Genomic DNA, 63762 nt, shown 5'->3' on the forward strand with positions numbered 1-63762 from the left:
GTATAGTTGGAATTTATGGCAGAGCTGTTGCATTGAATTACAATAGACTATAGAGGTGTTCCTGATAAAGTGGCCACCGAGCGTTACGACAACTAAAAGTTGGTTTGCTTGTAAGGATAAACTGTCCCGTTCTCACGGCACACATCAAATACAGCAGCCTGGCATGTCTGCGTTTGACGCTGCAGTTACCCCTCCAGTGTCATTTCTTCAGTGCAGTATATAGAGTGAGAAAATCCAGTTGGGGTGGTTGGGTAGGCAATATGCAGGACTTCCCGGGAGCAAGCGCCCTGTGTGTGTCCAGGAGTCAACATTTATTTGCTTTTAAGTTATATTGCGTAAGTACGTTAACTTTAGTAGTTATGTAAGTGATGACTCAGAGTGTAATTTTATAACACAAAGCAGGATGATTTCTCAAACCTAACCAAGTAGTTTTGTGCCTAAACCTAACCAAACTGCGACCATCTGACAACGTAAAAGTGATATGTCGAAATATGTGAAATGTTTGCTTGAAAAGCTTTATTTTGAAAGGGTAACCATACATTGCATATTTATAAATGCTAAAGTCAAGCCCTTCACATGCAAAACTGATGCTAGAGGGGTAGATAGAGCATCATAGATATAGAATAAATATAGATATAAATAATATAAATACAAAAATATCAATATAGCATCATAGTCATAAAGCTTAAGGTCACTGACCAAGCAGCCATATTTGACAAGTTGGGAGTGACAATGTGTTGAAAAACACTGGTTACTGTGTTGCTCCAGTCTCACAAGATCCCTTTCCCAGTGTAGGAAACATCTTTAATGGATGCGTCCACCTCCACAGTTCCCACGGCATCATGGTGCAAAAACTGACAGCTCTTGGATTACAATCATTCACACCACAGCCATGTGTGTGTAGTTAAAATGAAGAATGCTGCTCATTTTATTCTCTTGCTTGAGACATCAGATGACCAACACAAGTTCAGCTTCAAATAGGAACTCCTCATCCATGTTTGCCTGTGCTTTGCACCCTGCGCTCCGACGTAGTGTGAGCAAATGCAAATCCTGGTAATAATTGACACGAAAATTGCACTTCACAGCTTGATTGTTGCTGGAACTACACCTCTGCCCCCACACTGGCACGGTTTACTCCACTGTCTGTCACCAAAACAACAAACAGGCGCGAGTGAATAATAAACCCGGTTATGAAAATGTCACTTTCCTGCCTCAAAGTCACACCATGGTGCACGGTGCCGTGACACAGAGCCCACAGGGTTTCAGTTTATCCAACACGTGGCTGTATCATGTGCCAAAGGATGTTTTCCTTGAGTATGATGATTTGATTTTTGATCTAAATCTTCTTTTGTTATCTTTCACAAAAGGCCATATCCTGAGTGCATAAAGCGTTATATGAAATGCTGCTGTCATACCTACCAGCATGTGCAAACCAGTGGGATGGACACATTTTTATGAATACTGGTTGTTCTGTGAATATTAATATGCTATTGTGTGGCGTGTACAACTCTGTTATTGCCTTTGTTTATTTTTTCCAGAGTTAACGTGCCTTTCTAATAAAAGCAGCTCAGCTATTTCAGACATTTTTAATATGAACAACGCAAACATCACGGCAATATTAATGCACATAGAGAATACAAATTACCATTAAAATACAGAGGATATACAAATCCAACAGTGATGGACTGAAAATGTCAGAATCTGGTGGACTGGAGTCAGTCGTGTGGCCTTTTCCATCCAGCACCTGAAAACATTGCTGTGGCATAAAAATTACAAAGATTTAACTTCAGTGTAGCGGAAAAAGTTTATATCGTCAGTATACATATATACTGTATATAGTAAAAGTATTAAAAGTCTCTTAAATCCTGTAAATGAACAATGCATTTTGCCACAGAATGAAGACTGCAGATTTTGTAGAAGCTAAACTAGACATTTCATTTTTGCTATGAAATGTCATCACACAAGACCTTTAAACAAGAGGGAAGCCTCTCAAGCTAGTGCACAGCAGAGCACAACATCAGCTCTATAGAATTGGCAGATGGAACTTAAGCCGATGTGATTCAAACACATAATAAAAGATAATAATCAAAACATTGTGCCGCTGCTGGCGGGCTGAAGGTAGTCATTCAGCATTCAGCAAATACAGTTTCTCTCTATTGTTCAGATGCATTGTCAGAAACAATGGTGTGTGCTTTTTAGAATAGGTGACACAAACAACACGACTGTGGTTCAGTTTGTAAAATAGTAAATGCCTGCTTGAAATGTTATTGTGTTCTGAAACTCTTCATACCATTAACAAAATCACATAATGGTGTGTGGAAACTACAACACAAAAATCCTCACTGAAGACCAGAACAGAAACAGAAACAGAAAACAGCGGAAAGAAGTGAAATAAAATGACATTTAAAAATATTTTTGGCGGTTCACAGAGGTAAAGACACTTGGCTCACAGTCAGAGGGAACCTGCTGAGCTTGACGTTGAACATCATACAGTAAGTGGTTGAGAATATGCATAGAAATGCCTCCTTCAGTGGTCCCCCATGTCTCACAGCTGCATCTCCTACTCCCTCCTCTTCCATATTTTGACATACTACAGTTTTTTCTGTTGTTCGGATGCTTTGTTGGAAACAAAAAGCGCAGTTTTGAGGAAAGGTGACAGGAACAACAAGACAAGAAGTGTTTCAGTTTGCAAAGCAGCCAATTTTTGCTACAAATGCTGCATTTTCAAAACTCAGAGAAAACATTTTGGAAAGTGTGTTTACCTTTCTTTATCGTGTGTATCACTGACATCCTACCATAGATTTTCTTTTACAGACTAATGGAAGGTCACACTGTGTAGCCATGATGCAGGACCATATACTACACATGGTCCTGATTGGCTATATCCTGGAACTAAAACATACTGCGAGGGACTTCTAACTGGTTATAAATCAGACTCAATTTAAAGCTGCTGCAAGCGTTACTTTCATCTGAATGTTAAATAGCTCTGTATTTCAACAGTAATCACTGAAACCCATGTCTCGCCTCCCCCTGCTCATGCAGTAAAAGAGAAAAGATTTGTTCTGGTATCCCTGACGACTTTATCCAATCAGAACAGAGCACTCCATGAAGGGGCGGTCCTCACTGCTCGTGAGCACGCAAAGAACAGGAGCAAATAGAGCTAGCATGAACAAAAAGAAAGGAGTCATGCAAGTGTGGTGATGTAGACGGGAGGAAGGGGATCACTGACTGCAAAATGTATGACATACTGTACATAAGATAACCATCAGCAAGAAGATTGGCTATTTATTCTATTTAATTAGAAGTTAGAATTATGTTTTATGTTGGATTGCTGAGGATGAACTGGTCTCGCAGCTGAATCAAGTCACTCTGCAGTCTGGTGATACGTCACTAAATCAAAGTTTACTTTGTTTCGCCATCATCATCTTTTGTCCACCTGGGTCGCCACAATCAGCACAATGAAAGAGTCTTGTGATAACATTTCAGTCACAGATTCACACGTAAAATTTGTTATGGGAAGAATGTTAAAAACACTGCACAGTATGGTTGGAAATATTTTTATAACGTACAAGCAGGAACAGTATGGATCAGAGCCACACATTTTCCAGTATGACGTTTTAAGTTTAGTAACTTTTCCACCCCATAGACTTTCTTCAGTCATAAATATATATATATTCCATTTTTACACCAAAGCTAGCGAGCATATGCAGTTTTTGTTCACCACGGGTAAACCCGCTAAAAGTAGTTGATTGACGCCACTCACGTTGCCAGGGGACAAGTTTGCCTTTCTGTTTTTTTGTCATCACAAACATGCCAGAAAAACAGGGAACAGTAGAAAGCGGCAGATCACATACCTCATCAAACTAAAACCAGAAGCCGTTAATCGAAAGTTTTAATCCATAACATTCTGGATTAGACACAGGGTTTTTCCTGAGCTGATAACAGAACAAGCTGAGGAGTGAGACATCTCGCTTCTTTCTCATCTCTGTTGAGAGTTACACAAATGCAAAGCCAATCAGGCAGCTGGCAAGGACAGTGTAGTGACACTGACACTGTAATGTTTAAATGTCCTTTGCTTCTGTCAAACTCAGCGCCGACTGAACAATGTCGAGTGCTTCTTGAACAGAAATGGATGGAAAAGTATCAACAGGCCAGCATCCTTAACTCCAGTGCCAACTGTAGCTGGGGCAGATGTACCATCACTGTATACTGCAGTGTGTGTTAGTGGGCTTTTTGTCCAGTGTAAAAAGGGTTAATGCTTTACTGTTTTGAATAAATAGTAAATATAACAACTTCTGATCAACAAATATCAATTTCAGGCTTATAGGGGAACTATGTTGTTTTTGAGAAGAAATTCAAACTCAGAATTGTATTATTTACAATATTAATGAGGTTATAATACAAACTCAAATATATATATATATATATATATTCCATAGCTTAATAAACAAGCTGCTCTTAGAAAGGTGGCAGGGTCCAGCAAATATAAACAAAGTAGAACAGGATGAAGTTGTGTCGTCCTTTAAGGTCAGTTTGTTTAGGCATGAAAAATCAGTGATCTTTCTCTTCTGATTCAAATTTCATCCCCAAAACTACAGAGTGCACCTTTAAAAAATCAGTTTCTGGTTGCTACTGCCCACATCCGGTTTAAGCACTACTCACTTCCTGTTTATAGCCCACCCATTGCGAGCATGCATACAGATCATTCAGTTTGTTGAACAGATACAGGTAATGATGCACTGGTTGAAAGCCCTGTGCATCTCTAAAGGCGAACGCTGAACAGTACCTTGTGTGTCTGCATGAGATGCAGAGGTGCGTGACAAAACACCAGTATTTGATGACCTGGAAACAGTCTGGGGGTAACTGAGTGTGAGTCTATAAGTTGTATAAGCTTGTTGACACAAAGCAGAAAAGTCAGAAAACACCTTCTGTTGATGTGAACACTGGGGATAAACTGCAGGGCTGGAATAAAAATGACATCCAACAGTCTTTATGGACTTCTGTGGCAGAGGCACTTACCTCCACAGGTGTTACCTAACTGCGAGTTAATGTAAGATCACTGTGTAGTCTAAAGAAAATCAACCGGAATGCTTGCTAATGTTAGGGGGTCAGTTTATATTAATGGAGGGTGCAGGGGGGTTCCTTTAGGGCTTAAATCTCCAGGCTTTCAGTCATAATGCAACCTCACAGGAGTGTGCACCAAGTGTTTGCATGTATAGCAGTACATATAAGTGTGTCTGTGTGTGTCTGAGAGAAAAAGACTGAAAAGATGAACTAAAGGGAAAAAAAGGGACATTAGTCTGAAAGCGGAAGAAAGAGAAAAGTGGAAAAAAAGGAAAGGGAAGAAGAGAAAAGGGGGAGATGGAGAGGAAAAAAAGGAGAAGTATAGAAAAGGGTTTTGTAATCTCAGTATACTGGTGTTGTGCCGTCTCCATGGCGACAGGCACAAAGGCCTGTGGTTGGCCATTGATGGCTAATTGTATTCTTCACAGCTCTTTTGTTAATTGTTGTCTGCCCAGCTCCCACTTCCTGCTGGGCCACGGCACAAAGCCACGAACAGGAGGGATTAGAAATGGCACATCAGCTCCCCCAATGCACAGCCAAGCTCTCTCTACCGCGTTCGCTCCCTCTCTTTCATTCTCTCTCCTCCTCTCTTTGTCCCTCTCTTTCTTTCTCTATCTCTCCGTCCCCATAGAGCCGCGCCTCCTTTTATCTTCTCCTCACCGTGTGCACTCCCATGACCTCGCCGAGTTGTTCTCTCCTTCTCTCTCTTCCTTAATATGAGGTCTTCACTTCTTCAGTCACATTTTTTCTGACATTCTGTGGGCTTGTGTTTTTCTTCCTTGCCTCCGTCATTGCCAGCGTTATTCACACAGATGCTAATAAGACAAGCTTACTGTACAAAATGTCCACACTAATGCAGATACATTTAAAAATGGATCTTTTAGTCACAGTTTTGGATTCTCATCACTAAGGCAGCGTTTTCCAACAGAGGAGACTGAGTTTTTTGGAAACACTGTTGTGTGACTGTCAACTTTTCACTGTCATGATAAAAGTGTATTACAGTAATAATGACAGGAAGTTATTCAGAAATAAGGTGTTGCATGCTGCAATTCTCTGTTTCTGTTGTGAGATGACTGTTCACGTATGCAAACGGTTCTAACAGAACAGAAACAGAAAGACGGATCATCACTGACAACAACTACTGTTTGGTCAGACATACTGAAGCACAAAGCAAATGATTGCAGGAGACAGAACCAAGCAGAGTGATGGGCCATGTTTGTCGAAATGTTCCATCAATTCATCCACTGATGGTTGCAGTTGTACCGGAGGTGCCATTGTGTTGTTTTCCTATAACCACCATAAGAGGAGGAGAAAATAAGAATTTCAAAGTGAAGTGAGAGAGTAATTGAAAGTACTGGACTGTAATTCAGTCGGCGTTATATTTCCCACAAAACGTATTTGTTGATGCAAAGTAGGTGTACCAGAGACGTTATAAGAGACGAGACAATCCACTTTAAGCATTTTTGATAGGAACGTCCGTAACGCCAGAGATGGCCCCTTCCCCCCACAAGCCAATCATCTGCTTTATCACAGCTGAACTGGGAAATATCTCAGCCAATCATGTTGTTGCACTGACGCGATCGATACAATTAAGATTCACGACAGCTTTAACTGATTCTGTCTGACTGCAGATGGATCTTTAATAGCTAGGATAGAGGAGGATATCACGCTAATGCACAGAGCAAGAAAAGTGAAGCTATTCAAACACTCCAAGTACTCTGATTACTTTTTTGTTGTAACGAGTAACGTAACACATTAGTTCTGCAATTCAAGTAGTCCATCATTTAGGTAGCTACTGTAAAAAAAATGCTGTCTTTTCCTTTTGTCGCCACAAAAATAAAATAAAATCCCTGAAGCATTCGTTTGCTAAACCTACAGTTGTGTCAGTGTGCATGTAGCTAGCTAAGTCAATGTAGCTAAATGGCAGAGGACAGCATTAACATCTGCTGAAATATTCCCATTATTTTGAATTTTTTGGGCATAAAGGGCAAGAACAACATCACAGTGAAATGCAAGTTTAATCATTTGTATCTAGGTATGTGTTGAAAAAAAAAAGCCCATGCACTTTCATGGTATTTGTGCTTTAATCATTTCTATGTCAGCATTTGTAGTTTACAGGTTCATTAGATGCATTTTTAACAGTCCATGTTGTATTGTTTTCATTGAAACAGCTGTACCTAATACTGTGTGCCTCTGCCCAACTCGCTGTCAGAGTGTCACAGAGCTGTAAAAGTTATATTGTGTCTGTCATTCCTATTATTATTCTGTGGAGTTACCGATTGTGGGCCGTAAAGAAGGCTAGCAAATGTCAGTAGAGTCAACAAATTCAAAGCCCCACGCACAGTTGGCTACAGGCCGCCTGGACAATATAACCGACATGCGCAACGAGTTGCAAAGTGGTTTTACCGTAATTTTTGGTCACTCTAAAGTACTCTAACACCTTACTTTGCTTAGTAGATAACGCAGTACCTTAGCAAGTTTACTTTTTACTTTTTGGCAGTAATCTTGTAACATAATGAGTAACTTTCAAAAGTAGCGTTACCCAACAGTGTTAAACTCACATTTGTTTAATCTGTTGGGATGAGCTGACGGAGTCAAGTGGCGGCACTCTGCATTGTGCTGTAAAAGAAGTTGGTGTCGTGGTGTAGTGTGACCTGTGGGGGATAAAACGTGTTTAAAACCTTGTTTTGAGGCAAAGTCACCAAACCTTATAAGCAGATTTTAACAAATTTGACTGGTGATTCTATACTGCGTTTTTTATGTCCCGGTGACCATTAAAAGTGACTCTGTTCCCCAGAAATCATCGCCTAGGGGTGTCGCCAAAATGGCTGCTGGGTGGCTACATTTGCCTCAAAGGGCTTTGGTCATACAGAAACATATTTTCTAAAACACACTGCATCTTCAGTAGAGACATCATGGTGTACTAGCAGATGCACATTATACTTACATCCTGAGATATTTGCTTTGTCTTCTGTTAACTTCAGTTGAAAGCCACACAACCAGTGATTTCAAGGATGCACGTCCTGTTTCTGTGCAATCTTCTTACAGGCCTGCAAGTAAAGGCGCCAGTATAGTCCATCAGAACTGCTTGTCAGGTGTTTGGAATTGGGAAAGTAAGTAGGGCTCAGACTAACCTCTGAAGCTCTCTCTTTTTGCAACAATTACAACCATATTTCTGTCAATTTTCATGTGAACCACTGAGTGCAACACCATGAATGCCTTTTTAGGAGAGGCTGTCTGAAAATGTGTTATACCCATATGTAATTGCATCTCCAATCTCACGCCTCTCAGCGATGGCTGACTCTCCCCATCACCTTCCAGCTTGGCTATTTGGAACAGCTATAAACACATTTGCCTTCCAATAGAGTTGGATGACACATGGTGCAAACTTGTTTCGAGCTTATCCCCAAGATTTCACTTTTGTTCAGCTCATTCAATGTGTCCACACACTGATGATCGCATACACAGTATCTGTAAAAGGAGACCAAGTGAAATTCAGTACATTATAACACAGCAGACTCCTAAACAACAAACTGCAGTCGCTGTAATTCTCCATTGACAGTTTGTTATTGTACATAGCAAATGGAATTACATCCTTTTGGCAACATGTGTGGGGCAAGCTGCCTGTCCAATTGCCTTTACTCTTAAGGTCGCTCCCTCAGTGGCCAACATGTTAGGACCATTTCTTTGGATCTTTAAGTGTGATTGTTTTCTTTTGTCACGAGTGACGAACTGGCATAGCATGGTTTTGTGTTTTTTGCCTTGATAACTTTCTAAAACACACTTTATTCAAAGTCTACTTAAAGAAATAAAACAGCCTTGGTTGCCTCTGCTTTGGTAAACATAACTCCACAATTGATTACATTAGGATAAGATATTGTGGCTCTACACACCGTTTTGGCCCCCTGCTGATGCCTGACTCTGTCTCACTCCTCTGCTGCTGCATGTCTCTCCTATTCCTGCCTGCCATGTCTTCCTGTCTCTGCAGTCACAGTCCTGTAAATCACCTCCATACTGTATCCTCAGTCCGCTGTGTTCAGTCTGGTGTGGGAGGCAGCTGAGCCTGGCTGAACTGAGCCCTGTTGTCCAAGATGACTCCTTCCATGATGTGAGGATCAGTCGAGGCAGACTCCAGTCAGCTAACAGGGCAACTTAGCTCCACTGCTAACTGAGCAAATAAGCTTACAGCAGCTAGCTACAGTCAAAGATACCAAGCAAAGAGCAAAGTGAGCAGCAGTTAGCGGTTACTCTGGTGATATGATGCACCCCGTATTTTGAGCTACCTCTGAATTCTGGCCATACCCTCCCCCTTTAAAGGGTAATTCCACCTAAATTATATAAAAAAGTTGTTTCTACCCACGCTGGTAGTTCTCTGAGGGTTGGACTATTTGCTGCTGCTGCTCCCCCAAAAATAGAACGATGGAACTCAAATGATCTTGTAAAGTAATTTATTAAACAAAAATAAAAACATATAAATATACACTTTTGTTTAACGTCTCAATTGTGAGGATTCGTTTATTTTATTTATCTTTACTGCATTTCTGCTTTCTGTTATGACGCAGAATGAAAGGGTGAGTGTAGGCTAGTGGAAAAACACAGATAACATTTAATCACTGATTTGACCCACGAGTATTGTGTTTCTTAAAGCAGACGTATTGGTCTAGCTGCTCATGTGGTTGTGATCAGAACATAAAGCCTTGGTCCAGAGACATGATTGTTGATCTCTCCGTCTATCCATCGATCTGTCCATTTTTTTCTTCCTCTTCCTGCTGGGTTGTGGTGGCAGCGAGCTAAGCAAGGTTGTGCTCTGACGCCGAGCTTCCCACTGCCACAACACCACCCTGCAAGCAATGATCCACGAGAAGCTGAAGGCCAAGCTGTTCCTGCCTTCCAATACTCACACTACCATACTATTTACTGTGCCAGAAAAAGATTTAGTATGTCCCGATACGAAGTATGTGAAATGCAGCATTCCAAAAATAGCAGGAATTCCTACTACACCCGGCCGCATTTCGCAGTATGCAAGCCAGTACACTTTTTCTGACCCACAATCCACTGCGCAGCGGAAGATACATCACATGCATCAGGGTGAATGTAAACAAAGCCAAGAGAGCACAAACATTGACAGCTCACTGACAGATTGACAGATGACAGTGCGTTCAAGTGTAAGTACGCATACAGGAGCAAGAGGGTCAAAGTTAAAGATGAAGTAGTATGTCCCAACGCATACTGGAAGAAACAGTATGTGAGGGCAGCTGCAGTACGTACTAAAAGTACAAAGAAGAAGTATGCGATTCGGAACGTGCCAAATGTTTCCGTTAGGCTTTCTGACATGAGCGCATGAGGACTGATGGGTAGACTGTCATCAATATCGTGCTCTTTGTGTGCATTGTGTTTGATTTATGATAATGTGTGTTTTAAGACACAAACAAATAAAAACTTTCAAAATAACTAAACTAATATAGCGCCCCCACTGCAGTGACTCTGAGGACCCCCTAGGGGTCGCAGAGTCCCCTATTGAAGACAGGGGTTTAGTGAATAAGGCGTCATGTAAGGTTTCTGAACAGCATGTTTTGAATGGGACCTGAGCTAGTATTATAAATGACTCTCATATGACTTCCTCCCCTCTCTGACAATTTTCGTACAGTCCCTAAGACATTTTAAGACTTCCCCATGGGCACTGGGAAGTTGTGGGTGTAGTATACTAACTTTTGTTCTAATATTTTAAAACTCAAACAACTAATCAATCAATTTAAATTCTTTTTTAAAAAAATCACTCATTATTGAAATAATTCTTCACTGATTCACTGGAGCCTACTGGTTACACAGGAAGTTGTACAACATGAGCTCAAAACAAAACAAAACAATCCTGCAGCCTGAGTAGATAATTGGATTGGATACAGGTCTGAAGGAGGGGGAGAGGCTGTCAATTGATAGGAGCTAACCAATCAAGAGTGATCAATAGCCTGATCGATTTGTGTGTTAAGATGACAAGGAGCAAGAGACAGATAATGTGTGTGTGTGTGTGTGTGTGTGTGTGTGTGTGTGTGTGTGTGTGCGTGTGTGTCTGTGTGCGTGCGTGCGTGTGTGTCGCCACCTGGAAATCAGTCCCTCTCCCTTTAAGTGGGAGGTGAGCGGCAGGGCGCAGCGGACGGTGAGTGTTGGAAACCCAGACCAGCAGATAGAAAGTCACCGGGAGTGACTGAGTGAGTGAGAGCAGGGCTGCGCTCTCCGTCTCCACAACATTTACGCACCGCAGCAGTATTCCGCCCCTCTCGCTCTGTCTTCATCTCACCAGACATCCACCGCCACCAGCGCCACCAGCAGCCGGGCTCCCTCCACTTTTGAAGGACCGGAGCAGAGAAGTCCGCGCACGTAGCGAGCACCTCTCTGTCCCAAACCGCCGTGCTTTGAATGCGGTGAGGAATTAAAGCGGGAGAGGAAGAGGGGGAGGACGGAAGTTTGTCTTTTCTCGCGGAGAGCTCAGGGCGCACCGGGACTGGTGAGTGAAGGCTTGATCGGCGTCAACACGCTTCAAATGCGCTTTATGCAAAAAAAAAGACGTTTTGTCGTGAACTCCTGCTTTAGATGTGATGCAAATGAGAACTCAGTGGAAGTCTTTGTGTCACGCAACATTTGCTTTCAAAACTTCTCTCGAATCTCTGGCGAGGATCTGCGTGTTTTTTTTCGGAATGTGCTCAAACTTGTCAGCCTAAAAATCTACAACTTCCCAAAACTTCCCGTTTGTGCTTTCCTCCATCACATCGCCCAGTGTGTTCTGACAAGTCCTTCTCCACATGTCCTCCACCAGCAACTCCATCCACTCTCACTCTGTCCTCTGACATCTTTATTTTCTCCTCTCACTGTGTCTGAAATGAGAGGCTGGCTGACAAAGCTGCACCGCAGCTCACACAATTATCTAGTTAGGAGAGATGTTGGTGATGATGATGATGATGATGATGATGATGGTGGTGATGATGTCAGGTCTGTTGGCAGATGCAAATGAGCGGATATCAGCAGGTTCACCGAGAATAGGTACAGGCGTTAACATTTTGCCAAAGACTTCAACACCCTGTTTTTTTCTCTTCACTTCAGCTCATTTGCAAAAGTTTGGGAGAGCAAGGGAATAATTAGAACTTGCTCTAGTGGTCACATTTTTAGAAAAAGTACTCGAATGACATCTTGTGAGTTGTCGACTGTGACTTTGATGTACATTTACCCAGTCGTGTAGTCTGCATACAGAATCATGGGAGGTCAGTGGTGCCAGGAGTCCTGCAGGCATGTGACAAGGGTCAGAAATAAGGGTCTGTGGTTTAAAATGGATCAATAGTGAGGTTGTCCCAGTTTAGGAGAGCTTCAGTGTGGTTGCAGATGGACAAACAGCAGGTCTGGGACCAGTTCAGAGGTGACGTCTCGGTGTCAGCGCCGAGAACAAAGTCTGTGAAAGCTCGTGGGCATTCTGCCACAGCGAGGGTCCTACTGAACTGTGGAGTTGTAGATCTGTGGGTGTGTGTGTGTGTGTGTGTGGGAGTGTGTGTATGTGTGTGTGCGTGTATGTGTGTGCACTCGTCTTTACAGTGGCTGGCTGCATACAAAGCTGTCCGTCAGTGGGGAGTCCCTGACCTTTCTCTCCATCAATCTCCTTTCTTTCCTCATTCGCTCTTCGCTCCCATCTTCACACCCCCTACTGCTGCCACCACTCCTTTTCTTTCTTTCTTTCTTTCTTTCTTTCTTTCTTTCTGTCTTTCTTTCTTTCTTTCCACAGCGGAGAACAGGCCTGAGCAGTGCAGATGTAAAGAAACGAGCCTGTCTGTCAGCACCACTGTATACTGTGTGATATACTGCTCTCTCTCTGACACAAACAGAGGATGATCTTCAGGAGTAGTTTGGCATTTCACCCTTAAACTCAGACCCTCCCTCTCTCTTTTGCACCTTTGTCTTTGCAGGTGAATGGGTTCATGTAGTAAATTAAATACAGTTGCACTGTATTAAACTACAGGTAATCTGGGCCGTGCCATTCTTACAATCGTCCAATATTTCCGAAGCCCTGTCCATGGTGCTGAATCGCGGGGGTTTTATACCTTAATATGCCATCTTTCTGGTCATATACCACACGGCGTACAGTAACCCTAACCACAACCTCGAATATATGAGCTTTCAGTCCATTGCGACATTAGTTTGGACTATTGGGGTTTCAGAATAATGGGCCGTGGAAACAACGGGCAGTCCCGAGGTAACCATGGCAAAAAAAGACTGCACTATTATTTTACCTGAATACCTGAATAGGAATATCTTTTTTTTTTATCCGTATGGTTTAAGGAGTTATTCTGTAAAATACCTTCAGAGCAGCAGTGGGTGTTGTGAAACAACCTTGTGGTTTTTGCAAAGCTTGTCAGGTTTTATTTTTAGGACTAAAGGTCACTTAGTTTTGTAATTTGAATGTAACTTTAGTTAGAAGTAGACCCATTGATTTAATCAGACCATAATATCGGCTGACAACAGCTCATTTCAAGTATGTCGTTATTGTATAGATTTTGGCTGAGCAAGAAAAAATAGATTTTGGTATAGACATGTGTAACCAGGCTCGAAGTGATTTAGGAGCAGTCTAACTACGAGCACTGACGAGATGATTTTTACCCTGTCCTGATTTATATGTGTCTTTAACAATTAAGAAAAACAAAACAATCTAATGTAAAGGATCCATATCAAGATAGTTTTTCATGTTATTTAAAAAATCAGCCGATATATCGTTAGCAGATTTCTTATACTCCAAAATCCAGTATCTGACTGGCTATAAAGGCCTGATAAACCTAAATAAACCTGGGCTATGACAAACTCAGCCAGCCATTGATTTACCCTTATGAAGTCGTCAAACTGTAGTGGTTTGGTTAGGTTTAGGAAAAGATCATACTTTGGGTTAAATTAACTAGGTTCAGTCCCATAACTCATGCAATGAAATTTCCGCGAGTTACATAACTCGCACAATGTAACGAAAGCTACAGAAGTACATCATTTACATCATTAGTGTCGTTTACACACATTAACGTATCTATGTAAAATAACTTAGAAACAATCAGGACGTGAACCCTGGTCTCTGGAGGTAAAATCCAGTCTATGACCCATCCAACCGCTCCAGCCACCCCTTAACTTATTCTTTCTACCACTGTATGGGAGGGGTGCTTCAAGAAGTGACACTAGAAGGTACCCACAGCGTTAAACCGCTGAGCAGGCTGCTGTATCTTATGCGCTGAAAGTGAGAATGAGCTATGCTGCCACACCTGTTCTTTTTTTTTACCAGGACACCAAGACTTGCATTATTGTGAAGATATTCTTCATACTTTTGTATTTGTTGCATTGCGTTCTAAAGAGTTCGTCCATGTGTGTGAGTGTTTGAAGTGAGAATGTGATTGTGTACACATGTGTGCACCGTACGTGGTACGTCTCCGTAAGGGCAGCAGAGCAGACAAAGGTTTTTTTTCCCTCTCTCCTCCTGACCCTCTATATCCTCTGGACATTGTTCTCTGAATCCTATTGAAGCAGGAGTCCACAGAGGAGCACCACAATAGAGAAGAATGGTGTGTCTGTATGTGTGTGTGTGTGTACTCCTCAGCCTCTCATTTAGCGCAGTGTGAGGCCAAGCCAATCACACAGAACAATACTGGGTTCAGGGGAAGCCTTATGATCTTTTTAAATAAAACCCTCTGACTGCATTGTCTCCTTTGACAGAATCACAAGAAGTGTGAAGTTAAAACACTGAGCTGGTTGACTGACTGATAAACACGCTGACAGGTGACAGTTTTATCCAAGCTTCAGACGGGTCAGCAGCGCTTTTCATCATTAATCGCATGCATTTTATTCTTTTCCCTGCTTGTATAATAAGATACGCAGACTGATTGGGGCTGGGAGGTGTGTCAGAATCATCGTTTGCCGTCCAAACTAATGACCAAGTGTAAGAGGTAAAACTGATAAAATGACTTTTTGAGGCATTTTTCAAAGCAAAATTACAAACATCTCTCTTCTCCAGTGTGGAATTCTCTGCTTTTTTCAGTTTTTGGACAAATCATAACATCTGAAGACGTTTTCAATAGTTTTCCCTGTTTTCTGACATTTTTACCAGAAAATAATTAACAAGTTAGTCAATAATGAAAATAATCGTCAGTTTTAGCCCTGATTTTACATGCATTTGCTGTATTGTGCTATATTGTAATTGAAAAGTTAATATCATGTTGATGATTTCAATATTGTCAATAATTTAATTAATGGCCAAGTGCAGTATCCATGAAGTAGTGCTGTGCTGCAGAGATCTCCTGACCAACAAACCTTGATCTCCAGATGTAAGAGAACCGCTGTTTGTTTAGTACAGACCCCCAAAAATGTCACACCATCATGATTTTAATAGTTTTTTTTCAGTTAAAATTAAAGTTGTGCTGCAAAAATGACTTTTCCTAATAATCAGTAATCAGTAAACCTTGCTGAGAATTTAATAAGTATACATTACCCCAAGCATGTCCTGCAAAAGTTCTCATACTGGCTCATAATGGTTGACACCAATATGGAGCGATAATATTGGCTCTTATAAAAATGTAAAAACAATAAGTAAGAAGTAAATTCATTGAAGAGATTATCTTATAGATCATTTAAAATTGACTTGAGTTGACCAGTAATCTCCCAATTTCCAGTTTGTTTCCCAAATGGATCAGGCAAAAGAAAGATGTTTAAATTATAACCTACAATGTAAAATGTTTCAACACAAAGCTTCAGTGTTTGACGAGATGGGAATGAGACTCATAAATCAGCTTTCTAACAAATTGGACTCTTTTTTAAAAAAATATAAAGAAAAATAAAGAACAAAACAAAAGACAAACAAAAAAACAACAGAGAAAATAGAAAAAACAGTCTCCCCGTCAGCCCATTTGCTGATAACTAGGAAACATCATGTCTGACGGCAGACTAGCAGCATTACCGTGAATGCATTGTGATTAGTTGATTAAAGCGACACTATTGTTTGTAGAGGTAATAGTGCTGCTTGATTAAAGCAACACTATTCTCCAGAAATGTTCATATTGTAGTTTAAATTGACCAACAGAACATGTATCTGAAACTACTCTGACACATAGTTAAGTACATTTTCAGGCAAAAAACTAATTGCAGACGTTCTCCAGCTTCACATTTGAGTATTTTCTGCTTTTCTTTATCTTACATGATGGTACAGAGAATATCTTTGAGTTTTGGTCTGTTGGCAAAACAAAACATGTAATTTCAATGTGTCACCTTGGGTTCAGGGAGAGTGTGCTGGATGTTTTCCACTGTCCTCTGATAGTTTAAAAGCAAAACGATTGAGGAATCCGGGCTGTACTTGAAATGGTCTATTGCTTAGAGATGCTGCGGAGGTGGCAGCAGTTTGATTCAACTTACTGTGGTGTCATGTTTGTAGTCGGGCTTCATAGCTGGCGAGGGTGCTTTCTCCTGATCTGTGACTTATAAAGTGGAAAGTGGAGATTATTCTGGTTAATTCTTCACTACATCCTTGATAAGAGTGTGATATCACAATCGGTTTCCATGCCTCACAATGTCCTCTTTTGCATTGAGTAACAGCCTGCTCTCCTCTCCATGTTGAGCCATTATGACCCCTGAACACACCGCCTTTAGTGATTCTGTGCATCAGTATCACAAAGACAGAATCCAGTACATTTAGTGCAAGTGCTCAGAAAATGCCTCTTTTCATAAGAACTGCCTGTCTTGGTCCTCCTCTAAGTGTCGAGATGCACCTCGTCTTCATTTTTATTTAATCTTTGAGGCAAACCGGGTGAGAGAGAGCAGTAATTATAAGCGTGTCGGGAGAGGCTCTTAGAATCATCTCTTTGTGAGGGAAACACAAAGGTGGAGAGGCTCTTTGATTCCAGTTTCCCTCGTCTTAACACCGCCTCGCATCATTCTTCACGGGACTTTTAAAGACACTTTCCACCTGTTGCCTTGTTAGAGGAAGAAAAAAAAAGACAGGAACTTCATAGGAAGCACACACAGGCGTGCACGCTGTGGCTCATGCTGGGCGGTGATAAAGTCTTACACTGGTGATGGGCCACTCTCAAGAGACACCTAGAGACAACAGCAGCCGCACACACAACCTTGTAAGCATCTATACACCTTCAAGGTAAGACCGCTGCATACAAACCTCAATAATATGAATGAGATTGATTTTCCTCTCTGCTCGCAAGGTTAGATGATTCATACTCTTTACATTTTTCATATTCTTTTTTTTTTTTTTGTCTCTTTGCGTGTGTGAAAGCAGTCATGTAGTATTAACATGTTTAGGTTTTTCTATTCTACAGTATAGAGCTGAAGATTAAACAGCTTTTAAGTAACTATTTGTAAGATCTCATTCCATCCTGCACATGCCATCGCAAACAGTGCATTTGCATTCTGCCAGCTGTGCTCTGAAGGTGCACTGAATGCTGTCCTAAGCTCATAATAACGCGCTAACAATGCCGGAGTAAAGCCCGCGCTTTCAGCCGTGGCAGGCTATTTATCAACAGCTGTAAATCAGTTTTGAAGAAGAAAGAACGGAAGCATCCTTCAACGCTGCCTTCCATTTCTCAAACACTTTCTAATCCCTCAATAATAAAAAAAAAAAAAAGCACTTGAGTTTTCTGAACTTTTTCTTGCGCGTGTGTGTGTGTGTGTGTGTGTGTGTGTGCACGCCTGCGTTGAATGTGTTCATTCAGCACGCAATGTCAAAATACAAGCTCCTACAGGACCAAGGTGTGTTTCATTAAATATAGAGTTGAGAGGGAAGCTTTTGTTAGGAAGTATGTGTGTTTTTTTTTACAGTTCTGATGTTTTGTCAAAGTGCCATAACTACAGGTTTCTTTTGTCTCACTGTTCCCATTCGGCTCGTCACATAACGGCCCTGCATTGTTTAGCGTGCGAGGCATGAATGAGCAGGTTTATGTGCTTTATGTGTGACTGTGAAATGCTGTGAAATCTGCCTACCTTTTAAAAATCATCATCATTAATGGTCATTTTAGAGTTGGTTAAACATTAGGTAATAGTTAATTAACTGTTAGTAAACGTTACATTCTTTAATAACCATTTATTAAGCACATTTTTATTGTAAAGTTGCAGCTGATGTTTAAAATACTTTTTATGGTTAATAGATACTAAATGTATAGTAATTAAACATTAGTTAGTAGTTAATTAACTGTTAGCAAACATTAAATGCTTTATAAACCATTTATTAAGCAAATGTTTATGCTAAAGTCGCAACTGATGTTTATAACACTCTTGTTAAAAATGTAAACACTTGGATGGCCATTCTAAAGTTACAACTGGTGCTTTTAAACCTTTACAGTGGCTTCATCAGTGGCTTATAACATATTTAATTGTTTGTTAACAGTGAAATGAGTTTTTACTAAAATTCAGTTAACTATAAATGTATTATCTATTAACCATTTGCAAAGTATTGTAGGCATCAGATGCAACGGGTTAGGGTTAGATGAAATAACAGTTAATTAATGTTCATTCAATTTATGATAAATGAGTGTTGTCAGTGTTACTAAAGAGCCTTTAGGGAGAGAAACGTATCAGAATCTCCTGAGAGCTGAGCTGATGAACATGGAGCTCTAATGAAACAATGTGTGACTGAGTGAGATGTAGTAAATGTATGATTATGATTAATAAATAAACATTTATACATGTATCTAACTCGGAGTCAGGCATTTTACACTACCACAATGAAAGCACAAAAGGGCTCTTTCCTTTTAATATGATCCTTTTTTACAACTTTCTCTGCGTTAACCAACAGATTTGCATTGCCATCAGAGAAGAGCACACAAACAGACGCTGTTTTGTTCGCCGTGACTGAAGATAAAGGTATGATCAGCTTGTTCTCAGCTTCTTTCCAGCCGATTTGTTTATTTCTGTGCCGATCCTGAGAATTTCACAAACGCACTATTGACACATGAGCTCTGCCTGGACAAATAAAAACATAGCAGTTTCCTGGTTCATTTACATGACTTTCCCCTGGGCTCCAACAACAAGCCTCTGTTGTCGTGTAAAACTACGATTACATATGAAATATGTAGATGCTTCTTTTTTAAAGACACAGGACCCACTCTCACAGTTTGTTATGTGTGTTTGTGTGTGCATGTGTGTGTGTGTGTGCGTGTGTGTGGTTATTTGCAAATGCCCAGTGACCGTTTGTTTGCTCCAGAGAATGATACAGTGGCATTATTTGCATCTCCCTTCAAAATCAGAGAAATCTAAAGCGAAGTATCGAGCCTGCTTTGTATAAGCTGGTTACTTGTTTGACTCTAACATTTGTGGTGCAACACATAAAACATCTATCTCTTCTTTAAACTACAATATAACTTATCATTCAGGTGTGATATCTCTTTTAGTACCCAATAAAGGAAGAAACAGGTGTCCTTACAGTCTTTTATTTCTACATGTCAGTCTTACTGCACGATCAGACCTATTAAGACATATGCATGATGTATATCTGAGTCAGAAAGAAGACAAAACAAAGCTGAGATTACCGTTAGATATTGTGGCAGCGGCGAAGCCACTGATGAGCGAATTCACCGTCGCGGTCGTCGTCAGCCACAAACCCGAAACTTTTTCTTCTGCTGCCTCTATCTCTGTTTGCAGCTCGCTGTTGTTCCTCACCAGTCAGATAAGGATTTTTTTCCCATGTTTTAATTCTTTTTGCTTTTATCATTTGCTGCAAGTGTAACACAATTGCAGGAAAAACCACCCAGATAAATTTCAGTATGCAGCGTTTAACTGCTCTATCAGCTCGTCGCTTCTACAAACAAACATCACCTGCAGACTGTGGAAACTTTCTCTCCTTAGATTATAGAAAAAACACAAACGTGTTTTAAATCTGTAGTTGTGTTTTAACAAGAAAAAGACACCAAACTTAGAAGTACATTTTCTTTACTACATATAGTTTGACATACACTGCTAGCCTCATGTAATGCACTTCTAAACTCTTATGTTGAATCAGTCACAAAGACGACATCATTCGCTCCGGTGACTCTTGTTGTTGTGCAATCTACAGAGTCAAAGTTCGACCTGCGATACATACTGCTGTCAGTATGGCTGCATGTTATGGTAAGGGGGGGGGGGGGATCATTTTAAGATTATTTTGACGGATGTTACGATTGTGATTGAGTGCAAATAATCCTTTTTGATCACAATTTTCATTTTTCCGGAATAAAAAAAATATATATATTGAGTCTAGAATGGACAAGACCCAACAGTCCCCGCCTGCACAGTACTCACTCATTGATACCTAAATATGCCTGTTTTTTCCATCAATATCAACGCATTATTCCCTGAGAAATTAGTCAGAATGTTGAAAAACATCCTATGTTTATCCTCAATGTTAAAGAAAGTGAAAAAAAGATAAATTCTTGGATCCGTCCCTATGTCTGGATCCACGTCAAAAGTTAATGAGGTCTATTCTGGGCCGAGACCCGTCCTCCATCCAAGTTTCGTGGGAAAACGTTAAGATTTTTCTGTGTAATCCTGCCTACAAGCCAACTCGCAACCAAACGGACAAGGTAGAAAACATCATGTATCGTGATGATGTGGCTTTTTTTTGGATACTGTACCAAACAAACATGTTTTCTTACATCTGGAGAACAACATTTGTAGGAGGTCAGGGCATCTCTGCAGCACAACAGTACTTCATTATAATGTTGTCGACTAAGATATTGCACTAGGCCGCATTGCAATTTTGATAGCATTTTGATAAACTGTGCAGCCCTCACTGTCACAGACTGCCATGCACTTCTCTTCTACCGCCTCACTTCTCTTTGTCCTTAAATGTACAGCTGAGCCAAGCAAACAACACACATCTCTACCTCGCCTGCAGCTCTCAACCCCAAGCCCACCACTTGTGTCTTCAGTAGGAACGCACAAAAATATAGTTTATTTTAATTAAAAAAAACGAAGTCATTTTCTGAAACTACTGGACACTGTAGTTTTTAGCAGATATTACTATATTACTCTTAACAGGAGTAAATACTGCATTTGTTAGGAGTATTTTCAGATGCAGTTTAATCCACATTTGGTGCTCTTGTGAGTATTTATGGAATGTGTGGAATTGACTCAAAATAAACAATAGTGTGTGTTAATGGTAGACAAGGGACATGTCATTAGGTAACACAATGTGACTCATGGACATGTTTTAAAAAGTCTTTGGAGAACAATGGAGCTCAGTGGCCTTTTTTGGTAATAGGATCAATTCACTGGTGTTTGGTTAATCCTATCTCTCTCATGGTCTCCACCAGTGCTTTAACTTTCCAGCCATTCCTCACCCAAGACATAAGGAACAATAGGAAACACAGTTTTTAACATTTCCTTCTGTTGACGTTAAAAAGGTATTGATTTTGTAGCTTTGAGGAAAGTGCTCCAGCGTGAAGAGAAGCTTTTATTCTGGCCAGAAATTGTGTGGTTTCCAGTGAGACTGAGCCAAAACTGAACATTACAGTTGCAGGTGAACAGCTCAACAATGAGCTCCTTAAAGACGAGGGGAGCTTCAGATTCAGGTGATAATTCTTCACTTTGAGCGACACCTTTCACGTTGTCACTCGGTCCAGTACATGACTGTAATATATCCAACATAGCTGCTTTAACTATGTTTCCGCTGAGGTCCTAAATATTTTCTGTTTCACAGCTCTTGTCTCCACTCCACAGCCGAGCCTTCACTGTTCTTTTTCGCCTCTTGAATTGGCATTTATGTTTGAATTGACTTGCTCTTGACATTGACTCTTTTGTCAGTGCTAACAATGAGTCAGTGCATTAAAAAAAACTGTTTCCTCCAGTGTTCCTCCCGTGTATTTTTCAGACACTGTCCACATACATCAGCTGTGTGCTCGGGTCTGTGGGCCGGGCCGGGCAGCGTGTCATTATGGCGGTCAGCCTGCAACTTCAGACATGATCTCCGACTTATTGGAGCTGGTTAAGACCTACGGCACTAAGTTGTTTGCGGCATAAGCAGCTATTCTTGTGAGACACATGCACACACGCACACAGGAACGGCGAAGACCTCCTGCGGTCTCTCAATGCTGAGACGAACAGGCCCTCAGCAGAATCACCTGTTGTGCTCCTTACTGCTCAAAGGCGTTTCCATAGTAACACCTCAGAGCCCTGGCCCCTTGGTCTATAAGACCCTCAGCAAACATAGACCCCCACTACCACCATTACAAACTCCATAAAACACACACGCACGCACGCACACACATGCGTCGTGCGCACGTGGGTGCTCTCAAGAAGCAGCAGTGAATGGAGTGAGGATATAAAGTGTGCCGGGCTAAAGGAGAGAGCACATTGTGAGAGTCGGGCCTCCTTTGTCTGAGCTAGCCTGAAGGAGCGGGGGGGAGGAAAGGCTGTGGGGGTGGGGGGGACTTTGTGAAGAAAGAGAGAGAGGAGAAAAAAAAAAAGTGGCCTTCATACACATCCTTTCTTCCCTTTCTCTTGTTCTATCTCTTTATTGGGAGTGTGTTTTGTCTTCTCCCCCCTCGTCCTCCTCCTCCTCTCTGATAAATGCCACAGTAGCCTTTCGCTAGCCGCCACAATGGACGACCTGTTTCAGAGAGACGAGAGGGGGAGAGAGGGAGAGAGAAAGAGGGATGAGAGGGAGGGAGGCATGAAAAGAAAAAATGGCTGCCTTTTAACCTGTGCTTCTGAAAAGCAGGAGAATAAAGCGGCCGTGACTAAAGCCAGAGTCCTGTTCTCCTCTCTTTTCTCTCTCCTTTGTGAAGGGCGCAGTTGTGTCATCGGCCTATTTATACATCTTATTTAGAAAGCCTCGGAGAGAGAGAGAGTGGTCAGAGACAGGGAGAGAGAGAGAGAGAGAGAGAGAGAGAGAGGCTTATGAAGGGTTGGAGCAGGATGGAAACACAGCAGACATGTTAAACATGTCACTGGAATCACTCCTAATGCATCTAAACACGAGGTCAGAGCTGTGCCCTGTAATGCAAAATCACCAGCTATCGTAGACTTATTGAGTTTATCTTGCTTTTTTTAACTGAAGAACATTTTCAGAGGACAGCGTTTATAGAAGATGTATTCAAATCATTCAATTCAGTGAAAGTACAACACTATAGGATGCTCTTTTACAAGTAAAAGCCCTGCAGTCCAATTACAGTTAATTTAGTTTTACATTAGTGTAAAAGCACAGATAAATTATCAGTAAAATGAACCTGATCAGAAGTAAAAGTGTTCATAATGTAGAATGGCCCTTTAACAAAATGTTATATATATTTGACTAATGCATTGAGCTGTGTTTTAATGGTGTCTTTGGGATGTTACATTTGTTTACTCCTGAGGTAGTGTGATCTACAGCAGCGGATGATCAGACTGATCTTTGCGTTTCACTCAGACTGTCCCTGTGTGACGAGTGCGCATTGGATGGACAACGGAGATAATTTAGGCGACCACCACTGAATAGATTCTGTATGAAACCAAAAGTAGACGTTGACTTACTATTTTAATCCAAACCATGATCTTCTCCTGAACCCATTCCAGTAGTTGATAGTTCCCTGAACCTTACTCAGTAGTTTTGTTGCCTGAACCTAAACCTAACCAACCTGCAACTGAAATATATTTTTGAAATACCTGAAAACAATGTGTTGTTTGTCTCAGTCTAAGGGTGCAAAGTCAACGTAAACCTGTAAACCTTATTAACTCCTGTACATGATCCATTCATCCAGCTCAACTAAATATATATTCAACCGTTGTCCATGTTTGTATTAAATCACCTTCCTAAAGGCTTTGTGGCATAAAACTTCTGATATAACCGCCAAAACAGTCGAACAAAGCAGCCACAGATCGCTTCCCATGCAAATACACATGACGCCAAATAAGCAAATGACTGAAAAACATTGTGCACTCAGAGCACTGGCTAAGACAGTCAGAGGTGTGCGCTGCTAGGTCCACCAAAACCAACCAAATACTACGTTTTTAGACGACAAACAAGTCATGAATCTGCTGCACGCCAACTTCTTTGCGTTCGTATCTCTTTCTTTGGCTCTGTTTGGCTTCTGCCCTCTGACATGTCCTTATTAGATGAGACCCAACTTTACATTCTTTACACTCAACAACCAGTCAGTAGGACAAATGACCATGTGACTGGGACCATGTTTGACATGTGAATAGCTCCATATTAAGAAAATATGACCTGCATAGTGTTGCAGCGGTATACTGATGTGAAAGTATACCGTGGTGTACGAAAACTGACATTTATTGATGTACATTGACTTATCTGTGATATTGAATTCTCCTGCATTAGTGTTATAAAGAATATATAGGATATAATATTTTGTGGAATTATAATAAAGCCTGTATTCAACCGAAGAAACCCTTCTGTCTTCATGTGTTTAAGGGTCGTTGTAACTGATGATCTTAAGAATAATTCTGTAATACCGCGAAACCCTGTTATTTTCTGAAATGGTTTTTGTGTTGTATCATTTCAACCCCGGGCCTTCATCAGAGCTGTTCTGATAGTTTCCTGTAATATTCTTTGGTATCCCGTATTATTATTATTATTATTATTAGTCTGTCTGTGTCGATGTGTGTCCCTCTGTATAAGTAGAAGTAGTATGCTGTTAATGCATTGTCACTTTGTGGCCATTGCTTTACTATATATTTTCTATACGTTAGTGGTTGGTTGTTTACACTCTCCACTCCAAACATGTCCCCACAGCTTTAGAGACGGCGGAGACAAAAACTGAGCTGTGTAACATAGAGAACGTATGCTGTCGTATTGTTTCTTGTCTCGTTGACACTGAAACAATAATTCTACAGGAAAAGCACAAACAGTCTGAGCTTGAAAGCAGTAAATTAAGGCAGCACAGCGCAGGCTGTCTGGAGAGGCTGTGAACTCTGAACTGTGCACTTACCTCCAGTCTTAAACCTGTTGACTGGAAGATTACTGACGGGACGCCTCAGAATCTTTCAGATATCACTTAAAAAGTCCTTGTTTTTCTTCAGCATATTTCTGTGCTCGTTGCTTATACAGTAGCTTTGCCGCTTGTATTGGACGAGCATGTAGAAAAAATAAAGAGTATGCCCCTCATTTTCAATTAGCATTCATCTGAATGTATCCGTCCTTCTGCTCCATCTGACAGGGCTGCTCTCCAAATCAGCTCCTTGTCCTTTTTTAGACAAAGAGGAGAAAATAAAACCATTGTGTTATTTTTAGGTGAACTGCCAAATCGCATGCCACTTTGTAAATACACATCCCACAGTAAAATATAGCCTCATACGCTGTGGATGCACAGTTTATACTGTGGTGTAACAAAACCCTAAAAATACCCCTTGTTCCGGAGCAGAACCTGACTGTGTGCTCCGTAGTGCTGTAGGTGCCTGGTTACAGCCTCACTAGTTGTGTGTTACTAGATGCCAGGTTAATGTCAGAGGGGAAACCAAAGCTGACACTTCATAAAGGATGTTGCTTTCTGTATTTATCACTTCTGTAGAAACCTAACCGCACCACAAAGAGAAACAGAAACCACAACCCTGACAGCTCCGTCAGTCAATACGGCACAGAAGAAAGTGCAGTAATGTGCTCAGAGCAAGTCAAGAGGGTATGACTGATTGAGACCTCCCCTACAACACCCACAGCCCTTTGTCCTGATTAGGATGCTAATCTGAAGCAGTCTTTCTTTGATCGTAAGCGATGAAGATAATCAGTTACCGTTTCAGCATTAAAGTCTTGTAAAATTAGAATATTTACTGCTTTTGGAAAAGAGTTTTGCTGTTTAACAAATGTCCAAACTGAAGTTGCTTGGCAGAAGCCACGCAGAGAGCTACAAACAAAGCCTGACTCATTCTCGTATCAGTAAAAATGCGCCACAGCCTACAAAGAAGCTTATCTCCATGAAATTGTTTGCTCTGATCTCCTGACAACAGGCGAAGAAGTCCTGGTGGTTTTATTTAAGAAAATGAGCCTATCTCCGCGGTCAGGGTTGAGTCATATGCGCTCGTTCACTGAAAGTCCTTGTTAGAACTTCAGCAGATCAGTTCAGCAGGAGATAATGCTGCAAGTGAAAGAGGCAGCAGCCACAGTTAGGAGCCGAGGCGACTTCAGTTTGGATGAACTTAACTGGATTAGCTGCTGATCAGTCCGGTCTCCAGCCTGTATGGGTAATTAAACAATCACTGATTAATCATTAGCATCCTTAGCCCTATTGTAGATTATTAGAGTCAGTGCACCTTATTAACAGTGTCCTCTTAATGATTAATGAGGAGAGCCAGCTTTTAATCATTTTTCACTACAAGGGAACAGCACATTACACTGTTGTCTGTATGTTTAAAAAGTAGCAGCAGCTTCATAATGAATCACTAAAAAGCTGTAAATCCTAAATAAAACACAATGTGATCATGTGCTGATCCTTTCTGACGTGTACTCGCTTAACAACAGCAAAGACGAGTTATTTAATGTTTGACCTCATCATTCTGTGACGCTTGTCAATATTTGCTTATTCTGAATTTGACACCACCAACATATGTCAACTGTCACTTGTGACAGGAGCAACAACAGACAGTCTGCAGGCGAACGGGTTAACTGTAACGGGTGATGGTATCACGATTGGGAAAGAAAGGGACAATCCCCGAAAAGCTCGGTCATTCATAAGCAATGACGGGGCGAGGTTCTACATGGGATCAGGTAACACATTCTAAAACTAGTCGGCACACCCTGCTTGTTTGTCAATGAATCTGTTTTATTTAAGTTTTGCACAGCGTCCCAGCTTTTTTTTTGGGATGGATGAGTGAGAGAGAGACGGAGGCTGTATTCAGAGCAGACAGAAATAGTTAACAGGTACAGTGCAGGTTACAGTGTGACCATGAATAAACTCTGCAGCTCCTCAGTACCCAAGATGACCTTATGTTTGAGTGACAGCTATCGCTATTCACGCTAATGTCCATGCCAATATCGTTGCTATCGCTATCCACGCTAACAGTTTCGAGCTTGCTAGAACGGCAGTCTGGTTACAACCATTAGACAGGAAGTAACGCTGGCTGGAGTGGGACTTTAATAACGCAGCGAAATGTGTTCTGGGGGTTTATTGTCCGTATTCTAAAGTAAACACACATCTGTTGCAGAAGGTATTATTAGAATACAGACTGTGATTTCGACTTTGTTCAGAAAGCCTAGCTTTTGTGAGTTTTACGAGCGTGGCTAGCACATCATTCATCCCCTTAACAGCTGATTTCTTCTTCATCCATAATATGCATCAATGCGCCGTAAAATGTCGTGTTTCCAAATTGCTGAGGCAATTGTTCGACTTGCCTCTCCTCAGCACTGGTGTCTAATTTTATTAAATTTAACTAGGCTGCGTTGATGTCCTCTTCCTTGTCCGTCTGATACATAATACACTTTTTGTTTGATTGTTTTGCCTGTGGTCATGCATTAACAGACCGGTGTGTGTCTGTCCGTGAGTGTGTGTGCCGACGGGTGGATGTGCTTTTATTCATCCCAAACACGAAACTCCAATCAGAAATGACTTTTTTAGATAACTTGCTCAAATTCACCACAGCTGCCTGCACAGATGATCTTTTCATCAGACACAGAAACTCTGTGATCATTCGCCAGAACGTTCCACGTCCTTATCAATTCATCTGCCACAAACAGTCAAAGTGCATGAATAAAACGGCATCACACTCTCTACTTCTTCAGTCCTCATGGGGCATTTTTCAACTTCTAGCAGCTACTTCTACTTTATTTGGTGTTTATCTAATATTTATGGACTCATGGGAGAAATTGGAAGTGTGAGATAGTGTTGTGTTGGATCTGAGTGGGTGGGCGTCTATGGGACAGCCCCTGAACTCCAAAGAGGAAAAGAGGAGTAAAATGTAGTCTTTGTGATGTCTCTATCACTCAATTCCCAACACTACTCTTTGTGTGATGAGCTGACCAGCGACCACGAAACAACAGCACCTTATCACGCCTTGTAGCTCCCTGTGCTCGCTTCTCGGCCACACATACACACACCGACTCAGCGCCAGATAACAAAAAAAAAAAAAAGGGGGAAACCGAGTGTGTATTCTTGATGAGCTTATTCTTTGGACTACGCACTATATGGTTCAGTACCCTTGACATCAAAAGGCCAAGAGAACAGAGGAAGAGAGGGGAAGGAAAGGAGAAGAGGGCAAGGCTTTTGTGTCTCCAGTCCTGAGAGCTCATTCTCTAATGAGGCCTAGTCAGCAACGCAAGGCAGCTTTGTTCCACCACTGTGTGTGTCTGTTGCTGTGTGTGTGTGTGTGTGTGTGTGTGTGGACGTCTTATTGACCTCTTCAAATAAAATAAATGAAAAATCAAGACCCCAAACATGCAAGTCTTTGAGACTTCATCAGTCGGTGTGATCTTATTCATCGCATTCAGCGTGCGCATTCTCTCCGAAGGCCTTGAAATCTCACTGAAAAGCTGCTTTTGAACTTACCTGAACGTCAGTCAGGGGGAGGTAAATAAAGCGAGCCAAAGTGTTTGAAAGGCAAAAAAATTACAGTATGAAAAGGTGCGTGAACCAAGCATGAATCTGTGTATGGAGTTCAGGTGTGAATTGTATGGTTTTTTTTTGTTTTGGAGGTCACTAGCGGGGGGCTCTGAGAACACTGACTCAGCTGGGGCTTTGGGTTAATTGACAGTTCTGGACAAAATGCCCAGCTTACAGTAGGTCAGCCGTGTTTTTAACACCTTTAACACTGAAATACTATGTTTGATGCGTGTGACTGCAAGGACCAGTAAGCGATTCGTTTTATTCCTTTCAGTTAGTCAGCCTATGGACCACAGCATCGGCACTTCTCTTGCTGCTGAAACTCACACCTGTTGCTATGAGCAGAACAGGACCATCTTGTCTCCTTGTGCAGGCTGGCAGCACATCACAGATCATCGTTCAGTGTGATGAAAAAAAAACATATTTGCTCATTTATGTCCAGTCCCTAGAACTAGAAGGCTGCCAATAGGAGATTTTAAAGGCCAATATAATAATGATAGTTTGAAGCAAGAAATGGCACATTAATGGTCTGATATTATCAGGGGTTAATCACATGCACATGATCAGTTATAGTCATTGCACTCAGCAACAACCGTGCTCATGATTTATTACTACTTCGAGTAAACGTCATTTACATACAAACTATCTCTGGTACACAGTAACATTAGCTCGATTTCGTGTATGAAGCCTCCATGTAAAACAGTTATGTAAATTAGGTGACTGGTGGGGGATGCGCAGCCGTCGGCCACTATTGGAGCCAAGTTCAGCTGATAAAGATGTTTGTGAAACGATTAATACAGATATTAATGCTGAGTATTCGGTGTGTGGTCTGCAAATGAGTCTACATATCTTGGGGTTAGGGTTAGGAAGCACATACAGTCTGTGAGAGGTAGAACGTTTGATTGTGGGTTATTTTTGTGTTGTTTTGTTTGACAGTGTTGCTGTACTATACATCATATAGCTATGATGACATGTCATAATGAATGGTGAACATGTAAACAATTACTGATTTATCTGTCGACCAGTATTGCCCTCTCACAGATGTATCCATATTGCTGTATATAGTGTCCGATGTCAACAATATGAATCCTTTTTTTAGTCGGCAAAACATTTCTGGAGCTTCACAGTGAAACAGAGTTGCAGCATTCTACTAAACACCTTAAGTAGATGGGGACTTGTTTTAAAAGGTAGAAAACATCCCTCAAAAATGGCTCCATACAGCTCATCCAATGTAGCTGCTAAGCTAAAAGCACTAACCTGAACACTTTGCGTCACTAAATCTGGGAGGAAGCCAGATTTAGCGCGTCACTACGGGAGAGCGTAGCAGTTCGGAAAAGAATTACACAATGCAATGTTGCGCTTGCAACAGAAACCTGCTGCACTTTCTTCTACATCACTGCGTTGACAAATGACGGCAGTCAAAAAGCAAAATGTGACCGGCTGACCAAAATAATGTGATGCAAAAAATAAAGGGTTATATGAGAATGTAGCATCTTTCATGTACTCAGTCATGGTCATATTGTCTCATAAGCAGCTGGTGCTACTTCATCTAACAGAAGTACAACGAGTAGAGAACAGCCAGCATTCAACATATGCATGGAAAGAATGTTATTTATTTTCTTCATTCAATCATGTTGAATGGTTTGTGACAAAATCCAGTTTATGACAGCCTCTGCATCTGCAGCCTGGTTTTTAGTTTCTTTTCTGACTCAAAAATAAAAAAGAACAGGATTTATTAGAAGCAGAAAAAGCATTAATAAAAACAATAAAGCGTGTTTATTAAAGTTTCCTCACTTTTCAATTAAGACGTTGTTGAACAGCAGAAACAATGAGCCCGTCTCACGTTATTTCCTGGCCTTTACACCACCGCTCTGGTATTATCCCTCCCTAGGCATATCCAGGAAATCATAGTCGAGGATAAAGCTGATTTGTTAGAAACACTATCACACCTGTTTGTTGATGTTCGATCGGTATCATGCACGTCTGTACTACAGCGACGGTTACCTGCAACAGCATGCTAATTATGCAAATGAGGCCTCTGTATGGTGGGATTTGAAGAGGCTCTTTGTACTTCCCCTCTTGAGAGGAGAGACAGGGGCAGGAGGGAGGGAGGGGGGGTCAGAGGTAACTGAAGAGTAGAAAAGACGGGCATTACTGGTGAGAGAGAGCCAGTCACCATGACTTGTGTCCGCAACTCTGTTCCAGTCAGGGAGCGCTGTTGGATCTCCTCGCGTCCACTCCTCCCTATCAGGTCAGTACAGAGGGCGAGAGGGTAGATGGAGGGGTTGCAGTGCCAGCTATACTCTTTTAAATTGAGTTTATAGACATTGAAACATGTTTTTTAGTCTTTGCACAAAGTTTGACTCGGCTCGAATTTTTATAAAAAATGACATGCTTGTCTCTGATGTAGGGCTGCAAGTTATGTTTTCAATGTAAATTACTCTGTTGATTATTTTCTTGGTTTATCAGTTCAGAAATGGTGAATAATGTCCATCAGTTTATTCCAAAGACAAAGATGATGTCCTCAAAATGTCTTGTTTCATCCACAACCCAAAGATACTTAGTTTACTGTTAAAGAAACCAGAAAATATTCACTTTTAAGAAGCTGGAATCAGAGAATTTTGCCTTTTTTTCTTAAAAAGTACCCAAACCAATAAATCCATTATCAAAATAGTTGCCATTTAATATAATTGTTGATATCTAATACCCTCCTTACCTGCCTGTTTTTACCCATGCCGGTTTGTTGGTTGACTGGTTTGTCAGCAGGATTAAACAAAAACTACTCAAAAGATTTCAACAATAATTGGATGGAGGATCGGTCTCAGCTCAGAATAGACCTCGTTAACTTTTGGTGCAGATAAAGAGACGAATCCAGGATTTTTTTTCTCACTTTCTTTAACATTGCAACTTAACTTAACTGGGTGTTTTTTCCACGTTTCCGTTTATTTCGCAGGGAGTAATGCATGGATCGTGATGAAAAAAATTTAGGTTGCTGGTATCTATGAGTGAGTGCAATTTGATGTGATAAAGGGGACTGTTGGGCCTTGGAAGAGGTATGCATGGAAGAAAATTTAGATAAATGTGGATCAGTGTTTCCTAAAGAACAAGATGACGCCCTCAAATGTCTCATTCGTGCCCAAACCACAGATATTCAGTTTACTGTCATAGAGGAGTAAAGAAGCAAATATTCATGTTTAAGAAGCTGAAATCAGAGAACTTTGACTTTCTTTTCCTAAAAAGATGCCTCAAACCAATCCTTTGATGATCAAAAATAGTTGCCGACTAACATAATTGAGCTGGTTTCATGCAAAGTAACATCCCTCACTGTTTTTCAACGATGAGTGATGGATGGATTTTTTTTTTTCAAATTAAAGATTTGAGATAAGGTGCGCCGTCTTTCAGTGGTGTTCAGGTGCTCTTGCCACAATCAGCCCGAGCCAGGCCCTGTGGGCAGACAAGCACTATCTGGATTCATTTATCATCCCTAAGCAAATACAACTCACTGTGAAGCATCGCCCCATAACATTTGTTTATGCAGTGGTTCGCACTTGTCCAAGCACGGCCGCACAGCGGGTTGGAAACTTACTGTAAGAGCGCTGTCACTAAACGCAGTCGACAAAGGGACAATCAGTGAGAGATTTCTTTTGCAGATGTTTCTCGTTCAGGGACAAAGTATGGCGAGAGTGGCTGTGGAAATGCTTGTGAGGTACTTTACATGAGCTTTCTCGTTGTTGTTGTTTAATAGACTGTTGTGCCGGAGCCAGCTGAGTGAGATGTGTTGTGGTTTTCTGTCTTTGATACGTTCCTGCGGGGAACCTTCTGCCATTACAGCTGTCAGTCTCGGCGTTGACAATGAGAATGTCTTTATTTGTTTATCGCCAAGTAAACCTCTTTAGATGTCTAACACTTTATCCTGCTGCTCTCAACTGCTGAGACTGGCACTCTCTCTCTCTCTGTCTATTGTGCACTCTGCTATTCTGCCTCAGGCGCTAGTTGGAAAGCGACAAGGACGATATAAACCCAACAAGCTGCTCCTGTCGGGAGGGGGAAGAAAAACACTGAGAGAGAGAGAAAGGAACAAAGGAAGAAAAGAAAAGACAAGAAAAGAAAGAGAGAGAGAACAACAGAAGGGATTTGCATTGCCAATCCCCCGGGGGGGAAATGTTGGGTTTTACGTGTTACAACTTGTTGGGTAACTGAAGGTTTTGTGTGAAGTGATTCTTGTGTCGTGGGAAGTGTAAGGTTTCAGTGTTGTCGGAGCTCAAAGGAGACGGGCTGATTTTTATCTGAGGGCAGAGGCATGTTCCCTCCATCCGCTGTCATCCTCCATCGCCTCCCTCTCTGCAGCAACAGGAGCATTCAGTTCACAGCGGGGGGACGGGACAAGTGTGGCTCTGTAACAGCACTGCCATTACTGTGGTCAGACTGACAGTGAGCCACAATGGGCTTCTTTTAAAGGCTCAGTTTACCCAAATCACACCAAAAACCCCTGACTGTAGTAGTATCAAGCCATTTATATGGGTTCAGGCTTTATTTTCCAAATATAAAAGTTTTTTCGGGGGGTATTTTTCATAATACCCAGTGTGTCGCAACTATTTGCGTGTTGGACGAAATGACGGACAAAGACTCTCCACTAGATAGATATTGAAATGATATCATCATGGGGAACTTTTTCAGCCACGATAATCTGAAAGAGTGAAAATCTGATGTCATGACAGTCCGAGTTGGAACACACGAATTCTAAATTTGATACTTGGCTCAGGTTTTACTTTTTAAAGCTGCAGTAATTTACAGTTTTGGCCACTTGAGGGCAACAGAACGAGCCTAAAACACTTCTATCAAGTCGTAAAATTGGCAAAGCTAACATGTTAGCAAACAGTTGCCTAGTTACGCATCTTAACAGACAGACAGCAACACTGTCAGTCCTTCCGAGTCATGTTTCTCGAAAATTCTCCCCACCACGTTCTGTAGACTCAGACTAATATAATCTCTCCTTTTAGCTGTTTTGGTCTCCTACAAACTTCAGCAGCTAAAGAAGGAAATTAACTTGTTTTTTATGTGACGTGTCACTTACTTCGTCTGGTGTAGGTAGTGTACAGTGGGGTTATCAGAGCTTTTTGGCTGAGTTTGTATGCCTGACGACCAAAACCAGCTAAACCAGCTAAATTAGGCTAATAGGCTTCTTAGAGCAGGGGTCCTAGGACCTTTTTTTCTTGAAGGGTCAAACCTGAAAGTTAATGATGGGCCACTATATTGTCAGGATGCAACAAGGTACTCAGATCCAAAGCACACAGATCCTAAATTGTCCACTGTGCTCAGCTTATGTAAAATAAATAATTAGAGGTCCTACATACTTAAAGATCATTTTTACATCACAGAAAAAAATAAAATAATAAAAAGCATATAAATTATTGTGGCGGGGCAACTTTGGGCAGCCTCCGCTAGAGCTCAGGAAAACACTTGGTGATAATTGTCAGTGCATCCGTCCCTACAAGCAACGTTACATCACACTTAGTCATTTGATCCAATGCAAATATAAAAAGTATTGATTAGCGACATTAGTGTTTCCAGTGCCCCGCGGCTCGTCTTTTAGGAATTCCCGGGACGCAGGTGTCGGTTTGTTAATGCAAAATGGTGCATCCGACTCATTATACATTTGCATTGAAATAATATGGAAATGTGACCTGCTTGGGTGGTGTATTTATCTGTCAGTGATGATCTAATCAGATATATATGTTTATTGTGAGAAAAGTGTTGCAGAAGTCTCTAACAGTAGTCTGCGTTTTACTTCGTCAACCTCAACAGCTGCTCTGAGGTCTGTTTTATTGTGATTTCTTGGCGGCATGCGGTGAGTGCCTATAAAAGCTGAACAGCACTGCCGGTGGTCGGAAAACAGCCCTCAATCAGATAACCCCGTAGGAAGGCGGTGCTATTCGAATCATGCAACACACACACTACATACATACTGTACATATACAAGGTCAGGTTCCACATGGGCGCAGACAGCTGCAGATAGGCTAAGTGTGTGTTTAAGTAGATGAGACTGATGTGGAGGGAAGCGATAACCTTGACTGGTTTGCATTGTTCTATGTAAGACGCTGAAGGCATTGTTTTAAAAGAATCCTTTGTGCTTGTAAAACACATAGACACACACACACACCTTGACGCATTCCTCGCTGTCAACGGCTCAACGGGTCCCTGAGATTCTGTGCATACCTCTGCAGGCGGCGACACACATGCACACACACACAGGCGTGTGAAAGCCACCTGTGGCAGCCCCACAGTCGAGCCTCTGTGGAACGTGGAGGGGAGACCCAGGAATAACTTCCAGCGTGGGACAAAACTCAGTGTGTTGCCACTGACAGCCCAACCTCCCCCCACTCATCACCCCGCCACGCAATCAAGCCCTTGCCGATATTGACGGCGGCTGCTGCAGTGTTGGATAAACAGTTTCCCACCTCTCAATCCTCATTCATTCCTCACACCCAGCAAAACCACACACCACACCTGAAAATAGCAATCAGACAGGATTAGGCTGATACAGAGCTCTGTGGGTTAAAAGCTGTTAGCTGATATTTCATCCCAGCAGTTACCACGGATGACGAGTGTCACAACATTTGGGTCACGGGACACTACAATTTTAGAGCAGGGATAGATTTTTTTGTGAGGGAAATTTCTATCTAATAACAGAAAACAAAATTCTGACCCAATCACACACACGTATTCACACACACCAATAGCTGAGTGTGCGATCGTGTTCAAAGTCAACAGTAGTCAAGCAGGTAGCATCAAATGAGTTTGAGTGGTGCTGCTCCCTCCACTTGCAGCTGTATTTAATGTGCTACAGGGCTACATTTAGTTACCATCAGCTGTGGGAAATGATTCAGTGTTTGAACGCACACACACACACACACACACACACACACACACACACACACACATGCACACCCTCACACACAGGTATGAATACAAACAATTTGTGCAGGTTTAGAGCTTTGGCAGACAGGTGGCTTGTGTTGAAATGCTGTAACAACAGTGTTATGCATTTGGCAGAACACTGGTAGTTATTTTATGAGAACACCGTGCCAAACTCCGTGAAGCACGAAGCTGGCTCTGCTCATTGGTAAAGGTGCACAGCTGGTTTCTAACAGAAGGCAGCGGGCAGAGTAACAGGTAGAGAGAGCTGAGTGAGCCGGGTGAAAATTCAGGATTATTGTAGTGGAATCAGTAATGGTGATGATATGATCACACTTTTTTATAGTTTTATAAATACCTGATTTATGTGAAGGCGCAATATGTAAGAATTTTAGTTGAAAACACTCAAACATTAACTACAGACTGTGAAGAAATAACACGTAATTAATGATCTGTATGTGTTGTGTTGCAGAGATATTTAGTTGAAGTTAGCTGTGCTAACCAGTTAGCAAAGAAAAGCTCCTGTGCAAGCAGTGTAAACACTAACGCTCCCCTGGTCAACGAGCACCCAGTTCGGACCACTGGATGAATGGCTAACCGAGCTAACTAGCTAACGGCAGCTACAGTTAGCAACAGCTTGCGGTCATCCTGGTTGTATTCTGATATTCCCGTTTGTTTTGAGAAATAGACAGGGTCTGTTCTTACATATTGCACCGTTGATGGTTCCAAGTAAAATGTAATTAAAAACTAAGGGTGGCCCGATATGTGTAAAGAACTTTCATGCAATGAATAACACCGGAACACAGTTCATTGCATTAAACAGTCATTTTGGCTATTTTATCTGTAACTGCGCAGATACTTTTTGCCATTTTGTCCTATTTGGAGAAAAAAAATATTTACATACATATTGTGGTATTGATTTAACTGTATTAAGTAGTTAAAGGGGACTTAGTGGCATCTAGTGCAGCGATGCTGTTGATAATGACATCATAGTAACTGGTGTGCAACATTCATGTTTCTTCTGTTTATTTGAATGACCAGGATAGCCTGTATGTAATACCTCGAGAACATTTTGCACTTCAGCAGACAGCAAACCTGAAAACCGACATTGTTCAGCTCAAAGCAGGTACTGTACAGCAACTACACAGTGAACAAGTGAAGGAGATGAAGAGGGAAAGAAATTCCCCAGACTCCCTTATAAAATTGCTAAATTTTGTGAGTTGTTGAGGAGTAACCTAAAGAAAAAGCTGTCTGTGACAAATTCTTAATTATTTCAGCTTCTTTGTTAATTCGGCAAATGTTATACATGAAGTTCTTTATTTCTTTGTGTATCATACTAATAATGATACATATATATCATCACAGAGTATATCTTCAGAAAAAAATCAATTGAGAAACCACTGATATATAAAATAACCAGATGGGGTAGTTTGTTTTTGACTAACTATTAACTAACTATATTAGAGACAGAGACAGAGATATCAAAGAAGATTTGTCTCCATTGAACCTTAATTTTTTATGGCTTGTCCGACAGGCCTTTATTCTTCTGACAAAAAGAGAAACAAACAGCAAAACTAATGCTACATTCCAGTCAGAGGTCGGAATTTCCTCGTTGAAATCTCCAACTTCTAATCTCCAAGTGTTTTACAGGTGCATGATGCCGAAAGTTAACATGAAACACTAAGGCAAGTGCACACACACGTGAACCCTCAGCAGTGCAGCCTCCTTGCATGTATAAACAAACCAGAGGAGTGAAAATGACACAAGGTAACAGATGCAATTGTGTTGCATTCCTATACTTTACATATTCTTTAATGCATCTAAACATTCTATGCATTAGCCCTTTACAAGTCCTGTCATCTACAAATACATTCCACACCCTCCCCATTGGTGCTGCCATAGTAGGAACTAGCACTTCCAGTTGCATTCCCTTGCACTTTTTTCTGGTCGGAAATTTTTCGAGTTCCAAGTTGTCAAGAACGCAGCATAACCTAAAGTGTCTGATGGTTGTAGCTGCAACAGCAGTTAGTTGGCTGGATGAGGGATTTTTTAGGTATGGGACAACTGTTCAGTGTAAATTAAAGGTGCCCTCTGGAGGGTTTTGACCATTAGTGATGCTATGGAGCAATGTTTTGTTATCGAGCGCACGAGGATACAGGTGATGGTTCATGCTCTTTCACTGACTCAAGATTCAAGATGTTTGTGAAATTCTTTGACTCCACAGCAGAAATAAAAACAAGTAAGTAAACAAGTAAATATAAAGTATAAAGAAAATTCAGAAAACAAAAACAAAACAGAGTATAATAGCAGTAAAGTAAGCAATATGGTATAAAGCAATGAATTGTATATGAAGGGAATGGGTATGGAGATGACACAAAGGCTAAAGGCAAGAACAAAAGGTTCTAGCAAGCAAACATGGATGTAAACAATGCAGGTTTCAGACAGTGTAAACAATCGGCTTTGCATCTGAGGAAGGAAATGCATTGAACATGTTTGTTAGGCCTCAAGGATACTCACATTGCGGTTTGGTGAGAAACCGAGAATGTAAACATGACCTTTAACTTACAAGAAAACACTGCACCTTTAATTCTGAGAAGGTTTTCAGTGCAGAAGAACAATGAGTTGATTGTGTGGAGCCGTCACCCATAAATACAGTCAGTCAGAGTGCGTTAACTCGTGTGACTTGCGGGTGCTTTAGCCTAAATTTCACTGCCAGAGCCACTCTCACTCTGGTTATGAGGACACTTTTTGTGTTGCACTATATCGATGCATCGATTCATCACTTCCTGTGTGGAGAAGATTTCCAGCAGCGACCACACGACTACAGAGGTCGAGTCATCGTGTCTCACTTCGTAAAAGATGAGGTGGCCTTTACTGTTTTAGTCTCACTGTATTTTATCAGTGTGGCTTTAAACACACACACACACATATACATCACTGAGGTTTGGAGCCTTGGACCCTGGCAGACAGGTGGCTTTGTTCAGAATCACAGTATGCAGGCTGTGAGAGCTGGGTGAAGGGGGGGGGCTCTAATCATTATTATGCTTTCCGCAGAACGGTGGCGCTCCGCATTTTTTTGCTGTGTTCCCGAGTTGGTCGGCACATTCCGCTGGCATTGTTATCCGGCCTGTTTCCTGCGGCCGGCGGCTTTTGTCAGCCTCTCCCCCATTGTCCCGGCTTCCTTTGTTCCCTGGCTCCAACAATGGCTTTTTTTCTGCCTCTTAATATATATGTGCACTTTTTGCCCTTGTGTGTTCTGTTTGTTTTGTTCTGCTGTCTGCTGTGTTTTTCTTTCCTCCTGCTGCAGAGCAGGGAAATAACACACACACAACCACACACAAACACACATATACACACAACTGAGTTGATATGTTCAGGTTCACTGTGGTTCAAACCTCTCTCACTCAACCTGTCCTCTCTTCCTTTCTCTCCCTTTTCTCCCTCACTGAGGCGTTGTCTGTCTCCCTCCCCTATAACCTCCTATTATTCACTGTCACAGACACACACACACACGCGCATGCACACACACACACACGCATGAACACCCACACACTCTCAGACAATAGGCCTTGGCTATGACTTTAGTTGGTGGTAGAACAAACACCATCTAACCCTTGACCTTGACTTCAGCAGTGACCTAAAACAGCAGTTCTCAATTATTATCATCAAACAGACCCTGACAGACACACAGCAGGCACCAGAGACCCCCCATGCGAAGAGGCTTTGGACCATATTTTCATAAACTGATCTGCTTCACCTCGACACAAGGGTCCACTGTGAGAGGGGACAGTGAAATCCATCATTGGAATCACCCGTGTAACAACTGAATGTTAATTGGGATGGTTCTGAGGTTAATTTCTTTTATTGATGGCAGCTTTACATCGGCCAGAACAACAGCAAAGCTGAAACCGATTGGGATGAATCACTGATTGAAAAAGTAAATTGGGTTGGATTGAGCAACACAGCTGAATTTATAATATGACTTATAATAGTTCATGTTGTTCCACCCACCTCAGTGACTGCATTTACATTTTTGGGTGAACTTATCCTTTAAGGACATGTATACATATACTTTTTTTTCCGAACAAAATGAATTATGCTACAGATATTCAGTGGCCCCAGAGGATAAGTTTTAATGACTTTGGTGAAAATTCCCTGAATTTTCCTTTAATGCTTCTGGTAGACCAAAGTTTCTACTAACTCTGAATTGTCACAACATTTGCTTGATTGATTGCCATGAACTTTTGTGGACATTCATTTTCTCCAGAGGATGAATAAGGACACAAATTGCGATTTGTCCTATACTTACATTTATGACCAAATACCTGCAAAAATAATGACTTTCCCATCAGCCTCAGCTATACTATATATTTAGTGCTAATCAGTAAATGTTAGCACACTAATATGCTAAACTGATGGTAAACATTATACCTGCAAAAATCAGCATGTTTGCATTGTCATTGTGAGCATTAGTATGCTGATAGCATTTAGCTTAAAGCACCACTGCTCCTATATACAGCCCCACAGAGCTGCTAGTGTGTCTGTAGTATCATATTAATTGGCTGGAGGTGTCAACCAGCTCTTTTCCAAAAGTTGTTTTAACTTTCACATTGTTAATGTTGCAGGGAGCCTCATTTCTCCCTGAGTAAGTTGACTTGAAACAGACACGGAGATGAACACATGCAGAATGACCCCGCATTATCATTCTGTCAGTGGAATAAACAATCAGACAACAGTTGCCTCATGTAAAATTCATATGTGAACTGTTTTTTATCTTGATCTTTGCTGTAATGATATCAACTACTAAATAAAAGTTGGCAAGTGCCCAAACCTCACCACACCCAGATGACATTTGGATTTAAAGGCTGCGCTTGTCTTTCAACAGAATGGTTGAGCCCAGCCCTCCAGCGCTGCACCTCCTCTCTGGCGGGGATGTCAGCATGGGTGTTGGTGTCAAAGTGGAGCAGGACGAGTCCGGCGGAGGAGGTGGAGTCATTATCAGTGCTGAACCTCCCAAGACGTCTCCCTCACGTGATTGGTCAGGAAATCATCAACTGGAGGCCCGCCAATTGACACCACCACTCTCCTGCTCACCTTCGGTAAGGATATCACGAAAGGCATGACAGGCAGGTTGTCGACAGGCTTTGAAGGAGGTGTAGTGAGTGTCACAGAATGATATATCAAAGTTAAACCTGCTTTTCCTTCTCCTGCTCTGATGCTTCGTCAGCTGATGGTCTCTTTCTGTGTCCTGACAGGAGGGCTCTCCAGGTAAAGAGCTGCCTCACAGGCAAAGCCCCATGGGACTGAAGGAGGCCAGGACACATGACAGACCAGAGGGACCGTCTAACTTCAAGGAAGGTCTGTCTGAACTCTTAATATGGTCTCTCTCTATGATTCTGCTGCCAAGTAATTGTAGTCAGACAGACAAAAGAAGCAGTCCTGGTATTGATCATTTAATGACCTGCACTTTGGTGTAATATAAAACTGAAAAATATCTCCTCTTTGTTGAAAGCATAGCTCCTGATATTTAGAAGAAGAATGTTAATTCTGTTTCATTTAGTCTAACCTACCACACGGGATTTTGACGAAATATTAGCACATGAGGTCTTACTCGCTTTCTGTAGCTGTGTTAAACATACTTTTTTGAGAATCCATCGGTGAATTAAGGGCCACTTCATCATATTATGATGTCATATTTGTCATAACAGTTTGAATAGGGTCAGGCAAGAAAACTACTTGGTTAGGTTCAGGAAAACATTATGGTTTGGGTTAAAATCACTTTGTCACTTCTGTAACTTCAGTTACAAACACTAATACATTACGTAAGTAACTTGGGTTACATTATGGACATGACTGTATTACATTATACCCCTTTTCCACTGGTCAAATAAACTTGGCATTTACACCCGGCTCAGTTGACTCTGCAGTAGACCTGATCTAAACGTAAGACCCGGGTGAACACGCTAAATTCTGAAGCACGAAGTGATGACGCGTTATCAACACCTGGTGGTGGCGTGTGAATAAAGAAGGAATCTGGGATGCGGTCTGTTAAAGACGTTTTATTACTGGACACAGTGTTGGAGGCAGAGACCCGTTCATTCCTATGAAAGCTGCTCAGTACCTCGATCACAGTTATTTAATTGTGCGGCTCTTCTAGACTTTCCAAATGTTGTTGGACTGAATGGCTCAAATTATGAAAGTGAAACGAGTCATTTCACGGTGGTTGTGACGCTCAAAAGAATTAGCTAATTTTGGTGGAAAAGCGGCGTTAATGCGTTAAAAGAACTCACTGTTGACTTCTGGTTTCACACTGGACCTGAACAGCAGTCCTCTGAATCAAAGTCCTGTGCTTGTTTGAACCTGTGCAGACTTTTTGCTCTTCATATTACTTCGCCTGACTTCCTCCTTTGCAGCCGCGATAATTACCACAGCCGCTAGAGGTCGCTGCCTAACAAGAAACATACAAGAAACATACAACAACAAGTTTCTGTCAGAGTCGACCTATGGCCGTTTTTCTGATGAGGACAGGCTGGTTGTCTGGAAGAGCTCAACGCTGTTGCATGCTTGCACGCCGCCATCTTAGTAGCGAAAGAAAATCGTAACCTTGAACAAATATTATGACCAATATTTATGAACAAATACCTGCAAAACTTTATCACAGTTGGCATTCTAACAAGTTTTGAATGAGTTAGGGAACTACCACTCGGGGAAGCAAAAGTTGGATTACCTACAGTACTGCACGTAGCCTCACTAAAGGTGCCCTGTGGAGTTTACTGGTAAACAAAAAGTTCTGTTTACATTCAGTGATTCTGACCACAACACATTGTGTGAATCTTCAAGGGTCTAACAAAACTACCCAGTCCATTTCTTTCCTTATAAAACATTTAGAGTTTTTTTTTTTTTTAAATAAAGTAATAAAGTTTGAAGCCTGCATCTTTGCATCCATGTTTACCAGCCTGCAGTTACCTCAGAAACTGCAGAAATGTTTATCCTGAGCATCCTCATGCATGAAACAAACATAAAAAAAAAAAAAAAAAACAGCTTGAGGTGCTTGAGGAGTAAAACTCCACAGGGCAGCTTTAATATTTGATCAAACAAATGAAAAGCGCAGGTGACACACTGTTTAAGGCCTTTGAACAAGTTGTTTCTGTACCGCTCAGTAGCATGAGACTTGAAATGAACTTGTATTTCTGAATTCACCACAAGAAGTGTTCACCATTCTTCAACTAATGTTGAATTTACAACATCAGTGTCAGCGCACCTCCACAGCCTGTCTGCTCTCTGCTCCCTTTTTATTTCCTTCTATGGAAGTCTTTCTCTCTTTCTGGCTCAAACACACATCCATACAATTTTCTCACTGACCAGACTTTGAAGACTACATATCTTATGTGTTTAAGTGCACTGCATTCTGCTGCTATTGAGCGTTAAACAATGCAGTCTGCTGAAAATCGATGCATAGAAGTGACGGTTTGTCTGGCGAAGCGAGGCTGTTGTTTTGGTTTCTGAATGGGTTCAGGGGGATCGGGGTCTTTTATTTTTTTGTCTCATTTTGTTCGACACTCACATGCGGAGTGAAAGGCTGCTCTCCGAGCTGCTCCCGAGACTCTCCCTGCCCTCGAGTCTTTCACCAGCCTGCACTCTTCGCCTTCAAATTTTTCTCAAGTTCTCTCCACTAGCTGACCTTGGATTGTTCTCTGTCCAAATATTGATTCACTCAAACACTCAAAACTTCTCCCAGACGCACAAACAACCTCTGCCCTTCGGCACCTCAAATGTCTTCTTCAATCAATGCCATTAGGAAGGCAGAGGAGAGGCTGAGAAAGTAGTTTGGTGTCAGATGGATTTTATTTGACAGAAAATATTTTTCACGCCATCTAGTGCAGCCCAGTGCGGTTCTGCTGAGTACCTGTTGTGTCCTGTTAACAGTAATGCCCACCATTGAGAAGCTGCTGAATGCTGACTGGAAGGAGAAACTTCTGGATAAAAGCACAGTGGGGGCAGGACAACTGAAAGGTCAGCTCTCAGACACTACCAACACCTTTATACCATTTATACACCACTTACTGTACATACCAGCATGTCCAACACATTACTGTTATATACAGTAATACCTACTACTGCTACTGCCCTATGTATGCCTTTACCATGAGAAATACATAACAACAACAACAAGAACAACACTAATGATGCTTGGGCCGCATTTTTCTGTCTGAACCTGAACTTGACAGGCGTTCTGTTTTTTACTTTGGACCCCGACTTCGGCCCGATGCTGCAGCACTGAGTTCGCGGTTACCATGTTGCACAGGCGTTACCATGGTTACAGCTTGCCTGTTAACCCTGACTACAGATATGTACTGTGTAGCAACTAAAAAATAGTCTCTGCGGTGCGTTAACAGTGCTGTCACATAGATAACAAACCCAAGTACTTAACAGGACATTTAGCTCCAACGCTATCAGTTATCACTTAATATCACTTACAACTTATTTTTACACTATATTTACTTTCTCAGGCTTACCTTTTAATAATGATGATGATAATAATAATAATAATAATAATAATCATAATAATAATCATAATAATCATAATTTCACTAAAAGAACTTAAAAGCACCATGTCAATTGAAGTGACCGAACCTGACTGAAACCCATAAATCATTTCTATGTACTGTGGCTATAATGTAAGTTAACATCTAGCCAATGTATCGTGCAGTATGTAGAAGTAGACATAACAAAAGTAAAAACCGTGAATAAAGACGGTAGTAACATATTTTTGGCCACTTGGCAGCGTAAACCGGTTATAAACCAAACACTTGTCAGTCACCTTTTAAGTTGTTTTGGTGCACTTGTTAGCAAACAGTTGCTTTATTACACATCCAGCAGTCAGAGGCAGTTTTATGGCTCTATTTCTGGTCTCTACCCACCCTTCCGGAAAATATTTGGCTCTTTAGCTGCTGGATGTGCCACTCTTTTTACTGCGTCTCTATGCTGTTTGGTGCTGAACAGGTCGTGTACAAGTTGTGTTTTTTTTAGCCTTTTCTCCAACAACAGGTGCCCTCTGTGGTCGAAAACAATGCTATGAGAGCAGTGAGAGTGAAAGTTGCAGCTGAACAGTTAAACAATGAGCTGAAACTCTCTGTAGGTTTTTCACCAGGAGCCACACCTTTCACATTGTTTTCACATTGTTTTCTCATTGTTTTCACATTGTCACAGCATGAAATGATATTATATAAACATGAACGATAGCCGCTTTAAAATTGTAATTCGTAACACTGCTCACAAATTGTAAAACGTTATAGAGATCCCTTTCCATCCAACACTGATCCTGACACAGTTCACTCAGTGAAGCAGCAGTTTTTTGAGAAACCTGCCCCTCTGACCTCCTCCAGGTACCCCAGAGGCTCTGGCAGAGAAGGAGCTCCAGTTGTTGATGATGATCAACCAGCTGAGCGGTCTGAGGGAGCAGCTGCTTGGAGCCCACTCCGAGCAGAGGAACATGGCCGCCTTGCTGCTAGAGAAACAGCAGCAGCAGATGGAGCTGGCTCGACAACAGCAGGAACAGGTAGCACTCAGAGATTCCAAGCATACCATAACTTTATTGAAACATACCCACATTATGTCACTTCAAAACATTAATGTGTCTGCGCTGTCTATTGAGAACTATAAACGATTATATGAGCCTTTCTGATCAAACAGACCTGGGAACTGAGAATTCCTAGAAGCTAAATGAGAAACTTAAAATACCCTTGTGGCAGGTGACATCACTTCTCTATCACTGCTCTATGCACCGTTTTTAACGTATGCAGTAGAAGTCTATAAGACGTGTAAACAGACTTTGATGTGTAAAGTTGGTGGAGTTTCCCTTTAAAACGTCTCCTCAAAAAAAGCCCCAGCCACCTCAGAACCGGAGACATTTTGTCAAATAGCAACGACAGTCGAAGATCCAAAACTAGAGCTAAGCCAGACTAGAACTAAGTTTCTGACTTTGTGAAAAGGTTTCTGTGTTCCCTGGAAATCTCTCTGTGGTTGCAAAGGTCAAAACAGGCTTCACTTGGAATGACAATGATATAAGACTTGACGAGTTGAAATGTTTCAGCCCCAAAGATTTCACATATCAGATTTTTGGCTCAACAGTTGAACCATGCTGTTATTTTACACACACTGTATAACTATTCATATGCTATCCACCTATTGTACAGTGTGGAATTGAAATGTATATTTAGATTCATATGCTCTGCAGTGAGTTACAGTTGGTGGGTTGAGTCCCTGAACGAAGACCACTGGCTACGCTGTGTGCACTTGTGTCTGTCTGTCACATACAATGCGTGTGAGAATGAACATATCTTGTGTGTCTCAGATCGCCAAGCAGCAGCAGCAACTGATCCAACAGCAGCACAAGATCAACCTGCTTCAGCAGCAGATCCAGGTCAGCCCTCAAGACCTTTCACACGTCACGGTGCAGAAATCTGTGTTTCAGACCAAATGAGGCAAGAACTTGTATGTAAGGTGTATTTGTCCTGCCTCGTCCCAGCAGGTGAACATGCCCTACGTGATGATCCCGGCTTTCCATCCGAACAGCCAGCCCCTCCAGGTCACCTCTGACTCGCAGATGACTTTGCCGCTGCAACCAATCCCGTGCAAGCCAGGTTAGTCATGAAGCTAGCAGAGAGGTCGCTGGCTCCCATTAAACCTTAAATGTATACATACAATACATATTGACTATCAGAATCCTATACAGAATTAGAATTGAGCATTAAACGTTAACAGAGGATGGCCACACATTTCCGTTCGATTCATGTCGTAATAAACGGAAGGTGAAAGTCTCGTCATCGATCATCACGGATCTAATGTTTTCACTCGCCCCAGTTTCTAGTCTTTTCAGTGGTCAGATGGTTTTCCCAGTGCTCTACTCCAAAAGTTATAATGGCTGCAATTATTTTGTCTTCCGTCATAACATACGAGGTGAAGAGTAGAATTACTCCGATTCACACTCCAAAGTAATGTACCTGGAGTTCACGCTTGCATATTGACCAACCTCCGACTTGAGCCACTGCAGCGGCCTCATCGGAGCAGATGAGGGGGCTGCGTTTTATTCAGGCAATGCTGTCATCTGAGCGTGACCTTATTTTAGTTGGAGGTAAGTTTTCATTACGGATAGAATAATCAAAACTCTCAGAGAAATGTCTTGACACACTACTGTAGAGTGGTAGTCCTGTAGGAGTCCTGTCCATCTGTATACACCTGTAGCCATTGTTAAAGGGCTCAATAATGTTCCGCCTTCTACTGAGCCTATAATGTTCTGATAGTTGTTCAAGGTTTTGTCACACCTTTCAAACTCGATTCTTACATACCAAAGGAGGAACAAACACACGACTTATGTGACAGCGACTGTGTGCTCTGAAGGACAGACATTTTGTGCTGCAAAAAAAAATGTTGTGGCCATCAATGCGGATCCATTAGTCGCCGTGCTGGAGCGACATACAGGAGATACGAATGTAGGCTTGAGTTGAACAATATGGCTGATAGTACCTTTCACACGCTTGCTTGTACAGTTAGCAGGCTTTAGAGGGCACCGTTTAGAAAGACACAGCTTTGTGCAGTTTTGCTTTCACGAGTCTTAAAAGCTGTGCTCCTGGGTGACCTTGTCTTCTCTATCTTTTCAAACCTAAAAGACACAAGGCCAGCGTTTAAAACATTGTAGGCGGATGTTAAGGATAACCATTCATTTGCTTTCTTTATTTCAAGAAATGTGTGTATCCGTGTGTGTGTGAGTGCTTTTGACGGATGTATGTAAAAGAAATGCAGATAGACGGTGTGGGTGTGTGGGTGTGTGGGCGAGGCCAGCTACAGACATTTTCTCCTTTACTTGAAGATGTGGACGGAGTCGGGAGCTGTCATTTGATTTGGGTGGTGTCTTCTGTTTGTTTGCTTTCGTATACTGTACAGTATGTAGTTTCACTGTTAACTGGACATTTTTATGGGAAGCCTCCCTGGAAGTCAAAACTTAGTGCACCTCAGCAATTTAAGTTAATGCTATCGCTAACGCTATGGTGAAATATTTTCCACACCAGAAGGGACTTCATGGCTGGCACTCTGAAGAAATCAAGTTCAAATGAAGGAGAATTTACATGTAATTTGTTCAATTTATTATTTTTTTTCAACGCAGTCCAAGCCTCATCTTAAACTGCATTGTGGCACTGACGTTGTTCCATTCATTTCCAGTGTAGCCTGCTCTTTTTGCTGTCGCGCTAATGTTACATTTTAGCCCACAAAGTCAGAACGCAGCCACATCTTCACCCATGATTTTGCCATCCATGCAGTCCAGTCTCAGATACGTCTTCCACGCATTTCTTCCAGAGGGTTTGGTGTCCAACATGACTCACTATTGTCCTCCATTTTGCGCTAATAAAGGGAACAATAGTAGCTTAATTCACTGTTAAATTAGCAAGTCAAGGCCTGTTGTGCTTATACTGTGAATTAGGGTTGGGCTGATGATATACAATGACAGGGTAGAAACAAAAATCAGTTATGTCTCTCATTAAAGATGTTGCAATGCAGCTTATACTGTGGTAACTATCCATTATATCAAAATAAAAACATAATGATAAAAACAAACAAAATATGTTATATTATATTATATATATAATATGCCACAAGAGCAAAGAGCGGCTCTGAAAGCTTTTGTCCATGGAAATTTTAAGGCTTCTCTCGACCGACTGATAAACCAGCTGGCGCCACTGGTGGGAGTGTTCTCCTTCTGTTGATCTGATTGGTTGAAGTTAGCCCGTGATAGACGGATGATTCATCCAATCACCTGTCTATTATTTTTTGAAAGCGTCTTCCAAACAGTTTTGGCTCACTTTGTGTTGGTTCTGTTAAACATATCATCCGGCACGTCAGGTAGCATGGTTTGGACCACACCCATGTTGGAACTTGGCATGCGTTTTGGTCTCAGCTCCACACCTGTAAAGCCTCCTGACTGTATCTTGCATGATAATCAAGCTGTCAAGTTAACAAAATCTGTCAGCAGACAGACGTCATAAAAACACCTGGCAAAGCACCAAGTCTTTCCCACTACAATAGGTGTCTCCAGGAACACTGTTTGTCATGATGACACTCAGACTCTGGATGTGACAACTTTACCAGCTGACACTGTCACAGCTGGGTGATGTTTTAAATTGTACTTACTGTATTTAGCATTGCTGCCTCAGGAAAAGCTTGTGAGCTTTTTGAAACAAATGTGACATATCGTTTATACGTATGCTTTTATAAATAAACACCAAATACATTATTATTGTGTTGAACACTAGGTCAAAATAAACACAATTAAAAGTTAAAGTGTAAACTGTAGAGATGAGGCTAATGGCCTCTGACCCTCGCTCTCTTTGATCCGACTGGTGTGCAGCGTAGCCACAGTGTATATTCAGTACATTTGTATCAAGTGTGAGTATCTTTCGATGAAAATGTTTTTCATACTGAAAATTGTACACCTTCCACAGCCGTGGACTATCCCATGCAGCTGCTGCAGAACCCTCACTCCACCCCCGTCAAGAGGAGCAGTGGTTCCTTCCGACAGGTAAGACATCATACAGCATGTGTGTTGTGTGCGTCAGCCATCCCAGTGTAACAAACTCATTTCCCATGTCCTTTGAATACAAACATTTCTAATGCATGGGCCTACTCCTACATTATAGAGATTATAGCTCCGAACATCACTGTGTCTGTTTACTGTACAGTGTGTGTGTGTAGTGTGTACTTTTAAGGAAAGTGATTCCCTCCAGATTAAACACATAATGTACTTTTCCTGTACATGAGAGGCTAAAAAAGCTTCTTGAACACACCACACCCTCTGTTCAAAGACTTAATGTGTGTGTTATAGGTGTGTGTGTGTGTGTGAGGTTGTTCTTGCCTGTGTGTGTATGGTTTTAAGCAGAGATAGACCAACACAGTTTAAAATAAACAAAAGGGAAGAGAAGATGAGCTGAACAAGAAGACAAAAGACCAGAGACGCCACAAAGGTGTGACAGATGCGCTCGGACATGCCAAATCTTCCGTGCATAACACACCCTTGCCCTGTGTGGTTAAGCCTGAATGTGTGTAAGTGGCCCCACCCCTGCTCATCTGCTCTCACTGTGTGTTTAGGAAGCCAGTCAGCCCTTGAACCTGACCTCCAAGCCAAAGGGGCTGGAGCTGGGGAAAACACCTAGTCCGCAGAGCCTGGAGCTGGGAGCGCTGGCGCTGCAGGGGGCCTACAGGCCCAGAGATCTCCACAGAGAGGTGTCCCGCAGCCCGCCACGATCTGCCCTCAGTGAGTTATACTGACGCTTACACTGCTGTGATAGAAAGTGGGAATTTGTGATCCTGAAAGGGGAAAAACTGTTAAGTGCTCACTTTGGGTAAAAGAAAGGCCTTCTTCAGGCCCGTAAAAATGTTTCTTAAAGGTTCCTGTGCAGTTTCTTACCACTAGGAGTGCTTTAGAGAAATGCTTTGAGAGTCTGGCCCCAATTTGTTAGTATCTCGGTGCCATTTTGTACCCAGTCCTGCTGACATTTTAAAGGGTAACTCCATCAATTGTACACAATAAAGTGTGTGGTACAGGTGGCTCAGTGACCAGGTGTTGAGCACGAAGAAGAATGTGTGGAATACAAAAAGCTGGTGCCTACATAACCCACAATGCAACCTGGCCACTGAGTGATATCACTGGAGGCAATTTATCAGATGACATGCAGCTTCCTCTGAACCCACAAAAAGGCTTTGTACTGCTTTTTCACTAACGCAGTGCTCTCCAGGACCTGTGAACACACTTAAAGGTTGCCCTTTAACATTCCACTGGACATTTCACTGTTTAATAACGGCAGTAACACACCAACAACTGTATCAAATATGCCAAGTTGCCACCAAAATCAGAGAAGAAGCTTTCAAATTCTTCCACAAATTGTCTCTGAAGATGTTTTCTGAAGAGGGAAAAGCATTCAGCATGTTGAATAGACCTCAAGGTTACATACATTTCAATTTGATGAGAAACACTGATGTAAACGTCTCCACTGGGTACATTTCAAGTCACAATGTGTAGAATTTCTTCCCATTTATTAAAAAATGTTCTAAATGTAATTGCATTTCTGTATTTGCGGGGCTGCTGCTGCTGCTGCTGCTGCTGCTGCCACGCAGACACAGCAGAGCAACAATAGACAGATGAGAGTGCTTCCAAGTCCAAGGAGAAAACACAGTACTACAGTAAAAACCTCTAACAAACATGTACAGTAGTTAGATTCAAAGCAGGACATGTGGGTTATCGCTTTAGATGTGCTTAGGAAACAGAAAGAGGCTATTTGGACCTGTTTAAATATGAATTTATTATTTTATTAAATTATTTTCAATGAGTTGCTCTTCATAGACGTAATGAAAAGAGAAAAAGAAGGGGAAAAGGAAATACAGATGATATACAGATGTTGATTTTTGTTTTTTGTATGTGAAAAGCACAAAGACATTGACTTTCCCAAGAATGACATGGAGCAAAACACAAAATATATAGTACATTTGAAAATATGCCGACCCACCAGCACCAGCCGTGGCCGGAGGGATTAGTTTTCGGGTTGTCCATCTGTTAAATTCTTGAGAACATGATTTCTGATCACGTGTAGGGACTTTCTTTGAACTTTCACTTGAACTCGAGGATGAAATGATCAGGTTTTGGAAGTCAAGTTCACTTTAATCTCACAAAACACATTTTTATAGACTAGAATTTCTCCACTTATTATGACAAAGCATGCAGCTGTCCAATAGTATAAATGATGAAGTGAAACAGCAGAAACACTGCTCCACATCATTATTCAACACCATGACTTCAGAACAGCGGTAGTTGTAGTTTATATTCAAACTTTTAGGAGAGTTAGGAGAGGGAAGACTGTTAATATCTTTGATGTGTCTATAGGAGGACTTTAGATGTTAGCTGTCTCTAACGCTTTGACCTCCTCAGCCTCATTTTGTTTGTCCCGTGTTGTCGTCTTCAGGTTTCCTGGGAGACGGCGATGTGGTCACCCAGGCCATCCATGATGCTCAGCTGCTCCTGAGGAGCCACAACACCGGAGGGCGAGAGAGGGACAGAGACAGGGAGAGAGAGAGAGATGGTGGCAGAAAGATGGTGAGCTGAACTACACAGTCCACACACACTCACATGGTTTGTGTGTGTCCAGAGTCAGATGTGCATCTCATTGCGTAAACATGATGGCAAATTTGCATTGAAATATTCACCTGAGGCACTAAAACAGAAAAGTCCACCTGCCAAGGATGTTACATTTAGAAACTGGATACGGAGGCGGTGCCGGGAAGTCAAGCTTCTTTGTCTTTGTGCATGAAGCCGAGTCCCCCCGACTCCCCGGGTATAAAACAAATCCTGGATCTTTCATGTTGCTGGGCCGGTAGAGCGCGTGCATTAGAGACTTTAACAGAGATAAAATGATTTCATCTCTCTCACAGCTCTTCTCTACTTTCTTAAATTTATCGGACATAATGACTGAAATTCTGATAATCGAGTCAAGTCATTTCTCGGGGGGGGTTGTGACGCTAAAAAAAATGTATCCACCGTACAGCTGCTTCTTTCACAGTGTAAGCTTGAGGAGGAAAAAGCCACAGTGCATCATGTGACGCTGTAATTACACAGTTTGGCCACTACAAACGTTGGCTTCAAAGCCGGGCGCTCGGGACCTGCTCCCTGTGTAGATACAAAAGGCTCATTCTAAGGTCACCAAAACACAACAGCTCTTAGTTTCAGGTGATTATACACTGATGAAAATATCCTGTCTGAATATTATCTTCCATCTCTGCCAATAGATCCTCCTAAATCCTGCACACTGGACCTTTAACAGATAGGTGATCGGGCAATATTAAGTATTTTATGTCTAAAATTCCCATTTTTATATTTAACCACTCACAGAATTGAAAGCCTTGGAAACTGCATATTGACATTTCATTTCATAATTGAATTACTTTCTGATGAGAAATCTGCCAAACTTTAAATGTGAACAGCTGGGGTTTGTAATGCCGTAACTAACTGGACATAAGTCCGTCTCTTTCTCTGACCGAGACCTAGAGGTCTGATCGGGGGTCAGAGTCAGGTTTAGGGTTACAGGAGTCATGAGCTTGAGGAGCCTGAGGGGTTAAACCCGCTGAAGAATAGCCCAGCTGTAGTGTAACCACACACAGGAGCACATTTTAACAGCTCGGTATTTTAGCTGTTGCCTTCTGGAAAATGCTGTTAAGTAAACACAGTATGGAAAGGATAAAGCAGTGTTGTCTCTGCTGTTTCCATGATTAGTGACTGACAGATGGTTTTAACTGCTCTTATTCTGCAGTGAAAAAGTACAAAATGTTGTTTTAATTACACACGTGACTTTAATTGAAGCAAATGATGAACTTTGTAGTCACAAAACTCACCTTTGCATCAGTGTAAATTAAATAGTTTTGAAGCATCTTAACCTCACGTATGTCTTCGAGGACCCGGCAGTAAAAACTGTGTTATTTTTTGTTTTGGTTCTTGTAAAAATTGTCTTCTATTCTGGTCTTGGTTTTTGATTCTTTGAGGTGGCTGAAGCTTTGGTCTCGTCCTGGAGCAACAGCTGTTGCAGCCTCACAATACCACAAAGGCCTCAGTGTGGCATTGAGTGAGCCACCTGCCCTCTCTCTTTGTCCACAGTAATACTGTACTGTGGCTCTCCTCCTCCTCTCCTCCATTATCCTGCTCCATCTCGCCGCCGCTGCTGCTTTAACACCAACACGGATGACTGACCTATTTTGGTCTTACACTGCACTGCGCGGGGATAAATAATGTTTTACAGCACAAGGATGGATGGTGTGATAGTTTTGCAAATTCACAGTTGTTACATTCCCAACTCTGGCTTTTCTCCTTCACCTTTCCTCCCTCAAACAATAAACACCATTCTTCCTCCTCCGTGGCGTTGTCATTTCCTTTCTTTGCATTTACAGCTCTGCATTTAAACAGCAGCTGATATGGCGAGCGTGCAGTTTCTTTACCTTAAATAGCTCTCAGTGTAGCACATGCGTGCCTCGAACACACCCCCTTGAACATCGGGTCATCTTTTAACTGCAGTGGAAATTCAAATCGTCCCTTTGTGCTCCGGTGTGAATATTTGTGTGACTTTCGTGGCTCATCTGTCTTTATCTTCTTTATGTCTGCAGGAGTATAAAGAGTCTCCCCGCAGAGAGAGAATTTCTCACCCCGAGCAGGGCGAGGACAGACACGGCCTGCCGTCCACTGAGGACCACCTGAGCAGCGACTCGGAGGGTGAGCGTCCCTGGAGGAGCCTGTTTAAATAATGATGGCCCTATCTTCACTAACATAAACATGATTATCAAATGTGTGTCCATACGTGACTAGTGTATTGTAATGGCAGTGTACTTAGAAGGTAATGTGTTTATTACAGGGGGGCAACCTCGCCCCTCCACTACAGACTGAACTTACAGCTAAGGGGGGTTTCAGAGAAACTCAAACCGTTTCCTCAGGGAAAGTTCTACGTCATTTCTAACTGCCGTTAGGATGTTTTTTCTTGTGCCCTCAGTCCTGATTTGAGTGGGCATTTGCTCCAAACACGAGTAGTGCACATCACAATACCACTTTTAGTAATTGCTCCAGTCTCAGAAATGAGTCATACCGAACTGCCTGTGGGAAGAATCAACGTCTGAGAGTCCATTCTTGATTTAAAGCTGTTTGTGCTGTTGATTCTCTCCTATGACTCTGATACACACTGATTTGATTGGCTGAGTAGAGTCACCTGAGTGATTTACAAGACATGCAATTGGTCAGTGAGTTTCCTGAGCTGCCGGTGCTGTAAAGGCTAGCACAGCTGTGCCAGTTTTAATAGAAACACTCAGTCAAAATGTACTAATTCTCTATAACTATATCAATATCAGTATCAGTTATAAGGTCAGACAGCGGCCCACCCTTATCCCCTTACAAATCGCCTACTGAGTTTACCATTCTAGATACGATCAAAAATCACTTATTGTTGTCCCTCAGAGTACCAGATTGACATTTAGATATCTAAAAATAACCTCCACCACCTCCAGATTCAGCTGTATCAACCACACATCATCATCTCCTTGAAGCTCTAATGAGACGTGGAACAAAAGTTTCTGGTACAGACCGTGGGTGGGGAAAGTGAATCATAGCTACGTGTGTAATCGGATGTTTGTGGGTGAAGCAAAACTTCCTTCAATGGGGAAAGGTTAAAGGTGTTCCCCACTTAAGCGCCATGACAGAAAATGTTAAAAGAGATATTTAAGGAGGAGTGAGTAACATGTTCCAAGCCCAGCAGTTTGGTGTGGTTCTCTAACTGTAGTCCTCTTTCCTGTAGGTGCCCTGCCCAGCGCGGTCCCAGGCAGCTACGCCGAGGCCCGGCCCCCTCCCTCCTCAGGCCACATCAAGAGACCCATGAATGCCTTCATGGTGTGGGCCAAGGACGAGCGCAGGAGGATCCTGCAGGCCTTCCCCGACATGCACAACTCCTCCATCAGCAAGATCCTGGGTGAGCCTAGCACTGGGCAGGGGTGGGTTTCACTCTGTGCCTCTATTCTGAGACGCTGCCTGGCACATGAGAGGGCACGAACAGCCACCTGCTTCTCCCACCAGACACACACACACACACACACACACACACACACACACACACACACACACACACACACAAAGCAGACACAGGCACTGGCTTGAATCCCTTTCCTTGGCCCAAACATTTACATTCCTGTCTATTGTGGAGAGATTGTTGTTGTGAGCAACCACCCTTAACACAGACACACACATGCATGCACGCACGCACGCACGCACGCACGCACGCTAGCACGCATGCAAATGAGTAACTAATTGCGACATTAATACATCATCTCAATCAACAAAGAATATTTTTTCAAACTCTGAGATCATGTTTCTGCCGGTTTTCACACCAATTACTGCAGCAGCTAATCTCACACCTTCTGACTGAAGACGTGTGAACCACACCTTCACCCAGAGAGAAGGACTTGATCCATCAAAGTGTCTTTTGGTCTTCTGAAAATAATTAAAAAAGATCTGCCTTCTCATGTGCCACCATGGTAATAAAAACTTCTAATTGACACCGCGATAAAGTGAAATGAATCCAAATGTAGTGGTCATTAATAAGAACGGGAAATTCTATCTGTGTAACTTTTGAAAGAAGAAATGACACAATGTTCCTTTTACAAATGAAAAGATGAATTTAGAAGAATGAAACACAGTTCTGCTCAGGTGAATCCACTCTGCCACAGCCTCGACTCTTCACTACTTACCTTCCAGCAGCTCTCTCACAAAAGTTTAATAAGAATTTAATATGTAAAATCTCACCAGGCAGCTCTGCTGAGGCTCACTCAGTCTGCGTCTCACTATACATGTGAACCATCGTCACTTATGGGCCAATAACCTGCCCAGTTCAAAGTCTGACTTTAGCCAAAAGGTCTTAATGCCACAAAGTGTTCTTGACTTGTGTGAACTTGGGGTCATTTTCATACTTAAGCTGTCACCAAATCTAGTTTAAATGTATTTCTTTAGTTCAGATGTTAATTTATTATGTGTTCACACTTATCCTGAGATATAAAGGCCTGCTCACATGGCGAGCTGAGTGCAGCTAGCAGCTCCTCACACAAGCAGCTGGTCGGTGTCTGTGCTGATCCCCGAGTGGCTCCACAGAAGATAGGATTCCTTTTAAAAGATAAACTTCAGTCTCCCACTCAAAATCTAATATTTCTCGCTGACCAAGTTGTTTTTTTCTGACGTTGAGAGCAAAAGTTGGTGTTTTCACTGGGCAGCTGACACAGCAGAACATTTGTACAATGTTATTAACATTTGAAATCGATTACAAACTGACTGCATATTTTGAGAGTTCGGACTCGAGTTCACTTCAAATTCCTGAGAACACGAATGCAGTCTCACATGCTTTGTAATGAGAAAGCCCTGATGAGAAACGTTTGTCTTTAACTGGTTCACTATAACTTCTGGGGAAACGTCAGATGATACATCAGAGAGTGAGGCAGGAAGTTGAAGTGAAGAACGTGACTTTAACACATCACCCCGTCTGTGAGCGGCTCTGCCTGAGTCACGTCAGCAGTGGTGGTTGTGTAACAACAACCACAACAACTGCCATGATCCCATGCTTATTCACGACCACATTAAAGTCAACATGCAACAAGGATTCATGGATCGACTTGAAAATGCAGACTTTTTTTACAGCCACCAGGACACCCTTCAAAATGACTTATTTGAACTAAAAAGGGAAAAATTAAATTAAATAATAACCTACAAAATCTTTGAATGCCTAAGACTAAAGCTAACACACACTAATTTAAAGCAAAACTAAAATGCTAAAATAAATATTTTAAGCATGCTCTCTTCTTCCTCCTCTGTGAATTAAGTCGTCTCCACTGTCCTCATCCTCCTTGTGCCGTTATGTCGTTGTGTTCAGGCTCCAGGTGGAAGGGCATGTCCAACCAGGAGAAGCAGCCTTACTATGAAGAGCAGGCGAGGCTGAGCAGGCAGCATCTGGAGCGCTACCCCGACTACAAGTACAAACCTCGGCCCAAACGGACCTGCATTGTGGAGGGGAGGAGGCTGAGGGTGGGCGAGTACAAGGCCATGATGAAGAGCCGTCGTCAGGAGCAGAGAGCGACCTACACACACAGGTAGAAGCCGAGCGCGCGCTCGCAGACCAACATGCTTCACACGACTTTGCATAAGCCCAGAGTTTGTCCTTGGCAGGCGGCGCTGACAATTCACTCCATTGACAAGAGTTTGCTCTGCACCTCCACACAGTGGAGACAATGTCTGCAGCTCCCAAAGCTCTTTATTCATGAAGACACAAACAAAAGTGGAGTATTGAGCCAGGCTGTTTTTCAGTTTGTCCTCGATGCTGAATAGCATCCCTCAGCATTGTCTCCTCCAACTCCTCCAACTAGTTAAGCTGGAGGAGTTGGAGGAAACTGCTAACAGCGGTCGGGTTTGGGTGTTTTTCTGTTTGAGTGGTGTTTTTGCATGTTTCACAGATACACGTAACACATTTGTCCTTTTTCTCACTATTTTGAGAAATAAAAAAAATCAGTATTAGAATGTCAGTTTGATGGATTTTTCATATACTCACGGTAGAAGAAACATTAAATGTCACACTGTAATTATGTTTACCATACACTGTTTATACTGCACATATCAGTTCGGTGCAGTCTTGCTGTGGACAGGCATTTAAAGTAGTTCCTAAGTTCAATCACGACCTCACATGCAGTTAACCAACAGGATGCTCACAGCTGCCATGTTGAAAAAGGGGAAAAGATATCTTGTATCAACATTGGTACGCTACACAGGCCCACTGTAGGACTGTCGGTCAGCTAGCGCAACTGCTTTTCACTTTCAGAGAGAAATACTGGCACAATCTCCAAAATGTTACTGAACACGAAAACACACGACTTCCCAGATAATATCATGATCAGACAGGTCAGGGTGCCCAAACTTTTCCTTTGGAGGTCCAAAACTGAGACCTAATGGTGGTCCACGGGAATCCAAGTTTTCTTAATTGATCGACTACCTGCGTTCCTAAGTGTCTGAAAAATACTTAAGAACTAGGGATCCCACATGTCTACAGAGCATTTAACCTCACAAAGAAATAAAATAGCATCAACAATGATATCTACCACAATTTCTTTAGTTTTTTTCCACTAGAAACATCTGACAGGCAAAATCAGTTATTTCAGTTTCATCTCTGAGGCTGATGGAGGCAGCAGATAGTGTTCGTGTTGTTTCCTCATCACTGTGATCTGAAGCCTCTACCTGTCGTTAGAGACACGTGTGACACGACTGTCAGGTCACGCTGCTTTCCAGACAGCTCGTAACTCAAAGATTTCCGTCCTCCTACCACAAAAAGAACAACGGAACCTCTCAAAGTACTTGTAAATAGGGGTAGACCGATTATCGGATAGATGATATTCAGCATTTTTCCGATTATCGCTTCTGTGATTTTTCTGCCAGATTGCCGATGAAATAAACTAATTTAAAAATGTGCTACTTTGGCTCTGACGAGCGTCCTCTCACACAATGTCCTGCCCAGGACGCTACCTGATTGGTAACACGTCATATTTAATAGCAACGCCAACACAGAATCTGCAATGTAACTAGTAGCTAAATGGTACCTCAAAACTGTACTCAAGAACAGAACTTGAGTAAACGGTACTAACTGTAATTCCATCACTGAGTATTGGAAATTTGACGAAGAGTTACATTTTCACTGCAAATGAAAGTCAGTCCCAAGTATCGGTATCGGCCCTTAAAAAGCCATACGGGTCGACCCCTGCTTGCTAACTCTGGGCACCCCAACTCCATGAGAGAGCAGCTGTCTGATGCACACAACGATGGCAGCACCCATGTGGAGGGTGTAGGATGTACATGTAGACTACAGTATTTGTATCAGGCGAGTGAATGAAAGCACCGTACAGGAAATGGTGTATAATGGCGTCCGTTACCTCAGGTGTTATTTCCCCTTCTCTTTTTCTTCTATATATGTAAAGAGGCCACACTGCTGAGAGGTCACATGTACACTAGCCAAAGAGACGTCAGTTTGTTTAAAGTCAGCCAAGTTTCTTTTTAACTTCTGGCGTCCCTCACCTCCGTCCCCTGGAGGTCAGAATTTGGAAATTTCAACTGGGAATTTCCAACCTCGACTCAACAGGAAAATAACTATAAATAATTCAATATTTCTTGCCTAAATGCACCTTGGGAATTGTATTTTCCCCTGCAAGATTTAATACCCACAAGCTTATACCAGAACTCACTACATTTTGTAAATCTTTGCGCAAATGATTCAACTGGGACCTGTGAATATCATCTAACTGCTGAATCAGCAGAAACAAACTGAAGTGAATTCATGCTGACCTCACGCGTGTCACTTCCTGTCCTTTCAGTCAAACGGAGCCACAGCAGATGCACTACTCCCACAGTGAGGGCCAGTACCCGCCCGGAGGCGCCGGCTCGGTCTCAGTGGCCACCATGCCCTTTCACCCTGCGTTACTGGAGCATTACCTGCCGCAGGTCCCGCCCGCATCACGCCGACCGGAGGGCCAGGCCGCGCCCACCGCGCTGCCCAGAGAAAGTGAGAGGGAGCGAGAGAGGGAGAGACAGAGGGAGCGACCTCCATACAGCGAAGGAGAGGAAAGCGACGGGGGAGAGAGGAGCGAGGGGGAACTGGTGCTCCTGACAGACTGAAGGAGGGGGGGAGGGACGGGAAAAGAAAATGGAGGTGAGGGATGAGAGGGGAGGGGAGCTGAGGAGGAAGTGTGCTCTTTGTTGACTGACAGTCAGAAAAGAAGGATGGAGGATGAACAGGGGAGACGGAGAGAGGGGTTGGGTTGTCACTGAAAGAGAAAACTGCGCCTCTGTAAGGCAACAGTGAAGAGATGTAATACGTCACACTCACTGCCTTGTACATTTCAGTGAAAACCTACACACACGCACACACACACACACACACACACACATTAAGGCAAGCTCTTATCTTACTCATTTCCCTTCATAGACATGTCATCAGCTGCTTTGTTTGAGAATAAAGAAGGTATAGTGAAGTTATAATGCAGAAGTTTTATCGTTTAATCCCTTCTGCTTCTTGTTTCCTCCCACGTGACTCCTGGCAGACTAAACGCCTCACGGGGATCACATTCATTGGAGGAAAAGTGTAAAAACAAACCGTGCAGGTTCAACAGAATCCATGTTTTCACCTGTCAGACAGCTGAGTAACTTCTCTGGTTAGAGCAACAGGCCTGTGGCAGAGCTGTGTGTGATCAGTATGTCAGTACTGCCCCCTGCTGGTGGAGGCTGATCATTACTCAATGAAGACGCCTAGGAGTTCCCAAGTCATAAAAAACTCCATCATCCATCATATTTGATCTTGACAGGAAAAAAAAGATTGAGAGAAAGAAGAAAAATTGTCAGATTAAAGGTGTATTCCAGCAATTTATCATTGCACTTCCATGAAGAAGAAACAGTGGAGCAGAGGAGCAGAGGCTGAGATAGTCAGATGTTTTTCTTTCAGGAGACACTCCCTCCCTTGTAACAGCCCGCTATTATCATTTGTATGCAAAAATACATGGAGGTCTTGTGAATGCTGGTAAAACCTGCTGAAATATGCAGTTTACTCCTTTCCAATGCTGCTGGACAAGTTTAGTTGATTTACGAGAGACTATACTTTTTAGAGACCTCGTTACAGAAAAATGTCCTACCTTCAGTTTAGAAGATAGAAAAAGTCCCATCTTGCTATTACAGAGCCAAATCCTAAACTCATGGCTGTGTCCTGTCCTATCAGACCTTGTATGTTATCTTAAGAAATCCTAATTAGCACTGTAAACTCCATTCAAGTGACACCTGTCCTGTAATGCATGTGTTTAGCATGAGACTGCCAGAGTCCATGAAAACAGCTGTCTCACTTAACTTGTCACTGCTAGCTAGCTAGCTGTAATGGACAAGAGAGGACGGGCCTTCAGTTTTAGCTAGTAAAAGTTAAAGCTAATAGGCTAACATACTGTAAGCATTAGTATCTCCAACAGACTAACTTCAGTGTTGGCTTTCCCAACAGGCTAACATCAATGTTAGCTGCTCAAACAGTTTAACATGGATGATAGCTTTTCCAACAGGCTAATGTTGATGTTAGCTTCTCATATCGGTGTTAGCTCCTCCAGCAGACTAACATCAGTGTCAGCTTCTCCAATAGTCTGTAGACTTTCAATCATAATATATCAGTGTTCATGTTGTTTCCCCGCTTCATTGTCATTGCCATGCAGACCTCACAACAGAGGTGGCGCTATTCTTTTTTTTTGTCAATTTAGGACAGGGTCTGTGCCATTCTAACTTAACAAATACTTTTTTCCTCAAATGCAGTTAGGAAACATGTTTATATTAGGGAAAAGAAATCTCTTAAACTCATCTTAAACTGAGATAAGAAAGGATTTACAGTGTTTGTCACAACCAATGAAGTAAATGTTTTAGTTCAGGGATTTGCTCATTGTGCCTAATAGTTTTAAATCACACCATCAATTCAATTATCTGCAAGAAGCTGCGTCTCAAATAGCATCCAGTAAATTAACAATCAAGCCCTCCTCTTCCTCGCCCTCCCACGTCCCACTGTTCAGTTGAGCTGTGCTGTATATGCTGTAGCTGTGTGTCTATCAGTTCCCTCAGTAGCTTGGTGGGTTGACCTCAGCCTCGCCTGTTCTTTTATACCTCTGTGTTTGCTTCTTTGAGTGTTAATTGATTGTCGTGTTGAGGACCTCCTATCTGTGTACCCCGATGTCTGCTGTTTTTTATTTCTACTTTTATTTTTTTTGCTGCTTTTCGAGATACAGCCTCCCACAGCACCCAGAAAATATCCATCTTAACATCGTACAGGTTCTCTAACCTTAACTGTTGACCACAGAATGACTCTTAGGATCTTTCAGGAATTGTCATTTTCTTGTTGACATTCTGAGGTTTTTTCTTGAATTTCCTGAAGCTGCACTTAAATTAGTTTCAGATGTGAAGACTGAAAATGAAACTATATAAAATTTTTGCAGTGACACATCAACTGTCCTTATATTAGAGTTAAGGTAAAGTTCCATCTAGATGGGCTAACTGTTGTCTTCTTATCGCATCTTTTTATTTTCCTGTTCCACAGAGACGCAAATCAATTCCCAGGTCACATCTCACATGGGAGCGAAAGCTGCCATTCATTGGTGGGATCTACTTGTAAACCCATTCTCTGACAGTGGAGACAGAAATGGAGAAAAAAGGTCAATTAATGTTTATGAACTGCTCACAGTGACAGAAATATACAAAAGTCTTGAGTGACCGAGTCGTGACTGAACCACTGGTCGACTTGATGAGGACCCTGACACCAAAATCATCCACGAGTCCTCAGTTTGTTATCAGCTGTGGTGCTCAATGCTTACAATCAGCTAGCTCGCGATATTAGGCCCCATGTTAGCACTTAGCATAAGCCTCAACTATGTTCTTTGATAGTAAGGCTGCGTTCACTGACATTGGAGTTGTGATTGCTTTAGAGGTAGGCTGAAAGGTATGGTATGTTTAATAGGAATAGGAAATCCTGAGTTCTAAAAATACAACATGGTAAGCTTAGCTCTATGCTAGTTATGCTACTGCTTAGCATTCAACGACTTCAGCGGCTGTACGTTCAAGAATTGATTTTGAGTAAGTTAAATAATGCTGAGTAAATACATGCTAAGTAATTTTAAATGGCTAGCTTTAGTAGCTTAATTTGGAGTCTCATGTAAGGAGTACAGTTTATACAAATTGTAAGACAAAAAAGTGTTAATAAAGTGCTGCAGGACTGACATGTTTTTGTAGGCTAACCCTGAAGTTAGCATCCCCCTGGTGCCCTCAACACAGAGCCTATGGGATGTTTAAATTGGATTTTGGATTATTGAAGAAAATAAGATCTGTGGCAAACACAAGTTTATGACACTTAGACGTTTTATTTAAAAAGGAATGACACTTACTGATTTTTAAAGCGTAAATGCAACTGCCAGAAGTAAAACGCTAAAGTCATGACCACTAGGCTTCTTACTACACTACACTATACACACTTATACTTAATACTTAACACTTGCAACTTGCAATAGTTTGTAACTAAAGTCGGACTGTAAAGACGGACTAATGAGCGTTCGCCGTCATGATGTGTAATGTCCCCGCAAACTCATTCATCCACTTGTTAGCAGCCGTCTTTCAAAGACACATCAACCCTTTAAAATTCGCAAGTCAATCACTTATGTATTTTATGTTAAAAAACCTCTTAAAGCTGTTAACCACAGACCTTATTTCAGGCATTTAACTCAAAACCCATTGATTTCAAGAGAAGTGAACCAGTATTGCAAAAATGCTAACTTATGTTCAGGTGTAAGGTCTCGTTCCTGTGGCGCGCTGAGTCGTAAACTAGCTTGCATACCTTTCTCCATCTCAAGTATAGATGATGCTGGGGTTGTATGCATCTCAAAATATCTGCTCAACTGATGGACATGTGGTTGCATCGGATAATACAGCGCCAGAAATAAACCCGTTACATCCTCCTCAGTATGTTAAGCTAATAGCCTGTTGCTGTTAGCTGTGGGAATCTGCGGCTAACGCTTCTAAGCAGCACATGGATAGTTTTGGTGTCTTTGTCCTCAACACTCAACGACTACTAAAATACAAAGTGTAGCTAACAACACTGGGGTCAATCCACCTGTAGCTAACTGTCAG

The 63762-nt window shown here is 41.9% G+C and overlaps 1 protein-coding gene across 3 annotated transcripts; it reads left to right on the forward strand.

The window, feature by feature from the left end:
* Positions 1 to 11262: 11262 nt before the first annotated feature.
* sox13 (SRY-box transcription factor 13) lies at positions 11263 to 59745 on the forward strand (the record flags this gene model as incomplete). 3 transcript variants are annotated; one of them, XM_084348065.1, is made up of 14 exons in its annotated part: positions 11263 to 11566; positions 40369 to 40582; positions 40739 to 40841; positions 43410 to 43496; positions 44870 to 45042; positions 45838 to 45906; positions 46012 to 46126; positions 48980 to 49056; positions 49623 to 49788; positions 51491 to 51621; positions 53676 to 53781; positions 54851 to 55021; positions 56966 to 57182; positions 59445 to 59745. In XM_084348065.1, the coding sequence occupies 13 exons, from the start codon at positions 40370 to 40372 to the stop codon at positions 59743 to 59745; spliced, it is 1929 nt and encodes a 642-aa protein (XP_084204191.1). The 3 variants fall into 3 exon arrangements, with proteins under 3 accessions (XP_084204191.1, XP_084204192.1, XP_084204190.1); XM_084348066.1 differs by having other exon boundaries at positions 46015 to 46126; XM_084348064.1 differs by lacking the exon at positions 11263 to 11566 and adding an exon at positions 30746 to 30819.
* Positions 59746 to 63762: the final 4017 nt, after the last annotated feature.

Source organism: Pagrus pagrus, assembly GCF_965226575.1.
Source record: "Pagrus pagrus genome assembly, chromosome: 3".
Taxonomy (NCBI): domain Eukaryota; kingdom Metazoa; phylum Chordata; class Actinopteri; order Spariformes; family Sparidae; genus Pagrus; species Pagrus pagrus.